This window comes from Eubalaena glacialis, chromosome 18, assembly GCF_028564815.1.
Source record: "Eubalaena glacialis isolate mEubGla1 chromosome 18, mEubGla1.1.hap2.+ XY, whole genome shotgun sequence".
NCBI classification, from domain to species: Eukaryota; Metazoa; Chordata; class Mammalia; order Artiodactyla; family Balaenidae; genus Eubalaena; species Eubalaena glacialis.
In genome coordinates, this window is record NC_083733.1 from 70186731 (window position 1) to 70247678 (window position 60948).

Here is a 60948-nt window from a genome sequence, read left to right on the forward strand (position 1 = left end):
GGCCACTGAGCTTTTCTAGTGAGGCCTTCCCGGGGTGTTCATTTTGTGAGGTTCAGTTCTCCCAGATGCGTAAGTAATCCTCATCCACCTTGGTCTGTCATGGGGTGAATCAACCCTGACCTGGGGCTGGCTGACCTCTCACAAACGCCTTGATCCCCCTTAAGAATTACTGTCTCCACCCACCCCAGTGCGGTCACCCAACTTGAACATCGAAAGGGGACCTGGCTGGTGGACAGGGTGGCTCAAATCAGTTCATGACCAGAGAGACCCGTGGAAGACCAGTCCTGGTGACTGCAAGACAGGTGTGGAAGGGCCTGTGGCAGTGGGCTGATCTCTTACCTGGTGCCTGACCTGTGTCTTCTGTTGCCCTGGCATCAATGTGAGCACCCATGCCTCTTTTCTATCTTTCTGACACCCCATCCTAATTTCCCCTGACTTCCTGTCCCCTGGCTAACCCCTCTTGGTCCTTTGCCTCTCAGCCTCTCTCTTTCTCCCCTCTTATGGCCAGGTCCTCCATCATTGGCCTCCCCTTCACATATCCTTAAATAGTTCTTGAAAACCTGTTCTTCCATGAGCCTGACTTGTTCCCTCTGAGGAAGGTGGGCACAGTGTCAGGGGTCCCAGGCCTGGACTCCCCTCACTGCACAGCACCTGTCTGTCACCAGACACTGAGGCCCTGCCAGCTCCACATTCTGCAGAATCCACAGAGAACTGACACTGAAAGAGACACCTGATCAATGCACAGCAAATGGAGAGGTGTTCCCTTTTCTACCACCAAAAAAAACTTAAGAATGGGAAAAAAAATCCCAAGTGCATTTTGAAGGCCTTCACCTTTGTCTCCATCCTGAGAAAGCAGGAGTACATTCACACCTTTGAATGTTACATGAGAAAGCCTCCAGCCAGACCTCTATTTCCATTGAGCACCAAAATATTTGCCCCATAGAAAACCGTTATGAGGGCAGGGAGTGTGGCCCAAAATTTTGAGCAAAATTTTGCACTTCTCCCTGTACCAAAGCATTCACACTGATAAAGGACTCACAGGTGTGGAGAACCGGCATCTCCATTCAGAGCTCCACTCTTGTTAGCACCAGAAAATTCACACCAGGCAACAGTTGTGCAAATGCAGTAACTACATGAAAACTGTCAGGAAAATATGAAACCTGTTTCATGCAGTCCCCATCGGAGAAAGGCATAATGAGTACAGCTCGTGTTGGAAAGCCTCCTCTCAGAGTTAATCCTGATTTGCAGCAGCAAGTTGCCACATTGTGAGTGAGGTAAGTAGGAGAGCAAAAAGCTGCAGCTTCTGCCTGTTCTGCGTAGAACGCTTCACACTGGAGAAGGACCCTGTGTGTACAGCTGACCTGGGAGAGGTGTCAGCCACACTTCCTCCTTCCCAACGCCAGAAACCTCACTCTGGAGAGAAGCCTTCTGAGGGCAGGGAATACAGTAAAGTCTTCAGCTCTCCGCCCCCACCCCCCCTTTTTAACGTTTTACTTAAAATAATCAGCCTCTTTTTTTAACCTTATCAATATAAGAGAATTAACACTCAAGAAAGAGCCTACATGAGTAGCCTTCAGGCAGAAGCTGGACCTTGTATAGAAGGACCGCCACCAGAGGAGACACTCCAGGACTGCCCTGCGCATGGGGAAGCCTGAAGGGGCAGTGTTGTAGTTTGTGACTTGTTGGGGGACTTTGGGAGAGCTGTTGCACCACTGGCTCTTAGGGAAGAAGCCCTTCTGTGTTTGATGGTCACGTCACAAGTGCTCAGCATAAAGCAGCCCCTGTTCCCTGCTTGCAGTGCCCTGGAGGGTGATGGCCCTGCACCCATTGGCATGACATCATGCTGCTTTCCCATGACTGAGTAGGGCATGGACTTCACTCCTGCTCTGAGCAAGGGGCCTGATGGGATGGTTTCTGGGGGCCTTCTGGGTAAGGTTCCCATTATTCATGGACATTGTGAAGTCTGCATTTGATATCAGTGATGCCTTCATGGAGCTGCTTCAAGTACTCATAACATGATGGTTTTGTGCATTCCTGTCATTCAGCCCTGGTACTGTTTGACAGTGACTACATCACCAATTTACCTTTGATATTGGAGTCCTATTTAGTGGATGGAGTGAACTGAGAACATTGAATTGAGAGGTGCTCCCAAATTAGCCATTGGGGCCCCGTAACACCTGAAAAAAGGCACAGCAGCAAGGCATGGAGCATCTGTGTCCAGCTGTGACTCAATTTGCATTTCTTCCCCATGTCCCTGTGAAATGAAAGGATGGAGGCCTCTGTTCTGAAGCTTCTGACCTGGAGTTCTCCTGGGGAAGACAGTGTTTGGTCTGGAAGAAGCAAGATGATGGTCTCTGTTCCAGGGAATACCTCCCTTCAACAATACACCCAGTATAAGTATACAATTTAATGATTTTTAATTAATGTAAAGAGTTCTGCAGCCATTATCTTACCCCATTCCCATTGCCCCAAAAAGCTCCTTTGGGCACTTTTATAGTCAAAACTCCCTCCCACCCCACCTCCCAACACCTGGCAATCACTAAATCTACTTTATGTCTCCATATGGTTGCCTTTTCTGGATATTTCAGGTTCATGGAATCATGCAGTATGTGGCCTTTTGTGTCTGGCTTCTGTCACTCAGCATAATGTTTTTGAGGTTCATTCATGTTATGTCATGTATCAGTATTTTATTCCATTTTATTGCTGAATGATATTCTCTTGTGCAGATATACCAAATTGTGTCCATCACCAGTTGATGGACTTTTGAATTTTTTTTCAGTTCTTGGCAATTATAAATAATGCTTCTAGGAATATTTGCTTACAAATCTTTGTGTAGACATATGTTTTCATTTCTGTTGGATAAATGCCTAGGAATGGAATTGCTGAGTCATATGATAATTTTATGTTTAACTCTTTAGAAACTCCAAAGCCATTTTCCAAGGTGACTGTGCCATTAACTGTACAGTACAATGGCATTAAATAAATTCACACAGTTGTGCAACTGTCACTCGTACACATCTCCAGAAACTTTTCATTATCCTAAACTGAAACTCTCTACCCATTAAGCAGTCATCTTACTGGTGTTTTAATCCACATTTTTTTTGTGAGTAATGATGTTGGGCATCTTTTCATGTACTTATTAACCATCTCTTTATCTTCTGTGATGATAATTGGGTTGTCTTCTTATCATTGAATCGTAAAGTTCTTCATAGATTTTATATTCAGAATCCGTATATATATACACAAGTATTTTCTCTCAGTCTGTGGCTCATCTTTTAATTTTCTTTTTTTTTTTTAATTTTTAATTAATTTATTTATTTGGTTGTGCCAGGTCTTAGTTGCGGAAGGTGGGCTCCTTAGTCGCGGCTCACCAGCTCCTCAGTTATGGCACGTGGGCTCCTTAGTTGCGGCATGCAAACTCATAGTTGCGGCATGCATGTGGGATCTAGTTCCCCGACCAGGGATCAAACCCGGGCCCCCTGCATTGGGAGCGCGGAGCCTTAACCACTGCGCCACCAGGGAAGTCCCTTAGTTTTCTTAATGGTGTCTTTTGAAGAGCAAAATTTTACATATGAAGTGTAATTTATTAGTTTTTCCTTTTATGTATTGTCATCAATTCTTTGCCTAACCAAAAAGTCAGAAATTTTCTCTGTTTTCTTCATAAATTTTATAGTTTTAGCTCTTATATTTATGATCTTTTTTGTGGTAACGTTTACATATGGTATGAGATAAGGATCTAAATTCATCTTTTTGCATGTGAATATCTAATTTTCCCGGAACCACTTGCTGAAAAGGCATCTTTCCACATTGTACCTTTGTTGGAAATCAATTAAGGGCATTTTGGTACTCTCAAATCTATTCTGTTGATCTGTATGTTTGGCCTTATGCCAGTACCACATTGTCTTGATTACCTTAGCTTTATAGAAACTTTTTTTTTTTTTTAATTGGCCTTGTTTCGGCTTGCGGGATCTTAGTTGCCTGACCAGGGATCGAACCTGTGCCCCCTGCAGTGGAAGTGGGGAGTCCTAACCACTGGACCACCAGGGAATTCTCAGCTTTATAGAAACTTTTGAAATTAGGTAAGGTAAATCCAACTTTGATCCTTGTCAAAATTGTTTTGGCTGTTGTAAGTCTTTTGCGTATCTATGAGTTTAGGATCAGCATGTTAGTTTCTACCAAAAATGTCAGCTGTGGTTTTGATAACTATTGCATGGAATCTATGCATCAATTTGGGAGTATTGTCATTTTAACACATTGAGTCTTTTTTTTGTTTTGTTTTGTTTTTTGGCTGCGTTGGGTCTTAGTTGCTCCATGCGGGCTTTTTTTTCTCTAGTTGCGGTGAGTGGGGGCTGTTCTTCGTTGTGGTGCACGGGCTTCTCATTGCGGTGGCTTCTCTTGTTGTGGATCATGGGCTTCAGTACTTGTGGTGAATGGGCTCAGTAGTTGTGGCGCACGGGCTTAGTTGCTCCACGGCATGTGAGATCTTCCTGGACCAAGGCTCAAACCCGTGTCCCCTGCATTGGCAAGCGGATTCTTAACCACTGTGCCACCAGCGAAGTCCCACACATTGAGTCTTCTAATCCATGAACATGGAATGTCTCTCAGCAGTTTCTCAGCACTGTTTTATAGTTTTCAGAGTACAAGTATTGCACTTCTTTTGTTATATGTATTACCATTTTAATCTTTTTTAAGGTACTGTGAATGGAGTTGTTTCATGAATTTCATTTTCAGATTGTTGCTAATATATTTTGGGTTTTATCCTGCCCCTTGCTAAACTTATTTACTATAGAGGTTTTCTTTTTAAAATGGATTCCTTGGGATTTTTTTACATACAGGATCACGTCATCTGCAAATAAAGACACTTTTACTTCTTCCTTTCCAGTGGGTATCCTACTTTGCATATCTGCTCTCCTGGGAAAGGCTGAAAGATTCTATGTTCCAAATCTTTTGATTTGGCTGCTAAGAGCTCACCCAGGGAAGGGAGAGAGGGCTCTGAAAACATACCAGTGGTCCAGGAGGTGAGGCTGCTGCTTTCTTGTTCTAGAGGATATTTCACATCACACCCCCAGCCACAATGACAGGAAGCTCTTCTCCTGGGCTAGAAGTCATGTCCTCCGGACACCAGACCCTGAAAGGCAGAGTCACCTTCTTGTATTCCTGTAAGAGCCAGGTGGGTATATTAAGTGGTAAAGGAACACTGGGTATGAGGAAATAGGGAGTGGGGGAGACTGGCAGCCTGGAGTGACTCTGCCCTTTCTGTGGAGCAGTCATGAGTCTGCTTTGATGACTGAGTCCATGTGGAGTGAGGGTGTGCAGACTTTCTGAGGATCTGCAGACCTGCACCTCTGCCAAAGCCATCAATTCAATATGGGGGAATCGGGACTTCCCTGGTGGCGCAATGGTTAAGAATCCACCTGCCAGTGCAGGGGACATGGGTTCAAGCCCTGGTCCAGGAAGATCCCACATGCCGCGGAGCAACTAAGCCCATGCACCACAACTACTGAGCCTGCACTCTAGAGCCTGTGAGCCACAACTACTGAGCCCGTGTGCCATAGCTACCGAAGCCCACGCACCTAGAGCCCGTGCTTCATGACAAGAGAAGCCACTGCAATGAGAAGCCCACACACCGCAACGAAGAGTAGCCTGTGCTCGCCGCAACTAGAGAAAGCCCACGTGCAGCAACGAAGACCCAACGCAGCCAAAAATATAAATAAATAAAAATAAAAATAATAAATATAGGGGAGTCATTATCAATCATCTATTATAGGGCTTCCCTGGTGGCGCAGTGGTTAGGAATCCTCCTGCCGATGCAGGGGACACAGGTTCGAGCCCTGGTCCGGGAAGATCCCACATACTGCAGAGCAACTAAGCCCGTGCACCACAACTACTGAGCCTGCGCTCTAGAGCCCGCGAGCCACAACTACTGAGCCCATGTGCTGCAACTACTGAAGCCCGCGCACCTAGAGCCTGTGCTCCACAACAAGACAAGCCACTGCAATGAGAAGCCTGAGCACCACAAGGAAGAGTAGCCCCCGCTCGCCGTAACTAGAGAAAGCCCGCGCACAGCAACAAAGACACAATGCAGCCAATAAATAAATAAATAAATAAATAAATAAATAAATACTCTCTTACATATAGGGGGAACTGAGACTTTGGAATATGTCCAATGGCACACAGCTAATTATCAGCTGTGATGTGTAGCTCCAGATTTTGTGTCCTTTACCAGCTCAGTATCTCTAGAACACCTATGGGGGTGCCGTGAGCTTTAAATAAATAACACGTTTTACATGGAAGCCATGTGCTTATTTGCCATCCAGATATCTTCTTTAGTGAAGTGAGTGTTCAAGTCACTTTTGCCCATTTTTAAAAATTAGGCTGTGGGAGTTCGCTGGTGGTCTAGTGGTTAGGGTTTGACTCTTTCACTGCCGTGGCCTGGGTTCAGTCCTGGTTGGGGAACTGAGATCCCACAAGTCCTGTGGTGTGGCCAAAAAAAAAAAAGTTGTAAGAGTTCTTTATATAGTCTAGATTCAAGTCCTTTGTTAGTGTTTGTTTTACAGATAGTTTTCTCAGTCTGTGGCTTACATTTTCATTTTCTTGAGAGTGACTGTTGAAATACAAAAGTTTAAAATTTTGATGAAGTCCAATTGATTTGTATTTTTCTTGTTATGCTTTTTATGATATATTTAAGAAATTCAGCAAATCCAAGGTCACTGTGCTTCCTTCTAGAACTTCTATGGTTATAAGTCTTATAGGTATGTCTATGATCAAGCTTGAGTTAACGTTTGCACATGACTTGAGGTATGGGTGGAAGTTTGTTGTTGTAATATATGGCTGTCCAATTGTTGATGGTTGGTTGAAAAGATTACCTTTTCCTCTGTGAATTGCTTTGGTCAGTTTTGGTACATGGAACCCAAAAGTCCACTTGGCATCTGGCTTCAGGAACTAAGTGGATCTGGGGCTCAACTAACGCTGCCTTCCTCCGTGGCTCATTCACAGATCAACCTTCCCGTAGAGTCAAGACAGATGTCAGTAGCCCCAGTTCATAGATGCTCAGAGCCGTAAGGGCTTTATTTTGGATGTTCTGGCACATGCACATGATCATGTACCCACAGACGCACGTGCGTGCACACACAAACACACCCCCCCCCCCCACACACACACACACACCCCTGCAGGCCAGCTGCCCTGCACAGAGCCCTGTTGGGGAGACCATAAGGCAGGTTCAGGTCAAGGGCACTTCACCAAATCAAGGACTCTTCACCAAAAGTCTTCATTTTACAGGATCTACACATTGCAGACCATTTGGGGTACAAAGGATTCAGCTCTGATGACAGGTGTCTGCCCTACCTTGCTTGGAGGCCTGAGTCCCACATGTCTCAGCTGGACTTTAATTCTGATCCCAAGCCACTCTTCCATGTTGGTGGAAGGCAACTGATACACCCAGGAGAGTGGGCCTGAGCAGGCCAAGGGTCCCTGGATATCTTGTGATGCTAGGGATGAATTGGTACTCTGGGGAATCAAACGCTCAGAACCAACACACCTTTGTTCAGTACGTTCTGGCATCACCAGGGAAATATTAAGTTTCCAGTAAGTTGGCTGGTGTGACAGAGCCCTGGTGGGGAGAGTAGAAGGTAGGTGAAGGGCTTCATCCATGCACTGGGGGCAGTGTTATGAGGCCTGTCTAACCACAGCTGACGACACGGGTTCAAGGACTTGAGCCATTGATGATGTGTCCACCCTTTGCTAGGAAGCCTGAGGCCCCAAGGTTCATCTGAATGTAACTCTGATCCCAAGCCTCCCAAGTTGGTGGAAGACAATCATTACACCCAGAAGGGATGGTCTGAGTTCAGGGGATTCCCTGACACCTTGGGATGCTGGGGAGAGCTCAGGCACATCTGCCATGTGCTCGGCTGACCACAAGCCTGCCAGGAATGCCATCCCTCATATGGTCAGTTTCAGGGAACGGGCGGAGGATTGGGGGGGGGGCAGGCAGACAGTCATCCTGAGTGGAGTATCAGCAGTGCCACTGTCCCTGCTACATGCTGTGCAGTAAACACGGCCAAAAGCCTTCGTGTCTGGGGACCCCCAGGGACCCTTGGGCTCCCTGAAGCCTGGTTTGCTTATTTTCTAAGAGTCACAAGTGTTGGTCCAGGAACACATATGGAACCCATATATATAGTTTGCATTTATACCTATAAACTTTGAAGTTTGGGGAAAATAGTTTTCAACCTTTATAAAATCAAAAGGCTCCACATAAAAACATGGATCTCTCACTTCTCTTGGAAAACCAGAAAATGGGGCAACCATATGTTGATTCCACCGTCTCTGACCCCTATACCTGGGGACAGCTGTGCCTCAGTGGCAGCAGAAAACAGGAGATGATAAGGCCAGTGGCCACCACACTCGCCTGGAATACTGACTGGGCCACTAAAATCCTGGACTGCAGGACCTCCCTTCTCTCAGTCCCAGGGTTCCTGCCTTTGCAGTGTTGGCCTTGAAGTGAGCAGCTCTGGGAGGCTGTAGGAATCCAAACCACCTCAAGATTATTGTCTGGCAGTGAGCACCTCACCGCTGGTTACACCCCTCAAGTGGCATCGCACTTGTTCTGGAGGACAAGGCAAGAGCATGCAGGACTCCCCTGTACAGCTGAGTCTCTCCTGTGGCCAAGGTCACTGTCAGCAAGTTTGGCAAACACTACAAATCAGGTTTTCTCAAGTGTGTTGTTATTTTTTCCCTGAGAGCTATTATTTGCTAATTTCTGTGGTATAAATTCCACCATGGCTATTTCAAGCCGCCCACTTGATGTTGAACACACTCAGCTCTTGTGAGTGGGTATGATGTGCGTGGCCCAGACACAGCATCGGCCACATCTCCTCCGTCTGTCACAGTCTTCCTGAGCTCAAACCCAGTGTGTCCACACCCACTTGTGCTTCTACCTGGTCCCTGTAGATCTTAAATCCAGAGATACCTACCTACAGATTCTGGACATCAGGGGCCTTACTGGACCCATGGGCAGGTCCCAGGAGACATCCGCCCCTCAACACTTTTGAGGGATGTGGGATATTCCCAGGAATGCTGTGCAGGAATTACTGGAGATTCCCACACCAGTACTCAAACCCCAAAGCTCTGGGCCCAGCAAGTAGTCCTGGCACCCAGGATATAAGATTTGGCCCAGAGACCTTAAGTCTGTCCCAGGAGGCCTTGGGCTGCAAGGCAAATTAGGTTAAACTAGACTGCACGCTATTCCTTGCCATCCTACTATCAAAGTCTGGGCCCCCACAAAAGCCCTTCCCTCTCTTGGCACCATTAGAGCCCAATTCTGTTCCCCATCTTTCCCCATACACAATGGACGGAGTCTCAGGATTAAAGATGGCTTCAGCAATAAGGTCTTTATTATCACACTCTGCAGGCAGGCAGTTCCAAGGCTGGGTGATTTGGAGGCTGGACCAGTTCACTGCAGGCATCATCTGTAGACTCAACAATGCCCATGAAGAAGGAAGCTTCCTCTGGACATCGTCAGACTCCAGTTCAGATCCTCCTGGAGAGAACTACGTCAGGGCAACACCTGAGCCACTGGGGACAGGGGAGAGGTGGAAAATGAGGCCACCCCAAAGGGCTCCCAACGTTTATGGCTCCCTCCAGGGAATGAGAACACAAGCCTGCATTCCCTGAGTATGTTGAGATGACAGGCACATGGTGTGGGGACCTGCCAGCTGGTAGAGGTGAGAGGGCATCTGGCAGTGACATAATCTGGCAAAGCATCTGGACAGGTTAGAAAGTGCAGCATAGCTCCTGCAAGCTTCCCACTTACCACTGGCACTACAGCCAATCTCCCAGTAGGGGTGTGGGATGCGCAAGTTTCAAATTTTGGCTGATGGCTTCCTCACAAAGGTTCCTTTCATAGGAGTTTCTCAGGAGTGAGTCCTTTTATGGAACAAGGAGAAGGTCCCCACTAGTGCTTATCCACTCTTGCCACATTCCTAAGGCCTTTCTTTGATGTGACCTTTCTGGGCTGAGGGAGGCTGGAGCTCTGGCTGAAGGCGATCCTATGTCCACTGCCCTCAGACGGCTCTTTTCCAGTGTGACCCTTCTGGTGCTTAGAGAGGTTTGAGCTGTAGCGGAAAGCTTTTCCGCATTTGTTACACGCATAAGGCTTTTCTCCAGTGTGAACTCTCTGGTGCTGATAGAGAATGGAGCTTTCGCTGAAGGCCTTCCCACACTGGCTGCACTCATAAGGCCGTTTTCCGGTGTGAACTTTCTGGTGCTTAACAAGGTTAGAGCTGTAGCTGAAGGCTTTCCCGCATTCAGTGCACTCATAAGGCCTTTCTCTGGTGTGAACTTTCTGGTGCTGAGTGAGGGCAGAGCTTTGACTGAAGGCTTTCCCACATTCGGAGCACTCGTAAGGCTTTTCTCCAGTGTGAATTCGCTGGTGTGGAACGAGGTTGGAGGGGCAACTAAAGGCTTTCCCACATTGGTTGCACTTATAAGGTCTTTCTCCAGTATGACTCCTTTGATGTAGAATAAGTTTGGAGGTTTGCTGGAAGGCTTTTCCACATTCACTGCACTCAAAAGGCCTTTCTGTGTTGTGAACTTTCTGGTGCCGGACAAGATGGGAGGTGTTAACGAAGGCTTTTCCGCATTCGCTGCACTCGTAAGGCCTTTCTCCGGTATGTATTTTCTGGTGCTCGACAAAGTTGGAGATACAGCTAAAGACTCGCCGACACTGTCTGCACTCATAAGGCCTCTCTGTGTTGTGAACTTTCTGGTGCCGAACAACGTGGAAGCTACGAGTGAAGGCTTTCCCACACTGGTCACACTCATAAGGCCTTTCTCCAGTGTGAACTCTCTGGTGCTGAGTGAGTGAGTGTTTGCGGGTGAAGACTTTCCCACATTCACTGCAACTGAGATGCGCTTTTCCAGTGTGAACTTTCTGATGCGTCCTCAGGCTAAACAGGTGGCTGAACACCTTCCCACATTCCTTACACACATGGGATGTTTCTCCAGTGTGAGTTTTTCGGTGTTGAACCAGGGTTGAACTCTCCTTGGGGGCATTTCCACCTGCTGGGCACCTGAAGGGTCTCTCGTTGGCGTGAGTGATCAGGTGGTTGAGGAGTGCAAAGGCCTTCAGGAAGGCTTGTCCGCAGTCACTGCACTTGAAGAGCTTATGTGAGGTGTGGCCTCCCTGCTGTTGCTGCCAAATGGAGCTGGGTGGGAAGGCCTCGTTACACTCGATGCTTCTGTGTGATGTCCCCTCTCCGTGGGTGGCCTGGGGCTGGAGGCCATGGCTGTCCAGGACAGCCTTAGCACACTCCCTGCATGTGAAGGGTTTCTCTTCACTGTGCTCCTTCTGGTGCTGGTGAGAGTTTGCACTGAGCCAGAAACCTCTCCCACATGCCTCACACGTGTACGGTTTCTGCCTGGGGTGTATTCCCTGGTGCTCAGCCAGGTGTAATATGTCTTTTAACACTGGGTCACGCACGTCACAGGTGTTGGCCTTCTGGATGGATGGACCTGCCTTGGGGGTCCTGGACTGGAGCACTGCTACATAAATACTCTGCTCATAAGATGCCTCCTCAGCCTCTGCTCCACACCAATAATCTGAAAGCAGAGAAATGCCAGTGACACGTATGTAGGCTTTGTTGGGAGAGGGCAGCCCCTTCACAAATGTGTGTCTGACACATTCAGGAACGAGTCTGTAGATCAAGTCAGGGTGAGGTAGAGCCAGTGGTGCAGGACTGGGCCCAGGAAGGCCACAGAAAGCGAGGGCCCATCACCTGTGAGAACATGGGTGAAGTTCAGGCTGGAAGGAGAAGCAGAGATTCCAACTCATTCCTCAGCTTTCATCAGGAGAGGAGAGAGCTCTGCCAGGAAAAGAGGACACAGAGCCATGTGCACGAGCTCAGGAAAACCCAGGGCACCTGGTGCTCTGAGTCTACATGAAGATACACACACATGTCATGACACATGGATTGTAGGCTAACCTGGGACAGCCCTGCAAAAGGAGGAAAGGCAGGGAATGGGGGAGAAATGGAGATCAGAGCAGTGAGGCTGTCCATCATCAGGGCCTAGGTACAAAAGACAAATGGCAAGTAGGTCTGTCCTCAATGAAGAAGGAAGGTGGGGGTAGGGTGGGGCTACTGGCTCCAGCAACAAGCTCCAGTGGACACAGGGGAAGTACCCAGTATAATGTGAGCCCACCACAATGTCACCTCTGCCCCCAGCTCCCACTCACCAGAGCCAGGCCCCCTCCCAGCCTCTCTTGCTGTGGCTGCAGACATGGGCATCCAGGGTCCTTTGCCCTGTTCCTGTGGTTGGGCAACCACACAGGACGTGGAAGATGCAAGTCCTGGCAGAAAGAGCAGATAAGGGGGTGGCCTAGCTCAGGGCAACCTATCCGGTGACAGACCAAAGGGAGCTCGTGTCATCTTTGCAACTGGGAAGAAAACCCAGTGTTACAAAATCAGCCCCTGAGGAGCGGCTCCCAGGAACAGCCCTGTGGTCTCCGCAAGCAGTGACCACGTCAGTGTCTGCAGTCCACAGCACAGCCAGGCACAGAGGTGCCACCGATCTGGACAAATTTAGGCAGCCAGATTGAGACTCCGAGCCCTGAGCCCTTCCCCAGAAGGCTTCGGAATCAGGTGTTGGGGCTCCTCAGAGAAAGGAGCAGGCAAACACGAGGCAGGTGGTCCAGGGGAGGAAGCAGCGCCCATGCTCAGCTGCGGGAAGACAGAGCTGCTTCTGGGAGAAAAGGAAAGGCAGAGCCTAGGAGGCTGGGAGGGCCTTACCCAGTGAGGCCACAAGTGCCAAGTTCTCCAGCATCACATCACAGTACAGGTGCCTCTGAGCCTCGTCAAGGAGCCCCCACTCCTCCTGAGAGAAGTACACGGCAATGTCCTCAAAGGTCCCCCAGCCCTGCCATGATGAGGACAATTAAGTCAGCTAGACCAAAGGGTGGTAGAAAAACGAACAAAAAACAAACAGTGCACAGATGAGCCCATACGGACCTAGATCTTTCACCCTGCATCATACCACCTCTGTGGTGGGCAGTCTCTGACCCCTAAACCATCCTCCCCAAACACTCCAGGTCACCCACTTCCCCCAGATGCAATGTCATGGGTGCCGCTGTCTCCTCATGTCCCATCGGTCACTGTCCTTCAAAGAGCAGGCAGGTAGATAGATGCCATCTAAACCCTGAGCCTGGCATGTAGGGCCCCACTTCCTCCTGCTAGGTAATTCCCCTGGGTCCCCAGATGCTGCCGCCCAGAAACACCAAACCGGAGGCCCCCTTTCTCCCAAAGGGCCCCCAGTACCAGATTCCAGTCCACTGACTCACCTCCTCTGCATGCACACATCAGGCTCTGTATTGCACATCTCCAGACCCCACACCGTTCCCTGGCCCACACAGTGGGCATCTCCCAGCCACCCCACATGCCACTGTGCAAACGGCATCCAGAGCCTGGCTACTTGGTGAGGTCAACCAGTACCCCTTCCTGACCCAGACTTCAAAGAATTCCAACTGCCAGGGGTGGCACCCAGAGTTTCCTTCATTGTTTCTGCAACTGGGCCTATTCCTACCTTTGACCCTCAGCCACCAAGGCCAGACATGGATCTCTGACATGTCCTGGCCTCTGACTTTCTGCATGCTGTCACCTCCCCAGCCACTGTATTCTTCTCTCGTAATGTATACTCAAAGTCCAGGCCCACCACCTCCCGCCCCAGGCCTGCGACACTCCCAGTTGCCTGCCTGCCACTGAGCTAACCTGCCATCCTAACTGAAACTCACAGGCCCCACAGAGGGGACCAAGAAAGGCTGGTGAGCCATAGAGAGGTGAATAGCCACCAGCCCCGGTCCTGCTGTCATCTACCTCCACATACAATATGCCTCAGCCTCCACCCCAGCGACCAGGGGCCCCTTCTGGACCCTCCTCTCCCACACACCCCTTCCTTTGTGGCTGCTCCTCCCTTCACCTGAATTTGTGACACCACCACCCCTGTCCAGGTACCCGAAGAGCCACCCAGTCCTCAGCTGCCCCCTTGGGGCGTCCATCACCATGCCCTAAAGACGCTCCCTCCTAAATCTGCACCTGAGTTCCACCTCGCTTCACAGGCTGGCTACTGCCAACTGGATGTCTCCAAGCGGAATCCTTCAGCATAACTTAGACCTGCACTCAGAAGTCTCTGGGACATCTCAGTCTCAACATGGTCAAAATCCACCTCCTGATCTTCCCTGAAACCACTCCACCCACCAATTTCCCCATCTCAGCCGAAGCACTTCCACCTTCTAATCGCTGAGGCCAAAAACCCACGGGGACATCCCCACCTCCTCGTCCTCTCTCTCTCTCCCCCCCCCCCCCCACCTAAAATCAGGCTGGCTTAACTTAAAAGACAGATCCAAGCTCCAACCACTTCTCCCAACTCCAGTCACCGCTCTGGCCAAGCCACTGCTATATTAAGGTAGCATCCTTGTGTGCCTCCTTTTCTCTTCCCTCACTCTCACTCTCCTGTCTGTTTTCCACTCTGCAGCCCGAGGAAGCCTGTGAACACCTGAGTCAGATCACCTCCCTCTTCTGCTCCAAACCTTCCGTGGCTCCCACCACCCTCAGGTGACAGGCCAAGCTCTTGTCCACCAGGCACCAGGGAGACCTTCAGTTCCCTGAACACTCCCAACTGAGCTTCACCGCCAAGCATGTGCACATCCTGGCCCCTGTGCCTGAAACTGCTTTGCACGCCTTGTCCCGCTGGATTCCAGAATGAGAACCTTTCCACAAAAAACCTGGCCAGGACTCGGCACCTTGGGCTTTCAGTGACCCCAGGGTCCCAGTAGCGAAGATGGAGGGGCAGAGTCTGGGAGCACCCCCTCCCCTCTGTCGGGGGTCCCGGGCCACATGGGTAGGGGTCCGAGTGAGTGGGGGCTGCGGGGACCCTCCACTCACCCGCAGCGGGTCCCTCAGCGCCGCCGCCATCAGACCCAGGCGGGCCCTGCCGCTCCCTACACCCCCCGCCCCAGGCCGGGGGCCTCCCACCGCCCGTTGCACGCGGGGCCTCTGTCCCCACGGTGTAAACGCCGCCTCCAGGGACCGTGGGGACGCAGGACACCGCGTTACATGACACTGCGGCTCGTACGGAGCCCGGAGGCCGGTCCCATCCCCCTCACTGTCCACCTCGGCCGGGTCCCGAGGAGGCGCCTGGAAAGCGGCCACGACCCAACACTCGGGTCCCCAAGGGCAGTGGAAAACGACCTGTCAAGAACAGAAGGAATGCCAACAATGGCGACGCCGGAAGTTCCGCCCCCGCCGATCGAGCAGCAGGAAACAGCCCTTATTCTGGGCTGTGATTGGTCCAGAACCCGCCGCCCCCGATGCCTTGTGGTCAATGTAGTTTCAGTCCTGCATTTCCACCCCACCCCCACCCCCACCCCCCAGCGCGGCGCCCACACATTCTCCATTCTCCATGGCAACGCCAAGCTACCTCTGAAGGGGCGCTGGGAAATGGAGAGCTGAGAAAAAAGACTGGCAGGGGCGCGTCTTTGCTTCCTCTTAAAGGGGCCGCTCCCAGGTTTCCTCCCGCAGAGATAGTTGTCCAGCAAGTGACCCGTGTCCTGGACCTCGGACAACCAGCCGTGAGGAGGCCCCTGGGGAACCACTTGTTGCCTTTGAGGGTGTCAAGTGAAAATACTATCTCCCTCATGGAGACTTTGTTTAGTAACCTTAAATGTCTCTCTAATTCAGTGGTCCCCAAACTGTGGTCCCTGAATCAGCATCACTGGGGAACTGGCTAGAAATGCAAATTCTTGTCCCCGCCCCCCACAGGGATGAGCCTGACAAGCCCTTCTGGAGATTCTGATGCTCTAAATTCAAAGAATCAGCTCTAATTCAAAGTCCTGTGACAAAATTTGGAAAATACCACAACTTTCCTCATGAGAGGTGACATGAAAAGTGCTTAGCACAGGGCCAGGCACGTGGTGCTACATACATGAGAGAGCTAGTATTGTTATTGTCCTTATTGTCACCAGCATCATCATCCCAAGGCTCTTACATACACTGCCAGGGAGGGCAAGTAAGAGATGCCTGTCTACAGAATGCTTGTTGACACTGTCGCTGGAAGTAATCAATAAACAATCTCTACTAGGGATAGAAGACAGTTTTATTTGAGCCAAACTGAGGACTATAGCCCAGAAGACAGCCTCTCAGATAACTCTGAGGAACTGCTCCACTGAAGCATGGCACATTTTTATATCTTGTCAGAACAAAGAACATCAGACAGATCAAGGATGCATTCCTTCAAGGTTTAAAAAAAAAAAAACAGGTCAGCATGCACACAGTCAATATGGCCTTGAGAAGAAGCTAGTCTTATCATTGAAGGAATACCAGCATTGGCATCCCAGGAAGGGAGGCATTTAAACTTTATTTTTAACATGGACATTCTTTACTTCTGGTCAATGCACCCTTTTCTTTAATGATTACAGCAGATGTACCATGTGTTTTTGATAGGCCACAAACAGGCTGTTTTAGTTAGCATAAAAAAATCAAATCATGTATAAGCCAGAATGACTTCCCCATCCCTCAATATGTGAATATAAAATGCACTCATTCTTGACTTAACGAGTAGCCAGGTAGGCAATGTTTAATTTTTTATTTTTTTAAGTATGCTCATGGTAGGCAGACTAATGCCTCCCCCTCCCCTCAAGATGTCCAGGACCTAATCTCCAGAGCATGTAAATATGTTATGTTACAGGGCAAGGGGGAATTAAAATGATAGATGGAATTACGGTTGATAATCAGCTGACCTTGAAATGTGGAGATCATTCTGGATTATCTGAGGTTGAGAAGGTGAGATGAAACAATGTAATCACAAGGGTCCTTAAAAGTGGAAGAGGGAGGCGGTAGAGATGGAGAGAGATTGAGTCAGGGTGACGCAATGTGAGAAAGAAGTTGCCGTTGCTGGCTTTGAAGACGGAAAGACCCACAAACCAAGGAATGCTGGCAGACCGTGGAGTCTGGAATAGGCAAGGGAACCCATTCTTCCCCAGAGTCCCCAGAAGCAACACAGTCCTGCTGATGCCTTGATTTTTTTTTTTTATATTTAAATACTTATTTATTTATTTATTTGGCTGCACCGGGTCTTAGTTGCGGCACACAGTATTTTCGTTGCCGCATGCGGGATCTTTAGTTGTGGCATGCGAACTCTTAGTTGTGGCATGTGGGATTTAGTTCCCTGACCAGGGGTCGAACCCGGGCCCCCTGCATTGGGAGTGCAGGGTCTTAGCCACTGGACCACCAGGGAAGTCCCGATTCCTTGATTTTAGAGTAGCTGACACAAGTGTCAGACTTATGACATCCAGAAATTTTTAATAATTTGTGTTATGTTTCTCTGCTTTCAAGGGCTCATGTGATTATACTGGACTCACCCAGACAATCCTGGATATTCTTCCCATCTCAAGATCCTTAACTTAATCCATAAAGTGGGCCATGTCAAGTAACATATTAACAGGTTCTGAGGATTAGGATGTGGACATCTTTGGAAGACCATGATTCTGCCTACCACATTGAACTCACATGGCTATTAGATATTTTAAAACAGGTGCTGGGACTTGCCTGGCAGTCCAGTGGTTAAGACTCTGCGCTTCCACTGCAGGGCACACGGGTTTGATCCCTGGTCAGGGAAGTAAGATCCTGCATGCCGTACAGCGCAGCCAAAACAATAAAACAGGTGCCAAATTATAAAAGCAGAAGTTTCCACAAAGAAATCTGAAGCTCTAGCTCCCCCAGGAAACACACACAACAGAAGATCCCAACACCGTGTTTAAATTTCCTGCTTCCCTTCTCTGCCCTAGGTTGGGCCAGCCATGCCTCTGGCCTGAGACTGGACAGCCATGAAGGTCACGTTTGCTAAAGTCACTGGGAACCCAGCCTGGGCAACAGAAGCCTCCCTGGGTTTTGGCTGGAGGGGTGACAGCTCTCAAGAACATGGCTCAGAAGCCTGCAGAATACAGGACAACTTTATCTGCTCAGAAAGTGACCTCGGCCATTGTAGATACGAGTTTGGCCCCTGCAGGTCTCACAGACGGTGCCCTTGCCTACTGGGCTCTGGCCTCCCCCATTCCCCGTTACCTATGCCCCATCATTCCCCATCTACATAGAGTTCTGACCTGCCCCTGTCGGTCTGTAGTGGTGAGCCTGACTCCAGGGGTCTGGTTTTTCTGTCCAGGCACAGAAAGACGGCTTCATCTTCAGCTGGTGGCCACCCTGAGACGTGCCTGGGAAGAGGGACCTGCTTCCTTATTCTCTCAGACCACTGTACCCCTGAGATCATCTACTTCCACCTCAGGTAAGCTCTGCGCGCACAGGTAACTCTGAACTCCTGGCCGCAGTTCTTTCCCTGGAGGACTTGAAGCAGCAAGACCCCTTGGACCACAAGAGGACAGAGTGCCACCCGCTGCCCTCCCAGCCCATCCTCAGAGGCAGGTGGACATTGCTGTCGCCTCTGAGAATCTGACCCCTGTGCAGGCTGGCAGTGACCCATGTCTGTTCTCTGCCTCCAGGGCCATAGCCCTAGCTCAGAGGGGATGTAACCAACCCGGCTTTATTGTCACACAGTCCGGAGCAGTCGGAGGTAAGGTGAGGAGTTGCCCCCGGGACATTACAGGTGCCCAGGGCAGACCTAACCTGTCCATGAAGCAGAGCAGCTTCCCCTGAGCTGCCAGCAGACACTTTGTGGGGCCCTTGGTCAGAGCGGGTCAGTTCCTGGCTACCACACAATTAGAGCCCCTGGGGCTTCTCCCCACTGGGGGGGGGGGGGCTCTGCATGGAGCCCCACCTTCAGCTGCTTCTGGTGTTAGCGGAGGCTTGGGCTGAACCAGGAGCCTCTCCCCCGTGTCCCTAGGTACACGGCTTCCTCAGGTACTGCAGCCAGGTGTCTTTGAAGATGGGTGCACAGGTGTCACTGGGGTGGGCTTTCTGGCTTTCAGGGGCTGCCTGGTGGTCCTGGCCTGTGATACTGACCCCACTGGTACGGATACACTCTGCCCAGATGGCACCCCTCCTCCCCTCCAGGCCTCATGGTGGCCCTGGGGGGTTGGGACTTCTTCACAAGTGTGTGTCTTGTGACACACCCAGGAATAATTCCATGGACATCTTTGGTGGGGGGCATTACTCTGCTGACCAGGAAGGGGAGGCTGAATTAAAGGGCCTGACCGGAAGAGTGGGAAAAGGGAATGTGTCAGATGTGGAGGCCCAAGATGGGCCCACCCACTTCCACCTTCACCCAGCCCCCCATCCCTTCTCCACATGGAAGGTAAAGGGATTCTTGTCAAATCAGATCAGGTCACTTCTCTAGTCACACATCTCCCCAGATCCCACCCCTCACCCCCCAGGATAAAGGCCTAGCATGAATCCTTCTCCCCTAAGGCTTTCTGGTCCCACCAGAAGTAAAGAACTTCAGGTTTCCTGAATGCCCGCCTGCAGGCTTGCCTCCAAGCCTTTGCACATGCTGGTCCCTCTGAAACAGGAGGGAAGGGGGCAGGGCACAACGTTTAAAAGAATGACACACATAGGACATGACAAAAACTCCTTAGAACCAACTAGGTCCAAGATGGCAGAAGATTCAACTTCCAGTGGACCTTGAGACTCATTTTATGCTCGCTGTAATACATTAGCTAAATGACACACCCACAGGCGCCATGACAGTTCTGAGGTCCACCATAAAAGGTCAAAAACTGGGTGGCGGCCCAATTCCTGGAAATCTCCACCCCTTCCCCCGAAATACTTGGAATAATCCTCCCACTCATTAGTCTATGAAATTACCCAGCCCATAAAAACTAACCACCCCATATTTCGGGGCCTCTCGTCTTCTGAGATGGCTCACGCTCTGTGGAGTGTGTTTCTCCCAAGGCTGTTCTTGCCTTTTGAGACAGACCGCATTCTATCTATGGAATATGTATCTGTCTAAATAAATCCATTTCTTACCTATCACTTTGTATCTCACTGAATTCTTTCTGCGATGAGACATAAAGAACCTGAGCTTCATTAAGTCCTGAGACCAGGTGTGTCATCTCAGTTAAAATATGGGGGGTTAGGGCTTCCCTGGTGGTGCAGTGGTTAAGAATCCGCCTGCCAATGCAGGGAACACGAGTTCGAGCCCTGGTCCGGGAAGATCCCACATGCCACGGAGCAACTAAGCCCATGCACCACAACTACTGAGCCTCCGCTCTAGCGCCCGCAAGCCACAACTACTGAAGCTCACGCGCCTAGAGCCCGTGCTCCCCAACAAGAGAAGCCACCGCAATGAGAAGCCCGCGCACCACAGCGAAGAGTAGCCCCACTCACCGCAACTAGAGAAAGCCCGCGTGCAGCAACAAAGACCCAACACAGCCAAAAATAAATACAAGAAATAAATTTCTAAAAAAATACTGGCGGTTGGGACTTCCCTGGCGGTCCAGTGGTTAAGATTCCACGCTTTCACTACAGGGGGTGTGGCTTTGATCCCAGGTTGGGGAACTAGGATCCCCATGCCAGGCGGCATGGCTGAAAAAAGAGACCGTGGGTTCAAGTCCCAATCTGGGTTTAGGCTGGGTTCTAGTCTCGGCACGTGGGTTCAAGGTGCACCTCACGTGGGACTTGAACATTCTTTTTTTTTTTTTTTTTTTAAATATTTTTAATTATTTATTTATTTGTCTGCCGGCCCTTAGTCATTGCTGCATGCAGGATCTTCGTTGCGGCATGCGGGATCTTTAGTTGCGGCATGTGGGCTCTTAGCTGCAGCATGTGGGACCTAGTTCCCTGACCAGGGATGAACCCAGGCCCCCTGAATCGGGAGGGCGGAGTCTTAACCACTGGACCACCAGGGAGGGACTCAAACATTCTTTGTTTACTGGAATGGCAAGAAACATTCCCTACCCACAAATACATTAGATTTTCTTCATTTATTTCAAAGTGAGCAAAATTTACACACAAATACTCCAAAATTGATGTTATCTCTTGCATTACAAGTATTTACAAAGAGTAGTGATACTGCAGACAGAGCTGATATAGATGTTATGACAATCACTTATAACTTACCTAGGGAGGTAAGCAGGGAGGGAGACAGAGTGAATGAACTCGACACAGATTGGTTCCATATTAACTTACAATAGCCCTATGCGGTGGGTACCACTACTGTCCCATTTTGTGTATGAGGACTAAGAACCCTGAAAAAAAGACCCTCAGAGTGAAACAACAAAGAGAAAACCTTTTACTCTCTGTCTGCAGTAGTCAGTCTGCATTGAGACTACCCTTCCGTTTGATTTTATGTGTCGTACCCATGTAGGTTGCCCCCTCCCCCCAAAATAAAGGAACAGGGAATCAACACCATGACGTGCGGGGCAAGGCAAGACCTAGACGACCTAGGGACAAGTGCGTCTGGGAAAGTACTTTTTGCGCGGCCCAGTTGAGCCAAGAAACAGATGGTGGAGGAAGTCTCAGAATGATTTCAGACGCTAGAAAAACTTAGGCTAGGGCCTTGCGACTCGGCGTGGGGGCTGTTCCCAACCATAACGAGACGCTGAACCGCGGGGGTCACACACAGCCCTGGTGCGAGGCCCCAGGAGGCGGGGATGGGATGGGACCCCCGTCGTGCTCCGTCCCTGGTGCTGCGCTGGGCGGGGGTGGGAGGTGGAGGGGGGGCCCTCCCGGGGCCTCAGCAATTCAGCGTTCACCCGCAGCGCTGACGGCTCCGCCAGGACCCCACCCCACGCGCAGCCCGGAAGCCTGGCGCTGCTGCAGACTCCACTTCCCAGCGGCCCCGGCGGCGGCGCTTGGCCGTTGCCGTGGAGACCAGGCGCGCTCCGCCTACCGCGCCGGCAGCCAGAAGGCTCTGCGCGTGCGTCCGCAGCGCGCCACTGGCCAATGAGGGCTCGCGAGATTGGACTTCCGGCGTCCGGGACTGTCACTTGGCTGCCGGCGTCGGGCCACGCCGGTGACGGCCGGAGAGCGCTGGGTCGGGGCAGGTTTTGCGGAAGGGTCTGGAGACCCGAGGTGCGGGCAGCGAGGACGTGCGGGCGTAGATCCGAGGCACGGGCAGCCGAGCCCGGGGGCCCACGGCCAGTCCCCGGCCTCAGTTTCCCGGGGTGCGGCGTGGGCGCCCCCCGAGCCACGTGCTCTCCGGCCTCCACGCCGTCCCGACGCGGCGCCCTTGACGGACTGGGAGAGAGGCCCGGAGCCTGAGCGCCCGCACCTTTCTGCAGGTTCCGATGGCGGCGGCGCAGACAGACCCGGCGCAGGTGAGTAGCGGGAACCCCAGGCCCCCACCCACCCGGATGCCTCCTCCATGGACCCGAGCCCCGATCGAGGGAGGCACTTTACCTGGACGTCTTGTCTTCCCCTCGCGCTTCGTCCTAGGCCCTGCTGTCCCGGTCGGTTGGGAGTGCACGCGTGGGATCCCCACTTCTGGCAGCTAAGGGGGTGAGGTGTGGAAGGAAGTTCCAAGGGGAGGGTCCCCCGTCTGCAAAAGCTGGGAGGGAAGCCTGAGTGTAGGCGCTTCCGGAACTGAGCTGCTCGGCGGGGAGAATATATGTATGTCTGAAAGGGCAGGCCGAGGAGTTAAGACTATCCCGAGGGCACCGGGAGACTGGACATGCTTTAAGTTACGATTTTTTAGGGTATTCCACCTATTGTTGAGCGGAGAACAGAAGCAGAGGGGCGTGGCGGCGTGCAGGGAGGAGGCTGCTGCCACAGTCCGGGCAGTGCAGGTGCGAAAAGCCGTTGGATTCTGGATAGATCTGCTGATGCATCAAGTGCGGGGTGTGCGGGAGTGTCCTGCGTGAAGGGCCATTCTAAGGTTTTCCGCCGGAGCACCCAAAAGAATGGAGCTGCCTAGCACTTTCACAGGTCCTCCCCCAGGCAGTGGGGCCAGGATTTGGTAGCTGGTGCTGAAATTGAAAACCCTTGATTGTATCCTTGCCCTGGGACTGTGCCAGTGGCAACTGTCACTCAATGGGACAGAGAAAAAAAGAACGGAGCTGCTGTAGACAAAATTAGGAATTTGAAGGGAAAGTAGGTTTCAGGGGGAAATTGGGAAGAGTCTGTGCTGTCTCAGAGTGGAGGTGTCACATGGACCTGGAATTGTAGATGTCCAAGGACAGAGTCCTGATGTTCTGAGTGAGGTAGAGCCTGGGAATCAAACTTAGGAAGAGGGCATCTCACAGACTCAGCCAGGGGTAGGCATGGGCAGTTAGGGCTCTAGGGAGATGAGGGATGGCTGGCAGTCCCTGGGGCTCTCAGGGGAAGTCTGGCAGGTGGCTGAGGGAAGGGAAGGTGGCAGCCAAGTGAGGAGGAAATAGAGGGGGCCTGGCTATGGAGGGAAGAGGGAAATGGCTTCTTGTGTGCCCACCAGATCCTTGGGGCCACCCCTGTGGCAACTGGAGGGGATCAGCCAGTCCTTCAAGTTCAAAGAGCAGCCTTGAAATGTCAGGCAAGTTCAGCAGGAGAGGGCATCCCTACAGGGATGGGCATGTCCTGGGGGCTCTGCAGCTGGGACTTGTACAGTTACATATGCAAGAGCAATGAGGGCACCTTTGGGGAGGCTCAGCTTGTGCAAAGGCTGGAGAATGAGTGGACGCCAGGGGCTGACCTTGGTGTGTCAGCCAGCGGAAGGCCAGGGGCTTCCCCTGGCTGCCCTGTGTAGAGTGGCCAGGTGGCGTTAAAGAGGCATCTATGGCCTAGATGGGGAAGGTGGCGGGGAGGGTCCAGACAGGTGAGGGAAGTCCCATCTGCAGAGCCTTGGGGGAGGAGGGTGAGCACCTGAGGGACGTGAGCGGAGGTGGCCTTTGGGGCAGGGAGCTGGGTCTCGGTTCACACAGCTATAGCTTAGATCATGTCCATCTTCCAACTCTTGTAGGGCCTGATGGCCTTTGAAGACGTGGCTGTGTACTTCTCCCGGGAGGAGTGGGGGCTCCTGGATGCAGCCCAGAGGGCTCTGTACCGCTGTGTGATGCTGGAGAACTTCACCCTCCTGGCCTCGCTGGGTAAGCCCTGGGTCCTCCATGGGGAGCTCATTTGTTGCCAGGCTAGGCTGCCAGCACTAACCTCTTACCACCCGGCGGCCTGTGAGCAGCCACATGTTCTCTGGCGGAGTGTCCCTGTTAGCTGTGGTGCCTCTGTGCTCAGTCCCCTTCTGGTGCTGCCAACACGGTTCTCCTCACAGGAACCATCGAGCTGCTCCGAGAGCCCTGCCCTGTGATGCGACCTCGGGTATCCTTGGTTGCACAGATGATGCCGTCCGTGGCCCACGAAGCCCTGACTCCTGCCATCTGCCAGGGTTGACCCCTCACTTGCTTGTCTTCTCTCACAGGACTGTCTGTCTCCCGACCCCGCGTGGTCATCCAGCTTGAGTGTGGCGAGGAGCCCTGGGTTCTCAATGGGACAGATGTGACCCTGGCCAGGAATGCCCAGAGGAGGCCGAGCCCTGGTGAGTGGGGGCTCAGGGGTGTGCGCTTGGGGCCAACCTATGGCCAGGCTTCCGTCCACCTTCCCTCCTGGACGCTCTCCTCTCCAGCTTCCCACCCGACCGACTCCTTTCACCATCAGCCTCTTCTGGAGGCTCCGGCTTTGGCTGCCCTTGAAGGGGAGCTCCAAGGGCCACCCCCAGGCCGTGGTAAGACCTGCTCAGAATCCCACCCTCAGCCAGTCTGTGTGGCCTCAGACCCTGCCCGTCTTCCCTCACCACCTCATCTGTGGGGCCGTTTGTTCACGTGTTCATCGTTGAGCACTTACAGTGGCCAGTCCCGTTCCCGGCACTGGGGACACAGCCTTGCCCAGATCGCTCCTGGTCCTGCCTTTGTGGGGTTGACCTTGCTAGGGGAGAGGCAGTCAGTAAGCAGAGTTGGTGAGTAAAATCTGTTACATCAGGTAGCCATCAGTGTAAGGGGCAAAGCCGCCTGGGGGGTGCCCTGGGGACGGGCTCCGTGCAGGAAGGGAGTCCGGCCCCTGCTCCTCTCCCCAGCTTCCACACCCGGTCCTGCGGGCCCCCTTGCCTACCCACGCGGCCTGTCTGGGATGACCCAGGAGTCCACCGTTTCTCCTCCTTCAGGTTCCCCTCATCTGGCAGAGGACAGAGATGTTTCTGGAGAAGCAGCATTGCCAGGGGCCTTCCGGGACGGCCCCCCTCTGGCACCGACTAGGGTTCTCCCCAGCGCTGGTGCCTCTGAGCGTGGGAAGAGCCTGGAGGGTCGGCGCGGCGTGTCCCCCTCTCGGGAGAGGAAACCCACAGGGGTGTCTGTGATCTACTGGGAAAGCGGCGAGGCCAGCGTCAGCCTGCGGCTGACCTCTTCTCTGCGGGCCCCTCCCGGGGGGAAGGCCCTCGCGGACCACCCTGCGCCAGGCAAGCAGCCGAGGGCGTCGGAGCGGCAGAAGCTGTACGCACGCGAGGCCGCGGGGAGAGCGTTCCCGGGCGCCCCAGAGGCTCAGGGGGCCCGAGGCATGGGTGAGGCTTGGCGCGAGCCTCAGAGACTGCTCGCTGTCCCAGAGCCCCCGACCTGGGCCGAACTGGGAGAGGCCCTGAACGCTGGCCCCGGCCTCCTCTCTGGGGAGAAGCCCTTCGAGTGCAGGGCGTGCAGCAAAGTGTTTGTCAAGAGCTCGGACCTGCTGAAGCACCTGCGCACCCACACCGGGGAGCGGCCGTACGAGTGCGCGCAGTGCGGCAAGGCCTTCAGCCAGACGTCGCACCTGACGCAGCACCAGCGCATCCACAGCGGAGAGACGCCCTACACCTGCCCGGCCTGCGGCCAGGCCTTCCGGCACAGCTCCTCGTTGGTGCGGCACCAGCGCATCCACACGGCCGAGAAGGCCTTCCGCTGTGCCGAGTGCGGCAAGGCCTTCAGCCACCGCTCCAACCTCAGCCAGCACCGCAAGATCCACGCCGGGGGCCGGCCCTACGCGTGCACGCGCTGCGGCCGCAGCTTCTGCCGCAACTCGCACCTGATCCAGCACGAGCGCACGCACACGGGCGAGAAGCCCTTCGCCTGCGCGCTCTGCGGGGCCGCCTTCAGCCAGGGCTCGTCGCTCTTCAAGCACCGGCGCGTGCACACCGGCGAGAAGCCCTTCGCCTGCGCGCAGTGCGGCCGCGCCTTCAGCCACAGCTCCAACCTCAGGCAGCACCGGCTGCTGCACACGGGAGAGCGGCCTTTCCGTTGCTCGGACTGCGGCAAGGCCTTCGCCAAGGGCGCCGTGCTGCTCAGCCACCGACGCATCCACACGGGCGAGAAGCCCTTCGTGTGCGCGCAGTGCGGCCGCGCCTTCCGCGAGCGCCCGGCCCTCTTCCACCACCAGAGGCTCCACACCGGTGAGAAGCCAACGCGGCGGCCCCGGGCCGGCCCGCTCCCCCAGGCCAGGCCTCCTTCGGGGGCATCGTCCGAAGGCACACTGGGGAGGGAAGCCGGGCCCACTGCCGCCTCGGGCCCAGCCACGGTTCCGAAGACGGCTGAGCCGTGAGGTCACAGCCCCGACCTTCCCCGGCCTGTTGCGAGTCCCTTCCATGCGTACGGGGCCCCGCCCTCTGCAGAGCCACGCTGTGGCGCAGCTCTGCGCGTGCGCTGCCCTTCCCCCTGCACGTGGTGACAAGATCTGCCTCTTGTCAGCCCCAGCTCACTCCTCCAGCCCCAGGCCGTCGCGCTGCACAAAGGTCAGGGGGAGGCCGGCATGGTGCTGCCAGCTCGCCCATATTTTGACTGTGCGCGCGAATGGGAAGCGCTGCGGTGGGGCGGAGGTGGTCCTGAGAACTTTCTGAGGTTTACGCCCAGCCTGCAGGGTCTGTGTGGAACCTCTCCACCCCCACCCCCAGCGTATTCCCCCAGCCCTCGGTTCATCCAGGGCTTCCTGGGAACAGGCCCAGAAGACAGGACGTCATGGGGGAGGCAGGTACTGGCTTCGGACAAGTGGCTGGGCTCTGAGCCTCAGCTCCCTCCTCTAGGGAAGAGAAAAGATTCAGCCCTGCAGAGGGCATTTGCAGCACCCTGACAGGCAGCATCTTGATAAGGGCCAATACGTGCCAACTGCCAGCGCCCGTTCTGAGCGCTGCACAGCTTCTCCTGACAGCTCTGTGAGGTGGCTGCTGTGGCTGGTATCCCCACTTCTCAGATGAGGAGACTGAGGCACAGAGAGGGGACGTGAGTTGCACAACAGCAGGGCCACTGGCCCAGCATCCAGAGAACTCACCACTTTACCCCCACACTTAGCCTGCCAGCTCTGAGGGCCGGCTGAAGCCTGCCTGGCTCCCTGCTCATGGCAGACCCTCAGGAGGTGGAGGAGGGTGGAGGCGGGAAGTCCCCGGGTGAAGGACGGAGATTGAGAGTGATGCTTCCCCAGCTGTGCTGGTGCATTCAGAGTGTGGTCCAAGCCTCAGCTTCGGCCGTGTCCTGTTGTTACCAAAGTCAGCGATACAGGAGCCTTTCCATCCCCACTGCCTTGACTGGAGGTGACCATAACAACAGGTGCAGAGGAGACAAGATGGGGCTGCTTGGTTCTCTGGGGTCCAGTGGCCACGTGCCTGCCATTACCTAAGGCTGTGTGTGGCGCCCTCCCAAGATCCCCTCCCCAGTGTGACATAACCCACAGGGTGGGGACACTGAGGCAGACAAGTTTGGTGGGGGCCTGGTTGGCTTCTTGTGGCCTTCAACAGACCAGCCCCATCTCCACCTTGGGCCTCACCCGCAGGGAAGTTAATGGTGTTTTCACTGGGGGTGAAAAAAGACTAGAACTTACAGCTTGGAATGGATGTACATTGTAAATTCTTGCACGGCACTGTGTAGGCCCACAGCCTCAGCCTCAGGTCACGGTTCAGAAGGTTTTAACAAGACAGAGTCCAGAGAGGCTCTCTAATAAAGGTTTCTTTTTAAAAACATGTGAGTGGTAGCAGCCTGAAACCGGTGTCATCCCAGCACGATGCAAACGTGTCATCACACAGCTGCAGGGACTTGGCTTCAACCCTGGTCCCTTTGAGAGGCCACAGGGTAGAGGTGCAGCCTGTCTGCGGCCCACCGGAGGTCTGTGTCCCCTTGGCAGCCAGGAGACCTGGGCGGGGCGGGGCTGCCCCAAGCAGCAGCTCTGCTGGGACATGAGCCTTTGTGGATCCAGGCCCTGGAGTCTGAGGCAGGGGGCACATGTGGAGACCCGAAAGGTCGACCCCAACCCAGTGGGTGCTCCAGTTCAATCACCTCAAAGACCTCGCCGGTATCTGCCATTACCAAAGAGCAGAGACATGACACCCCCAACTCTCCACCTGCCAGCAGGGTTCCACCCCTGAAACCTCACAAGTTCCTGCAAGGAAAGGAGACATGGGGGTAGGGAGAAGAGTCACACAGGGCCAGGCTCCCCAAGACTCCTCAAGGGCAGGTCCCCCGAGCCATTGTCCGCCCCTCTGGGGGCCCATCCTCTCTCTGACCTTGTCCATGCCCTGGCCTCGCCCTATTTCATCTTCCCCCAGGCTGGCCCCCATGAGGGATTCTTGAGCAGCTCACTTCAGGGTCAGTGTGGATGGCTATGAGATGCAGACAAACCCCACAGAGCTTTCAGAAGGCTATTGTAGGGAGCCCATGGGATTCAGGAGCAAAGGAATGTTGAACATCAAGTGGATGCCCAGAGAGTCACTTGCAACCTTTTTTGCATCTTGGACAGAAGCTGGGCCTGGTGCTCTATCCTGTCTCCCCACCAGCCTCCTCCCTGCTTCACTGAGCCTTTCCTGCCTGTGTGCTTGGCCCCTCCTATCCCTCCTTTCCTCCACCCTCCTCGAGCCCACCCTCCCAGCACCAGCGGTGGTCAGAGGCTCCAGCCCTGTTCCTGTGGGAGCAGCAAGCATGAGCACCCGCCTTCCCCCATGTCTTGGCCCCTAAGTTGTCCTCCCCCAAACCTTTTTGGTCATGTTGGGCCACGTCCTGCCAGGCTGACCCTTCCACTCAACCGTGAACGGGTCATGACTATAAAAAGTATCCGTGGGCTTTCTGGGTCAAGATGATGGACTGAACACATGCATCTCACTTCGTCCAGAAGCCCACTGAAACCACAGAGAGCACTTAAAGCAAACCCTTGAGAATTCCCTGGCGGTCCAGTGGTTAGGACTCTGCGCTTCCACTGCAGGGGGCTCGGGTTCGATCCCTGGTTGGGCAGCTAGGATTCCGCAAGCGGCACGGCCAATAAATAAATAAAATTAACTATAACACAAACCCACAAATATGAGGATGGTAAAAGAGGAGGCAACGGCATTCTGGAGCTAGAAGTGGTTGGGGGTGGGAGAGCTGTCACTGATTTGGGGAAAGCCAAATACTGAGTTGGTGCTGGCGGAAGTGGAAGGAGATCCCATCAGGCTTATGCTGCAGAATTCCAGAAGGCTTGAAAACCAGCAGCCCCCTGGAAGGGGAGACCCAAAACAAAGATGGCTGAGTGGGAGCTCCTGGAGAAGCTGTTAGAGCTCAAGCTCTCCCCACAGGGTAGATGGTGGAAGAGTCCTTTCTGGGGAATCCGAACAGTCCCAGAGAAAAAATCAAATCCCTGGTAGCCAGGGATTTCTAGGTATTAGAAGAAACCAAAACAGGCAGGCAGATGCACCTTAGGGTCGAATAAATAAGTCATGGTTCAGCCATTTGATGTGTGGAAGCAAAACACCCAGACCCACAGTCAGATTTTAAAAACAATAACATCGTCTACTGATATAAAATAAAAATAAAGGTCACCCTTACTAGTTCTGGTCCCCAAAGTAAATAAAAGGCTGAACACGTCCCATAATTCTGGACAAAAACCTCCAGCCCTCACTTTGCAGTACTGATCTAGCTGAAGGCATGTCTGAGACTCTGAGGGTATAAATCATGGAACAGTTTCTTCATTCAGGAGATGGGTGCCTGCTGTCCCCGCATATCTGCAGGGCGCTCAGCAGTGGTCGAATGAAGGACCCCAGCACCATCCTCGCTGGAGAAATTCCCGGGGATGGCGGAGAAAGTCCATGGGTTAGGCCAGCCTTCCCGGTAGGTCCCTGCTTCCTCCTAGGACCATCGGGAGGCGAGTCTCGGCGAAACAACACTCCCCCAGGCCGCGACTTCCGGCCTCCGGGGAGGGCAGGGCAACTCTCGGGCCGTTGTCTTGGAAACAGCTGGAGCAGGTTGGTTGTGCTCCAGGGGTTACCAAGGCGTCCCCCGGGCGACCGGAAAGAAGCCTCAGGTAGGGCGCTGGGGGAGGAGCCTAGGCGGAGCGCCAACTCTGATTGGCCGAAAGGTCACGCTCCTCCCCATCCGTCACCTCCTGCCAATAGGTGCCGGGCCTGTTGTGCACATGCGCAGGATTCGAAGGTACCGTCCGTCTCCGCCGTTGGTGAGTCCTAGGGTGCGGATACAAAGGAAGAGCGGCTGCCGGGGAGGGGAGGGAGCCCCCCAAACCCTGCGACTCTGCAGATTCCTCTCGGAGGGATGGGGCGCCTCTCAGTCGTGAGAGGCCTCCGAAAACGATCATCTACTGGCGGAGGCCGCGCCTGTCCCTGTTTGCTGAGGCTCATGGGAAATGTAGTCCGAAGGGAGGGGGCGCTGCCTTCGGAGCAGACGTGTGATTGGCCAGGGCGGCGTCGCCAGGGCAACGCGCGAGGGGCTGACCGCTGGGTCCGGGAAGAGGCGGGCGGGACCGCGTGGGACCACTTACCCGAAGTGGCCTCGGGTGGCCGAGGTGAGCTCCGGCCGGCTGGGTGGGCGTGGCCTTTCCACTACCTCCCGACGTGCCCCACCTCCGAGCCTTCTCCCGGGCCCCTCCTCCCTTCCGGAGCCCCGTTCCCCTCCATCGGGAAGACCTGCCCCCCTTTCCTCTGTGGAAGGCGGACTCCAGGAGTCAGGCCTAGTCCTGCCTGTCGGACAGGCCCACCCACCCAAGTGGGCGTGTTTCACTCCAGACCCTCTGCAGGGCCGGGACACAGTTGCCGGTCCACCGCTCCACACAACTCGTGATTCCGTTTTGCTTTGCTTCTGCATTTCACACGCACGGTCCATACCGCGCGGTCAGCGAGCACGGTGTCTCGGGGTCCACATCAGCCCCTGCCTCGAGCCATGGCGCAGGCCAGCCCCTCAGTGTGCGCCACTTGGGTCAGCGTGTCCCGGAGATGGTGGGGACAGACAGCCTGGCCCCAGTTCTCACCCTGGATCACGGCCCCACCGCCTCCCTGGCTACCCCCTCTCTCCGCCGCGGGGGCACCTGCCGGGGCTCCTCAGCCTGACCCTGGAAGCCTGTGCTAACTCCTCTTGCCTGCGCTCCAACATCATCTCCCGACAGTTCCCTGCAGTTTCCTGGAAGCTCCACCGGCAACTTGCCTCCAAGTGTTGGTTCCTTCTGCTCTCAGTTCCAGGTCCTGTGACCCCTCCCTCCATGAAGCTTTCCCCAGTTCAGCCTCAGGCATCCCCACACCGGGGTCCTCTCTGTCACAGCCTCAGCCCCTGGGCTGGGCCTCTCTGCACAGTGCCTTACCCTGCCTGTGGCCTTGTGGCTGGCACCCTGACCCCTCCTTTCCTGCAGGTCCCCCTTGGTGGCTCCAAGAAGACTCCCGGCACAACAATGCCATCCCCACTGGGCCCCCCGAGTCTGCCCTCTGTGGACCCCGAGGCCACCCTGGCGGATCCTGAGGCAGCACGCCAGCGCTTCCGGGGCTTCTGCTACCAGGAGGTGGCCGGTCCCCGCGAGGCGCTGGCCCGGCTGCGGGAGCTGTGCCGCCAGTGGCTGCGGCCCGAGGTGCACTCCAAGGAGCAGATGCTGGAGCTGCTGGTGCTGGAGCAGTTCCTGGGCGCGCTGCCCCCCGAGATCCAGGCCTGGGTGCGGGGCCAGCAGCCAGGCAGCCCTGAGGAGGCCGCTGTCCTGGTCGAGGGCCTGCAGCATGACCCTGGGCAGCTGCTGGGCTGGGTGAGTGTGGTGGTGTTGGCTTCTTGGAGGGACAGAGTGAGACTAGAGCCCCGATGACTTGCCTCTCCCCCTCAGATTACAGCACATGTCCTGAAGCAAGCGGTGCTCCCGGCCACACAGAAGGCAGAGGAGTCTGTGGGGAGCTCCCACCCTTCAGGGACAGTGGAGCCCCTAAGGGCAGCCTCTGGGGAGGGGTCCAAGGATGCCCAGATGGAGGGGAACGCCCAGCTCAGCTGCAGCGTGAAGGAGGAGCCTGATGGCTATGGGCAGGAGACGGGTGAGAGCGGGGGTGCGCGAGGGCTGGGGCCTCCTTGAGAGAGTGCGAACGTCCCCAGCTAGTGCGGGGAACCCAGGTGAGGTTGTGCTGGAGCTGGGGGCTCCTGGAGGGAGTGCGGGTGTCCCCACCTGGGAGCGGGACCCGCAGGGACTGCAGACTGCAGAGCGGGGTCCCCGGGAGGCCGGAGGGAAGGGCTGGCTGCCTGTCTGCTTGCTGTGTGCCTGGCACACACAGAGGACTCCTCCCTGCTGCCGAGGAGGGCCCAGGCTGCGACACCAACGCCAGCTCCTCGCCTGCTCTGGCTCAGGTGGGAGCCCCTGAGCCCTGTCTGCCTTGCTTCCTAGCACCGTCCAGCCCCCCACATCCAGGCCGGTCCCATGAGGGGCCCGCTGAACAACAGGAACCGACCTCCGTGCCCTTCCAGCCACCCAGGATTCAGGTGAGCAGCCCCTGGTGGCAGGTGCAGGCCCACAGTGGGAGGAGTGTCCTGCCAGTTGTCCAGGCTCCTTGGCCAGCACCTCCTGTGCTCTTTGCTCCCCCAAAGTGGAGTTGGTATCACGGCACCCCCTGCAGGTCCGGGGGGGCAGGGGGACAGACCAGTGCTTGGAAAGGATTTTGGCCTCAGGTAACTGGGATTCTGGTTTAGAGTGATTGGAACCGGCAGGGGTTGGCTTCCCACTTACAGAGAAGCCAGTCAGGGGGTTGACAGCGCCCAGCAGTCCTGAGCTGGCACCTGGGGAGGGGACAGGATGACCAGGAAAGCCTGAGTGCCACCCAGCAGTCTGGCCTCCCCTGCACCCCTGAGATCAGAGTGGAGACACTCTTCCCAGGAAATGCCCGCAGCTCCCCCTCTGCCCGGGCTTTCCTCCAAGGCCAACCAGCCCTCAGCTGCGACCAGCTGGGCATGGAAGCCCCTGCCACCCAGAGGGCTTGGTTCCTGAGTGTGGGCAGCAGGGGTCTTGTCCTCTCCCAGCGACACTTCCTAATCCACTCCACACTGAGAAGTCGCCCAGGACCCAGCCGCAGCCTGAAGGCATGGTTGCTTCAACCTCCGGCACCCAGGAGCCAGCCCAGCCATGTCCTGAGTGGGAGGCTGTGCCTGGCCCTCTGCGGCGCCTGCCTCCCTGCAGCCCGGTCCCCACAGCCAGGGATGCTGAGGCCCGTGGCACTTCCCCAGGGAGGATCTCCATTACTCTTGAAACCAGAGGCCTGGGAGAGGTGCTTGGGGTCCCTGCATTCCCCTGGCCTTTTGCTCTTGGTGCAGCACACACTGTTCAAGGCCCATCCTTGATGGGTTCTCAGCTTCCATCTGTGCAGCCAGAACATGGGGTGGGGCAGCTGAGGGGGACTGGTGCATCCCCCAGGTGAGCCAGAAGGCAGCTCCCTTCCCGGCCCTGCATCCCCAGCACTCACAGGTTCCCATCTCAGCTTCCCCTTTAGCCCCATCCCCGTGCAGGTGAGGGTGGTTTACCTGCCGCTTCCGAGGTGATTAATAAGGCTGTGCCCAGGGGATGGGCCGGGTAGGGTGCGGGGTAGACGGGCCTTCTGCGGGTGATGGGCCGCGTCCCTGCAGGAGGAGTGGGGGCTCCTGGACCCGTCACAGAAGGAGGTGTACTGGGACGCGATGCTGCAGAAGTATGGCACGGTGGTCTCCCTGGGTGAGGACCCCTCTCCTCCGGGTCCTTGCGCGCACCTTGCCTCCCGGCGCTTCCTAAGCCGCACCCTGGCCACCCGCCGGGGCCCCCACCCCTGTCCCTCATTTGTGCGAATCCCTCACGCCCCCGTGCCAGGGCTCGCGCCTGATGGGCCCCCGACCCCAGCAGGGTTGCCGTGCCCCCTGCCGGAGGCACGCACTGAGCCGGAGCCGGAGGCGCTGAGCACCGGATCCGAGGGAGCGAGAAGCCTCCGCCCGGGTGAGTGGCCTCCCGCTCTCCGGTGGCGACGGGGGCGGGGGGCGGGGAGCCCAGGCCGCCGTGCGCCTGGGGGGCTGCGGGCGGAGTCACCAGGCGACCTGGCTCTGCCACCTCTGCCCCCCCCCCCCAGGAGGTGAGAGCGAGAGCTCCCGAGAGGGCCGGCCCGGCTGCCCGGAGGCCCCGCCGCCCGCGCGGAGCAAGCCCTACACGTGCGCGCAGTGCGGCCGCACCTTCGACTGGAAGTCGGTGTTCGTCATCCACCGCCGCGCGCACGCGGGCGGCCCGGGCGCCGAGAAGCAGCCGGTGGGGCCGCCCCGGCGCGCGCTCCCGGGCCCGCGCAGCTACGCCTGCGAGGAGTGCGGCCGCAGCTTCAGCTGGAAGTCGCAGCTGGTCATCCACCGCAAGGGCCACGCCGGCCAGCGGCGCCACTTCTGCGGCGACTGCGGCCACAGCTTCGACTGGAAGTCCCAGCTGGTCATCCACCGCAAGAGCCACCGGCCCGAGGCCCCGTGAGCGCTGGAGGGGCAGCCTCGCCGGGGCCCCGGGCCCAGCCCGCCCCTGCTACTCCACTCCGCCGCAGCCTGGAGAGCTGGAGGCCGCCCAGGGCAGAAGTCAGAGCCCCAGGAGGGTGCCCCGTCCCCGCTCAGTCTCCCCGCAAAGCCGCGGCTCCCTCCTCTCCTGTCTCGCCCACCCCACCTTTCAGAGAGAGAGAGGCCTGGGCTCCAGTGCACCGCCGCAGGGGACCAGCGGCGGCCGGGTGACTTCCACACCCCTTCCTGTGACATGGTGCAGGCCGGTGCAGAAAGCCCAGGAGAGCACAGCCTGCTTCTGTTTGCAGGCAGGGGGAAGGCTAAAGTCTGTCCACTGTGCGTTTCAGATTTTTAACAAATTCCAGTTTTATCCCGGAGAAGCTTCTGCGTAAGAATCCTGAGCTCTGGTCTCTGCTGGTCAGATCAGCAGCCCCTGCCCTTCCTGCCCGGCAGCTGGAGCTTCAGAGCTGCCTGCCCACGAGCAGGGTCGGTGTCCGGCTTACCTGTTCCTCGGCCGCACACATCACTCCCTGGCCTTGTCCTTCCAGCTGTCGAGTCCCAGCCTGAACGGACATTAAGGGAACTTCTTTCCAAGTATGGACGGACAAGCATGGTGTCTGAGAACAGATGTCACTTAGGCCATGCATGCTGGCAGATCAGTGAGTCACAGAGCAGGAGGGCGGACGATCAGCTGCCTGCCGCCCACGGCAGTCTGTCTGTGGGCATTCAGGACTTTGGCGTGTCCTGTAGTACTTTCCTACTGTTGCTCTAATGAACTCGGTGGCTTGAAACAACACAAAACGTACTCTCTTAGGACTCTGAATTGGGTCTCACTGGGCCCAATCAAGGTGTCAGCAGGGCTGGTTCCTCCTGAAGGCTCTAAGGGGAGAATCCACTTTAAGGCTTTTTCTAGCTTGTAGAGGCCGCCGCGTTCCTCGGTGGTGGCCCCTTCCTCCATCTTCAAAGCCAGCAGTGGATGGTTAAGTCTTATGCTGCCTCCCCGTTGTAAGGACCCTCAGGGTTACATCTACGGCTCCCCTGGTAACCCGTGATGATCTCCCCATCTCAGGGTCACATCTCACCCATGCCCCACCTACACACCTGATCTCATCTGCAAAATCCCTTCTGCATGTGAGACAACATTCACAGGTTCCAGGGATTAGGACATGGATGTCTTTGGGGACTGTTATTCCGCACCCTTCTCTGTCACCTTTCTGCTCTGAAAACAAGGGACATTTTCATGGGAGGTGGTTTCAGGGAAACAGGTGCACCCACAGAAGAAGCCCTCTGCAGCCTCAGGCTCATGCAGGGGTGGCAGGTGGGTGTTGAGTGTGGCTGTGACCATGGTTACTAGCAGAGGTGGGGTGGACACCTGGGCTGCGTGGGGGGACCTTGCTGCAGCCTGAAACTGGGAGGGAGAGGCCTCCATCTGGAGGACCCGTCTCCTCCATCCCGTCTTCTGAGGACCTTTGACCTGTCGACCACACTCAGGCCTGGGGAAGCAGAGCCAGGCTGGAGATGGAACTGGGCACTGGTGCTCTTGTTACTGAGTCCAAGCTTATACTGCTGGCCGCACCACAGGCCAATAAATTGAGAGCCGAGTTGTTGAGGCGAGGAATAGTGACTTTATTCAGAAAGCCAGCAGACTCGGGACTTCCCTGGTGGCGCAGTGGTAAGAATCCGCCTGCCAACGCAGGGGACACGGGTTCGATCCCTGGTCTGGGAAGATCCCACATGCCTCGGAGCAACTAAGCCCGTGCGCCACAACTACTGAGCCTGCGCTCTAGAGCCCGAGAGCCACAACTACTGAAGCCCGCATACCTAGAGCCTGTGCTCCGCAACAAGAGAAGCCACCGCAATAAGAAGCCTGCCGCAACTGGAGAGAAAGCCCGCGTGCAGCAACGAAGACCCAACGCAGCCAAAAATTAATTAATTAAAAAAGAAAGTGCTTTAAAAAAAATAGAAAGCCAGCAGACCAAGAAGGTGGTGCACTCGTGCCGCAAAGAACCATTTGCCTGAGTTAAGATTCAGGTTTCTTTCTTACTGAAGGGGGAGGGAGTAAAGTCAAACATTTCCTGGCTCAGGTCAGCCCCGGGAGGGGATGTGTTCACTTCCTCTCCCTGCAGTCATTCACAGGGGGGCCTGGTCAGGAGGTTTCCTGGGAGCTGAACAAAGGTATTTTAGCTTAATGCCCATTATACCTGGGAGGCAGGGCTCCCAGAAATGGGCCATTGTGTATATTGAAGCTTAAAGGCAACATCCCTCCAGTGACTAACTTGTAACAGAATACAAAGGTGCTTCCCTGTTACAATCTGGTTGGCAAGCAGGAAGCTTCATCCATGCCAGGGACACGGCAGAAGAGGACAGAGCAGGGCCCGAGCGCTCAGGCCAGGCCGAGGGCCCAACGTCGGGACCGCCAGGTGCTGAGGGAGAGCGGTGGGCAATCTTCTAATGCAATTTTCCATATTTAAAAGTAGTTTATGTTCACTTAGAGAAATCTGAAATATACAAGAGGGCAAAGGAGATCGCAGAAACGACCCCTAATGCTGCTGTCTTATTCTCAGTGTTCACCCGCGGGGGTTTGTGTCACACAGCTTGTGAAGCTACTGTACGTTGTGAATCGTGCTCTTCCCACGCAGCTCCCTGTGTTATTAAAAATGCCTGGGTGGAAATCCCGTTTTCTGGCCGGCAGTGTTGTTCCCACCAAGCCCAGATAGTTCCTTGTTTCCCGCCCCCCTTAGCACCCAGTGCTGTGGTGGCCGCACCTGAGCAGACACCCCAGATGCAACCTAGCTGTTTCCTCAATACAGACACCCCCCAAAGTGGAAGCGGTGAGTTTTCAGGAGCATGGGATTTCTGTTCTTGTTTTTTCCTTTTTGTTTTTGTCTTATAACAAAACATTATTATTTTTAAAATTTATTTATTTATTTATTTTTGGCTGTGTTGGGTCTTCGTTTCTGTGCGAGGGCTTTCTCTAGTTGCGGCAAGCGGGGGCCACTCTTCATCGCGGTGCGCGGGCCTCTCACTGTCGCGGCCTCTCTTGTTGCGGAGCACAGGCTCCAGACGCGCAGGCTCGGTAGTTGTGGCTCACGAGCCTAGTCGCTCCGCGGCATGTGGGATCTTCCCAGACCAGGGCTCGAACCCGTGTCCCCTGCATTGGTAGGCGGTTTCTCAACCACTGCGCCACCAGGGAAGCCCCCACAACATGATTTTCTAGTTCTGGAGGTCAGGGGTCAGGCACAGCCTCGCTAAGCTGAGCTCCAGGTGCGGCAGGGTTGAGTTCCTTCTGTGAACTCTGGGAGAACCCATCCCGTGTGCTCGACTTTTCCACCCTAGAGATGGCCTGCGAGCCAGGCTCACGGCCCTTCCCCACCTTCTGAGCCGAAGGTGGCCAGTCGGCTCTCTCCCACAGGGTGTCACCCTGCTACTGTCCTCTGCCTCCCCTTCCACCTCTGAGGGTTCTCGTGGTGACGTTGGGCCCACCAGGATCATCCAGAACCATCTCCCCACCTCAAGGTCAGCTGATGGGCCATGGGAGGGTTTTTTTGGTTTTATTTATGTATTTATTTATTTTTGGCTGCGTTGGGTCTTCGTTGCTGCGCGCGGGCTTTCTCTAGTTGCAGTGAGCGGGGGCTACTCTTCATTGCAGTGCGCGGGCTTCTCACTGAGGTGGCTTCTCTCGATGCGGAGCACGGGCTCTAGGCGCACGGGCTTCAGTAGTTGTGGCACGCGGGCTCAGTAGTTGTGGTGCGCGGGCTTACTTGCTCCGCGGCATGTGGGATCTTCCCGGACCAGGGATCGAACCCGTGTCCCCTGCATTGGCAGGCGGATTCTCAACCACTGCGCCACCAGGGAAGCCCTGGGCCATGGGAGTTTTAAATTCTCATGGATACGTCAGTGTCTTCTGGAAACGTGGGGCCCGCCTGTCTGCCTTCCCTCCAGAAGGGCTCCCTGGCAGCTAGAACGCCCTGGACTCCCGTTCTCTACCATCTTCTCCATCCTGCAGGCAGAACCCAAGTGCACTGTGTCTCCATGGATGCCAGGCAGGCTGCACCCTCCTCCCCACAGCCGCTCACGTGGGTCTCCTCTCCCGTGAATGCACGGTGTGGGCCACACCGTTGGTCACGTCTTCACGCATCTGATCTGACTTTTGAATTTTCACGTAGTCAGATCCATCACTGTCCTCATCTTCCGTCGCTTTTCTTTGTTGTTGTTGTTGTTAAATATTTCTTTATTTGGCTGTGCCGGGTCTTTTTTTTTTTTTTCATTTATTTATTTATTTGGTTGCCCCAGGTCTTAGTTGCGTCAGGTGGGCTCCTTAGTTGCGGCATGCGAACTCTTAGTTGCAGCATGCATGTGGGATCTAGTTCTCTGACCAGGGATCGAACCCGGGCCCCCTGCATTGGGAGCGCAGAGTCTTAACCACTGTGCCACCAGGGAAGTCCCTTCCATCGCTTTTCTTAGACCGCTTGCCCCAGCCCGCTCAGCAGCATGGTCAACCTGCAGGGCGGGTTCCAGAATCTACCTCTTCGTGTTAGAAACCGGGCCAGGCCACCCCTCCCGTGGCACCCCCTCACCCCTGCCATCCCCTGGGCTGCCTCTGGGCTGAGGCTGCAGGAGGTGTCTTCCTGCCCAATTCCAGCTGCTCGCCCCCCGCCCCCAGTCTCCTCTGATCCTCACGACCACCCCAAGAGCCTCTCCTCCTCACCTGGGTCTCCCTCCAGCCCCTTCTCCTTCCTCGGCCGCTGCTCCTGAGGTCAGCCTACTTGAGGTGACCCAGTGATTGGCAGAGCCAAAATCTGACGCGGGTCCGTCTGACTGTGGAAGCATCTGTGGATGTAGGGAAAGGCTAAAAGCAAAGCCCGATTCTAGGTGCCTCCCTAACACCTGAAACCAGGAGAACTCCAAGGGCAGGTGGCAAGTCCCCCTCCCTCCCTCCGCTACTCCCGCAGTAAGAGCCCCAAGTCACACAGCCCTCCTCATCAAATGGCTGATCCTGCCAAGCCTGCAGAATTATTCCAGAAAGCCAGTCACATCCTGCAGCAGGGGCCAGGGGCCACCCAAGAGCACGTGACCCTGTGTGGTGCGAGGGCCTCTCCTCCGCAGGCTGTGAGCTCATCTACACGTGTTGTGCGTTCAACCACTCCCCATAGCCCTAGGGCTGGTTGAACAGAAGATGATTACAACAGTGGGCCCCCACGCACTTATGGTCAATAATCTATGACAAAGGAGGCAAGGATATACAGTGGAGAAAAGACAGCCTCTTCAGTAAGTGGTGCTGGGAAAACTGGACAGCTACATGTAAAAGAGTGAAATTAGAACACTCCCTAACACCATACACAAAAATAAACTCAAAATGGATTAGAGACCTAAATGTAAGACCGGACACTATAAAACTCTTAGAGGAAAACATAGGAAGAATACTCTTTGACATAAATCACAGCAAGATCTTTTTTGATCCACCTCCTAGAGTAATGGAAATAAAAACAAAAATAAACAGATGGGGGGCTTCTCTGGTGGCGCAGTGGTTGAGAATCTGCCTGCCAATGCAGGGGACACGGGTTCGAGCCCTGGTCTGGGAAGATCCCACATGCCGCGGAGCAACTGGGCCCGTGAGCCACAACTACCGAGCCTGCGCGTCTGGAACCTGTGCTCCGCAACAAGAGAGGCTGCGATAGTAAGAGGCCCGCGCACCGCGATGATCAGTGGCCCCCGCTTGCCGCAACTAGAGAAAGCCCTCGCACAGAAACGAAGACCCAACACAGTCAGTCAGTCATAAATAAATAAATAAACAAACAAAATGTTTTTAAATAAATAAATAAACAGATGGGACCTAATGAAGCTTAAAAGCTTTTGCACAGCAAAGGAAACTACACACAAGACAAAAAGACAACCCTCAGAATGGGAGAAAATATTTGCAAATGAACCCACGGACAAAGGATTAATCTCCAAAATATATAAACAGCTCATGCAGCTCAATATTAAAAAAACAAACAATCCAATCAAAAAAATGGGCAGAAGACTTAAATAAACATTTCTCCAAAGAAGACATACAGATGGCCAAGAAGCACATGAAAAGCTGCTCAATATCACTAATTATTAGAGAAATGCAAATCAAAGCTACAATGAGGTATCACCTCACACCAGTTAGAATGGGCATCATCAGAAAATCTACAAACAACAAATGCTGGAGAGGGTGTGGAGAATAGGAAACACTCTTGCACTGTTGGTGGGAATGTAAATTGATACAGCCACTATGGAGAACAGTATGGAGAGTCCTTAAAAAACTAAAAATAGAATTACCGTATGAGCCAGCAATCCCACTACTGGGCATATACCCAGAGAAAACCATAATTGAAAAAGACACATGCACCCCAATGTTCATTGCAGCACTATTTACAATAGCCAGGTCATGGAAGCAACCTAAATGCCCATCAACAGACGAATGGATAAAGAAGATGTGGTACATATATACAATGGAATTTTACTAAGCCATAAAAAGGAACGAAATAGGGTCATTTGCAGAGACGTGGATGGATCTAGAGACTGTCATACAGAGTGAAGTAAGTCAGAAAGAGAAAAACAAATATCATATATTAACGCATATATGTGGAACCTAGAAAAATGGTACAGATGAACCGGTTTGCAGGGCAGAAATAGAGACACAGATGTAGAAAAAAAAAGTATGGACACCAAGGGGGGAAAGTGGCGGGGGTGGTGGTGGTGGGATGAACTGGGAAATTGGGATTGACATATATACACTAATATGTATAAAATAGATAACTAATAAGAACCTGCTGTCTAAAAAAAAAATAAAATAAAATTCAAAAAAATTTTTTAAAAAGAAAAAAAATTTTTTAAAATACAGTGGGCCCCCCCGGGTGCCCGCTGCCCACTGTGGGGGCCATGGTACTAGTTGAAGATGCTCCAGAGTTGGGTGGGGCACCACACCCCAAAGCTGCTGAGCAAGGCTGAAGCAGGGCGAGGAGAGCAGGGCTTTGAAGGGATGCCACAGACTCACCATCAAGACAGGTAATAGCTTCATATTCTACAAAATAAAAATGAATGCAAAAAAAAAATTTTTAAAAAATGAATGCAAACATCATAAAATGTTACATTTCAGTGTAGAGATTTTTCACAGCTTTATGGAGATATTCACATACCATGCAATTCACCCCTTGAAGGTATACAATTCAGTGGTTTTTAGTCTATTCACAGAGCTGTGCCTCCATCATCACACATTTAAACATTTTCTCACATTATCCAAAAAACGCACACCTGTTAGCAGTCATCCCTAACTCCTCCTCCCCGGCCCCTGGCGATCACCAATCTCCTTTCTTTCTCTATGGATCTATCAGGGCTTCTTTTTTTGCTGCCGAATAATATTCCATTGTATGCATGTAGCACATTGTGTTTATCCATTCCTAAGTTGTTTGGACAGTTTGGGTTGTTTGCACGTTTTGGTACTGTGAATAATGCTGCTATGAATGTGCTAGGGTTTGTGTGGACATATGTTTTTATCTGTCTTGGGTATAAGATTATGTTAGGGGACTTTCCTGGTGGTGCAGTGGTTAAGAATCTGCCTGCCAACGCAGGGGACACAGGTTCGAGCCCTGGTCCAGGAAGATCCCACATACCACAGAGCAACTAAGCCCGTGCGCCACAAGTACTGAGCCTGCGTTCTAGAGCCCGCGAGCCACAACTACTGAGCCCACGTGCCGCAACTACTGAAGACCGTGCGCCTAGAGCCCGTGCTCCGCAACGAGAGACCCCACCGCCGTGAGAAGCCCACGCACCGCAACAAGAACTGGAATTACTGATCGTACAGTAACTCTACATTTAACCTTGAGATGACTTTTCTAAAGCAGCTGCACCGTTCTGCATTCTCACTAGCAACGTACAAGTGTTCCAGTTTCTCCACCCCTTCCCCAACACTTGTTATTGTCTTTTTTTATAACCACACTAAAGGGTGTGAAGTGTGATAAAGAGGTGTTATAGGATCTACCTTTTTAATCGTAATCAAACACGTTTAGAAATAACACCTAAAAAGCAAACTATTGACAATTCTCCTGAAAAGACCTCTGGATCAGAGAAGGAATCGCTGTTTCATAGTAAATTGACTCTTGTCCACTGAATTTGCCAGGCCAAGAAGTGACTCCCAAATCAGACTGTGTCTTGCTGTATGATCTATTTGCTGGCATCCAAAAGGGAAAGAGTCTTTCGGGAGGGCTAGAACTTGCTTTTTTTCTGTTGCAAAATGTATATTAGGGCCCTCAGGCCCAAGTCAGCGTGAGGGAGACATGGTTTGGGGTAAAGGCCTGAAGTCACAAAACAACGGCAGAGTGAAGCTAGATGTGGCTCACAGACTCTGCTCACAGGGTAGGCTTACAGGGATCTTGTTTTCAGGGCTGAAGCGAGGACAGCCTGGCCCAGCTGAGAGGACCTCTTGTGCCGGCTCTCCCGGCCGTGCCCGCTCGTCACCCCAGAAGTTTACACAGGCAGGGACAGTACACAAACTTAAAAGACCAATCCAGAAGAGTAGAGCAAATAAATCCAAAATAGAGCTCTCTGCACAGAACAATAAATAAAATAGATTACACCACTGAACCTGAGCAAAGAAATGAGAGAGGGCACTAAAGTATGTAAGTCTAGTCATGAAAAAAGAGTAAAATGTACCCACCAAATAGACTTGTATCAGAGATATAAGGAAATATAAATTTATGTATATTATGAGCAACCCCATGGCAACACATTTAAAAATCCATTAGTAATGGATTTTCTACAACAGAAGCCCAGGGATACAGAAATCTATCCAGTTATTTTATGGAACTGGCTTAATCTTATGTGACTATATAAAAGTCTAATTTCTGTACAGCAAAGAGATACAGAAACAAGATTAAAAGAGTCTGCACCATATCTGTGCCACCCAGTACAGATAAAAGGCTAATATCCTGAAAAGACAAAGAGCTCCTTTAAATTGTTAAGAACAAGGCAAACATCCAAAGGAAAGTCAGCAAAACACACAAATGGAGACGTCACAAGGAGGAACAGCCAATGTCCCTGTCACTTGAAGACACAGGATTTAAAGTGGCTACAAGCTGTGACTCTACCTGACAAGGCAGCAGAAAACAACAACAAACGCAAACCTCCTTGCTGGCATTAACATGAAGCAGCCTTTGGGAGAGAAAGCTGGGGACACCAGCCACATTTTTTTTTTTTTTAATTTTTAGCTGCGTTGGGTCTTGGTTGCTGCACCCACGTGCTTTCTCTAGTTGCGGTGAGCAGGGGCTACTCTTCGTTGTGGTGCGTGGGCTTCTCATTGCGGTGGCTTCTCTTGTTGCAGAGCATGGGCTCTAGGCGCACGGGCTTCAGTAGTTGTGGCTCGCGGGCTTCAGTAGTTGTGGTTTGCGGGCTCTAGAGCTCAGGCTCAGTAGTTGTGGTGCATGGGCTTAGTTGCTCTGGGGCATGTGGGATCTTCCTGGACCAGGACTCGAACCCGTGTCCCCTGCATTGGCAGGAGGATTCTTAACCACTGCACCACCAGGGAAGCCAGAACAATTATGTTTTAGTCCTTGCAAAGGTAATAGCAAAAACTGTCAATGTCCGAAGCTGGCTGGGGCTTGCAGGGGCAGGAATTTGTTTAAAGTGCTGGTGAACCTGTAAGCCTTCATTCAGACCCATAGTGAGATCTTTTTATAACATCCATGCGATGACGGAGGGACTTGACGCTTGCCCTGATGGTGCTGGCTAAATAACTCACGGCTGAAGCAGCCCCTCAGCCGGGGCTTCCTTGATGGTACAGTGGGAATAACGCTACAACCACCCTGTGAGATGGGATGAGGGTGACACAGACTGTTGACTGAGACGTACCCGCATTGGCCCAGCTACAAGGGCAAACTTGAGGGTTCTTAGGTACAGTTTAATCCTGTTGTTGCTGACAATGATCCCCCCCAGTGACGCTGCTGATGAAGAAACAGGCCTGCAGTGAGAGCCAAGCCAGGATGCCAATGTCAGGGACTACAGGTAGCCCTTGTGGGGAACTTTCCCTGCACTTCTATCTTGTTTAATCCCCACAAACCTGTTGAGGTGGACATGATCACCAGTCCCATTTTACAATGAAGGAAGACAGTGCTCGGGAGGTAAGGGGTTCTAGGCCCAGGCCATCCAGCCTGTAAGCGGCCAGCTCTCAATCCACACTGAAACCTCCGGGATCCACAGACCCAGGTTCACGTCCCGCACACGTCCCCCCGCGCCACTCTCCAGGCATCCCAGCACATGTCCTTCTGTTGACTGGGTGGGTCTCTTTGGCCCACATCCCAGATGCTAGCCTCTTCTGTCAAGAGGAAATGCAGTGACACGGCCTCACCAGTCAGGGCCCCTTGACCTGGGTGCAGGAATGCAGTGTTCCTCATCGGGGGGGATGGCCACAGCTTCACCCCACTCGCAGCATGGTACATGCAAGAGAAGTGGACGTATCGGCTCATGCTGGCACAGGCGATGGGCAGCTTTTCCTTCTCCAGGGCAGCCTGGAGAACCTGTAGAGCAGTGCCCAGCAGGTCTTAAGGGACAGTCACAAGTCATGGCAGGAGCACTTGGTCGCAGTGGGGTGGCCAGTGGCAGCCTCTACTGCTTCATCCATACACTCCAAGCTCTCTTCCAGGCTGGTTTCTGGTCCCGGAGGGTACAAGGGCCTTAAGGGCAGGACACTGGGCCTCAAGGTGGACCAGCCCAGTCTCTGCTGCTATGTGTCAGCTGTCAAACGGTACTGGACCTACTGTGTGCTCCAGGAGGAAGTAGGCCTGGGCCAAAGCAGGGGTGGCCAGCCTGGGCCTCTGCTGCTATGTTCACACAGCCCCAGCTCCCTTCCTAGCCAGGGTCTCTCATGGAGGGAACGGGCGTGTGAACAAACCTGACGACCTAGTGTGTGCAGGGAGGTGGGCTGGACCACAGTGGGCCCAGATTGAGTCCAGCTGTGTGCACCAGTGCCAAGAAGGGGCTGTGGCTCTGTGGCGGACAGACGGGGCTCCCCTGGCCCCAAGGGCAGAGAAACAGTCAATGACAACAGGAACAGCCGCATCCCGGAAGATAACCACAGGGATGGCCCGCAGTGCCTGGTCTGCTGTGCTCAGGCTGCACACAGCGCCCGGCCACCACCACTGATGAGAAGTTTCTCACAGCAAACCCACCTTAAAATGCCCAGGGACCCGTGGGGCCACGATACTGCCCCGGGGACGTCACCCAGCAACAACTGCTCCTGCTAACATCCCCCTGCCTACTGCTCCCACAATGGCCCCTAAGAAACTGTGTACTCTGTTCTCCAGAAGCCTCTGCCTCTGCTTCCCCCAGAGGGACTTGCCGCAGGGCCTTTGCACATGCACTCTGCCAGACACACTCTTCCCCCAGTCACACCCTTCCTGCCTCAGTCCAACGCCCTCTGGCCTGTGTCAGACTGCCCATCATGGCACTTCTCCCCACATCCTCCAGACCACGTCCACATCCACTGGCCTAGCCCAGCCCCAGCTGCATCAGAGGCCACAAATGACCCACAGATAGAGTTGTCTCTCCACCTGGGGTGGCTGTGGGGCTGCGGGCTCCTCCCACACCCCTGGCCTTGCCCAGACAAGGCCACTCCTCAAGAGGGGGGGACCCTGAAGTAAGTGAGGGCACCGGCCCCTGCACTCCTTGCTTGTTTCCCCATCCACACAGACGTCCGTGTACACATCCAAGTTTATTCTCGCTCTGCTGCGGGGCCAGGGTCATCCCACACTGTGCAGCTGGGGATAAGGCCAGGCTGGGGTTCCTGACGACCCCGTGCAGGTCTGGGGTGTGGGTGACAATACAAGAGGGGGTGGTGACCAGCGTTGGGCCTAGTGCCTTCGGATGTCCTGTTGGCTGACCCGAGGGTTAGAGTCTCCAGGCTCCCTCACATACTGCCCGGTATATGTCTGACGTCAGGGGCCGGAAGGCTCGGGCCCGGTTGTCCAGCAGGTACAGGGGGTCAGCAACAATGCCCACGTTGAAGCCCTCGCGCACCAACCGGGACTTCACCAGTTTGAACGTGCTTGTGATCTCCAAGGCGTCCTGCAAGGGCAGAGACTGTAACCCCGACTGTGACTGTCCCGCCGAGACCTCCCACCCACCTACTCCAGCCACGGCGAGCTCACCTGAACACGGATGAAATGCGGGGCAGCGTAGGCGGGGAGCCAAGTGCGCACGTGCTGGTACAGCCTCTGCCCGTCAAAGGCCTGGCCGGGGGCCAGCTGCACGGCAGCCATGCCCACCTTGCCCTCACATCCTGTGGAGCACATGCATCCTCGGCGGACCCACCTCACAGTGCCCGCGGCTGGCTCTCTCCCCTGGGTCCCAGCAGCCCCCCACCTGTAACAAAGCTCCGGCACCACCCACAAAGCAGTTGGCGGGTTAGAATGAGGTGAACCCTCCGCACCTGGCACAGGCACACCGTAGACGTTCACCTCCTGCAGGAAGTCCACGAGTGACAGCACGCCCTCCACCTCCCGCGTGGACACGTTCTCACCCTTCCACCTGCGGGGTTGGAGGGGGTGCTGGGACCAGGGCCCGGGAAAGGAGGCCCCGCCCCTGACCAAGCCCCGCCTCCTGGCGACTAGGCCCCATCCCCTCCGGAATTCAGAAGTCCCGCCCCTGGAAAGGAGAGGCCCCGCCGCCTTCCACAAGCCCCGCCCCCTCCAGAATCCAGAAGCCCCGCCCTGAGAAACCCCGCGGGACCGGAAGGTGTCCCCGAGGCGGTCGCGGAAGTAGAGGAAGCCTTCGTCGTCCAGGGCCAGCACGTCCCCGGTGTTGTAGTAAAGGTCGTTCGGGCGCCGCACGTTCTTCACCAACTTCCTTTCTGTGTGCTCCCGGGGCCCACGGTAGCCCAGGAAAGGTTGGTGACGCAGCACCTGGGTCAGCAGGAGCCCTGCCTCCCCTGGGGGGTAGGAGTGGGAGTCGGGCATTAGCCGTGGACGAGAACATCAGGGGCCCACCAGGCCGCGGCCGGGACTCTGCCAGAGGAGAGACAGAGAGAGACCCAGAAACAGATCCAGAGACAGAAAATGAGAGGCAGAAGGAGAGAGAAGGTGGCATCAGGGAGTCCATTAGAAATAGGGGGACCACCGCCGCGGAAAGGAACCCGGAGGAGTCTCTGCAGGGATGGTCGGGAAGGGAGACGCTAGGGGGACGGATGAGTCTTCAGATGCTGCGAAGTCGAGCTTGCGGAAGGACAATTAAGGCTCGTACTGTGTGGCCCCGCAGGGGCAGAAATAGAATCAGTGGGTGGAAATTGCAGGGAGGCAGCTGGGGTCAATATAAAGAAGATCCTTGCAATCACCAGTTATCTATCAGTGTAATGGGCTGTTCCAAGGGGTAGTCAGCAACTTTGTAGGTGTGCACATAGGGCTGGGTTCATTCACTCAACAAACTGACCGCTGGCCGTGGGCCAGACAATATGCTGGGGGTAGATATTAAATAATTGTATGTATAGCACAATACCTGCCACATAGTAAATGTTATCTAAGTATTAAAAAAAAAAGAAAGAAAGAAAGAAAAGAAATAGGGAAAGGCTAACAAGGATGGACGAGGGAGAGAGGCAGATGGTGGTGGCAAGAGAGAGATTCCGCCAGGACCTTGCAACGTCCCCGGAGAGAAGACCCTAGGAGAAGGTTCAGGACAAGAGATTGATGCCTGGGAGGATGAGACTTCCACACAAAGCTCAAGAGAACAACTCAAATGGACGAGAGGTTGAGGCAGAGCTGGGCAGAGCTGACAAGCTGTAAGGGAGAGGGCCCCGGACCGCTGTCAGACAGGCATGGGACTCAGGGTCAGGTGAGGACTGCAGACACGACCACTGGACATCAACCTCAAGGCTTTGGGTGGCTTGTTCCAGCCACGGAGGAGACTGAGGGTCTCCACCCTTCCCACACCCAGGGAAGGTTCCCCAGCCCCCATACCTGGCCTCGCAGGGATGCAGAGGCCCCAGTTGTCCCTCACAGGCTCCTCTGTCTCCATGCTGTACTGTACAAGCTCAAAGGGGGACAGCATCTGAGTGGAGGGTGGGGAGGTGTCAGCAGAGGTCCTGTGGGCTCAGCCTCAATCAGGGCCACTGTCACGCCCAACACACTCACTCGAAGGAAGCAGCTTGTCTTGCCCTGGGCCCCACAGCGCCCTGGATAGTTGACAAAGCCACCGTTGCCTTCCGTGGAGCCGTAGACTTCCCAGATCCGAATGGGGCCAAAGCGCTGCTGGAAGGTCTCCCACACTTCTGCCCGGAGTCCACTGCCAATCGCCAGGCGGACTTTATGTGTTTGGTCCTCTGGCCGCTGCAGGGACATCCCAAGAAGGGTGAGGAGGAGGTGCCCTTGGGTGTGCCCAGGAACCCTTACCCGGGAGGGCTATCTTGGGTCCTGACCTGAGGAGCTACCTGGGAGGTGATGGGGGGCCTTTACCTAGGTGATCTACCTGAGTTCTTACTTGAGCAGTTACCTGGAGTCTGTACCTGGAGAGTTACTTGCAGGGGTTACCTGCAGATGTTACCTGGGAACCTTACCTGGAGAGATATCTAGGGGTGACTGGAGGCCTCATCTGGGGTCTTACCTAGGGGAAACATCTGAGGTCTTATATGGGGGTAGTTACCTGAAGCTTTTACCTGGGGGGGTGGTTAACTGGAGGCCTTACCAGGAGGGGTTACTTGGGGGCCTTTACCTGAAGGTAACCTGGGGAGTGACTTGAAGCTTCATCTTGGGGAGTTATCTGGCAGCCTTACCTGGGCGTAGTTACCAGGAGCCTTTCCCTGAGGGGTTACCTAGAGACTATATTTGGAAGGATACCTGGGGACCTTGCTTAGAGACAGTTACCCAGGGTCCATACATCATTGATACATAGCATGAGGCCAGCTCACATCTAGTGAGTTTATCCTGAGCCACACCCTGTTCTAGGCACTTTACGTATTTAATTCTCACAATACCCCCTTGAGGTATTATTCCTGATTTCCAAAAGAGGATACTGAGACTGAGAGACGTGAAGTCACCTGCCCAAGATAGCACAGCTGATCATCAAAGCAGCCATGACTGGAAACCTTGTGTGGGACTCTGTCCGTGCCTCTTGTCTGGGGTGTTTTATTGATACCTGAGCGACCTTGCTTGAGTCCTGGACTGAATCTACCTGAGATCTTTACCTGGGATGACTCCTGGGGTGTCCACCTTGGAGCCCTAATCTTAGCAGCTCACCTGGGGAGTGTTGCACAGGTACCGCAGGACCTCGCCCACATACTGGATCACAGTCACACCGTGCTGCCGACAGTCGTCCCAGAAGCAGGAGGCAGAGAACTTGGGGGCCAGGACACAGGTCACTCCTTGGAGGGAGGAGAGGAAAGGGTTTCAGGTCATGCTTCCAAGCCACTGTGAGAAGCTGCTTTGATCACCTGGCTGTGGCCCCTGAAACCCAGGATGACATCAGGCTCACCTCTGTGTTGCTGGCCCAGCCAAAACTATTCCCATGAGAAGAGCACAGCCGAGCCTGAGTTTGAATCCCGTCTCCAGAATGTGTGAAAAGCTCGGTGCCTGGTACAAAGTGAGCAGTGCTGAATAAGGGCTGTGAGTAGGAATCACTCTGAATTGTGAAAAATGTCTTAGGAATGTCTAGCTCGGCAAATGGATAGATGGATGAATGGGTAGGTGGATGGAAAGGTGGGTGGAAGGATGGATGGGTGATGGATGGGCGGGTTGGTGGATGGATATATGGATGTTCTGAAGGATGGACACATGGATTAATACATCTTAGGGGCCACTACATCCACTCCAGGAAAGTGCTCCCTCCCTTTCTGATCCCCTCCTCTGCAGCTGGCTCTGTGGATGGCACTCTCCTTACCTCAACCCTAATCCTCAACAAAACCCCGAAAGCTAACTATCATCCCTGCACCCAAAGGGACGATGGCTCGTGTGCTTGGTGAGGTAGCAAGTATGTGTCTTCTTCGAGGCTGTATCTTGACGGAGGTGAAATATAATGCCCTCTCTGTGAAAATGGATGCTGGGTCCTTGAAAGCGATAGCTTTGTTAGCAACCCCTAGTGAAGTGCCTGGATTCTGGAAAGGTCTTCAAGAGCTGCTAAAACCAGGGGGGAGGTTGATAAGGATTTTTCCAATGAAAGCTTCCCAATTCTTCTTAGCCTAAGGTAGGATCCCAGTTTTGAGCAGCCTCCAATGTGACAAATTAGGAGGCACTTTGCACCCCACCAAGGTTCTTGACAAGAATTATTGAACTGAACCTGAAAACATCTCTAGAGGGAACATCTAGTCTACCAGGAAGTGTGGGAGGGAGAGGAGCAGAGACCAAGCAAGCAAGTACGATGAGAACAGTTTAACTGCAAAAAGACAGTAAGACAATTGGGGAAATTTTTAACATGAAGTGCACATCAGATAATATCAAAGAGTTACTGTTAATTTTTTCAGGTGTGATGATCACTCTCGTTACAGTTTTTTAAGGCCTTACCTGTTAGAGATACATACTGCAATATTCACCAACAAAAAGATAGTGTCTGGGACTTGCTCCAAAATAATCCAGAAAGCAGGAAGGGAGTACATACGAAATAAAATTGGCAACATGTTAACAATTGTTGAGGCTGGGTGAGGATATGGGAAGCGTCATCAAACTATCTGCTCTGCTTTAGTGTATGTTTGAAACTGTCCATGATTTTAAATTTTTTAAATAAAATACGAGTAAAAAGACAAGTGGGAATAAGGGGGAGGCGATAAATGAAACACAGAAGAGCAGAATGCTGATGGTGACTGAAGCTGGGTGTTGAGTACTTGAGGATGCATGTAGAGAATTTTAGAAATTTTTATATTTCAAAATTTTCCATGTTAAAATTTCAGGGAAAAAAAACAAAAAAACAAACCACAACAACAACAAAAAAAACGACCAGCGCAGTCTGTTGACTGAATTCATGGTCAGGTGTCTAGGGAGACAACCTGATGGAGTGCTTGGTGAGTGTTCCCTCACTGGCTCCGCCTGTGACGATGACAGATATGAGTGACCAACACTCATATCAGCTCTTTCACCTCCTGACCACAGCACAGCCATTAAGGACGGTCTGGGTGTCCAACCCTCTGTCCAGGTAGCCCTGGGGCTCGCTGTCCCTTGTCGAAGGTAAGAACCTGGGGTGCTGGGTAACCTCTGGGGCCTTGACATCCAGTCTGGCAGTCCTGTGGATTGGGGGTGGTCCCCAGAGAAGGGCTTACCAAGCTCCAGGCAGCTAAGGACCCCAAGGACCAGCCCCATCGTGTGGTACAGAGGCAAGACCGTGTAGACCACGTCATCAGCTGTGACCCCACACAGGGTCAGCATCCCGCTTATATGCAGCACCCGCTCATACGTGAGGATGGCTGGCTTCGGGAGCCCTGGGGGATGAAGGAATGGGAAGAGTGGGGTGGTGCATGGACAGCACTCGAGGCACCTGCAGGCAGGAGTGGGTCTCCAGGGTCAGGTCTGCGCAGTCAGGGGTTTGAGGCTCCCGAAAAGTGGTCAAGCATGGGACCTGTGGGTGGGTTTGGGGAGGACAAGTTGGACGAGTTCAGAGGCTGAATTCCAAAGTTCAGGGTTTCAGCGGCTGTTTACTGGGCAGAGGCAGGATTCTGGCACTGACCATTCAGATAACACTGGGGGTCAGAGTTCGGCCAGGTGTCAAAATCAAAGGGCAGGATGGGTTTCAGAGGTCAAGTTTGAGGCACAGGTCAGGCTTGGAGTCATGTCAGCAGAAGGGTTCAGAGGTTGGGCTAGGACTGCTGGGCGCCCTCACCGGTGGTCCCTGAGGTGTAGATGAACAGGGCTGGGCTTCTCAGCTTGATCTCAGCTCGAAGGTCAGCAGGCACGGGGTCTGAGGGTGCAGCATCCAGGGCAGCCCCCAGAGCCCTCACCCCTGGCGTGGGGGAGGAGTGGCTGAGGTAGAAGCAGCGGATGTTCTCTGCCTGCAGCTTGGGAAGGACCTCCTCCAGGTTCTCCCGGAGGTCTGTGGGAATGCGTCAGAGGACGAATTTAGAGGAGGCCCACCTTTGAGGTGGGGGGGGGGACCCGAGATGTGGGAGAGGAGCCCACTGCCAGCCATGGAGGAAGCAGCCAGCAGAGAAGAGCACCTGCCTTATCTGTAAAGAACCCCGTAATTAGTATTTGGGGGCAAAAAAAAGTTGAAATAGCCATGTTGAAGAAAACACAAAGCAGAACTCTGGTGCCCTCAGAATTACTTTCCAGCAACTAAGTTTTGGCCCTAATTGCCTGGGGGTGGGTGAGGGGCACGGAGCTCTTGCCCAGCCCCCACCAGGACCCTCTGAACTGCAATCCTCCACGTCCCCACCGCATCCGACCTCCGCTGGTCTCTGAGATCCTCACCTGGGTCCACCACCAGCACCCGAGCCCCAGAGCTCAGCACCGAGTGCACCAGGGGCGCCCCCCGGCCGTGCGGATTAATCCAGGCCACCGGACAGCCCAGCTTGGCCAGCCCGAGCCACAGGCCCAGGGCAGGAATGGTCTGTGAGGGCAGCACGAGGAGGGCGGTGGGCTCCTGAGCACGGGGCCCCGTGGCGCCGCCCAGCTCGGCCTTCATGACCCACGCCGCCCGGCAGGCCCTGGCGTCCAGCTCCCCGAAGGTGACCGACCGGCTCCCTGGCCCCGTCCACACCAAGATCGCGCGCCCTGGCTGCGCTCGCACCCGCCGCTCGAAGGAATCTACGAAGGTGTCAGGTGGCTGGCGGCTCAAGCGCGCCCAGATGTTCAGGCCCAGGCGGAGAATCTTGAAGACGTAGGCCAGGTCTGCAGGCAGCCAGCGCAGCCCTGGGGGCGGCTGCGTGGGCAGCAGAGCCAGCGTGAGGGCCGCAGCTGCCAGACTCAGCCAGTGGGGCATCCAGGGGCCGAGCCAGGGCCACGCCAGCACAGCCAGGCCCAGCAGCACACAGCAGGCGGAGTCTCCCAGGAGCCAGCGCAGGGCCAGGGCCACTGCTGCAGGCCATGCGGACTGCCCCAGGCCTCGCAGCAGCAACAGCAAGAAGGCCAGTCGTCCCCAGATGCCCATCGTACCGGCTCCTGCCTCAGGGAAATGTCCAGGAATGCCCACCTCTTGCCCGGGCTGATGACCCGTCAGCCCCACCCCCTGGCGGTGACCCAGAGGCTGTTGACAAGGTGGTGGCTCCAGGACTCTGCCTCCAGCCCTTCTTAACCCCAACTCTTTGTTTCACTCTGCCTGGTCTTCCGCATGGTTCCAGCCCCTCTGCCTCTGTCCCCACGCTGTGCCCCAGGCACTTGGGAAATAGGCAGAAATCCCTCTCTCAGGAAACTGAACTTCCAGCCATGCCAAATGCAAATTCAGCAGGATAACAGGGCAGCTCTTTGTAAGCACTGCCTTCCCATCTGCAAACCTCACCAGGAAGTTCTCCTGTGGCACCTACTTAATCTGAATCCTCCGGGAGATGGGGCCTGGCCGGGATGAGCCCCCAGCCTCCTGCCAGGTACACAGCAGGTGCTCAGTAAGCCCTTGAACACCTGCAGTGCCCGAATTCAAACCCAGCTCTGATCCCCAACACATGTGGTCCACTCTGACTCTCTGCCTTACCCTTGGCATCAATGGGGACCATGCTCAGGGTTCAGGAGGCTGAACTCTGCCTGGAATGTGGGTCTGGCAGTCTATGCACGGTTGGACCAGGAAAGCCTTAGCCCCCCTCCTCTGGGAGGCAGTCACAGGGGGTAGCGCAGAGAAACGTTGCCATTGGCCTAGGATCACGGCAAGCCGGGCTACTGGAGCGCCCTACAGGCCACACCGCCCTCACCGGCTCCAGATACTTTGGACCGGGGTGCCCAGGCCACGTGCCGACAGTGTGATGGGGGCACGCGAAGAGTAGCCTCGAACTGACACTGCCTGGCCATCTTCCGCAGCCCAATGGGCAGCCCAAGGGTCCCGGCTGCCGCTTTCTGCCCTGCCCCCATCCCAGCCCTGCCTGGCACTTCCGACCTTGCCGGCCAGGACAGCTATCCTGGGGCTCGGACCCCCTAGTGGCAGCCTGGCCCCAAAGACCCCTTGGATCCCCAAAAGTGAGGTGCTCAACCATCATGCCCATCGGGACAGGGGAGGAGAAGTCTGAAGGCTAGAGATTCTGTCTGGAAGATCTGGGGGGAGGGGCCTCGAAATCTGTATCTTGGGTGGCAGCAGCTGGGATTGTGGCTGCGAATTTCCCACACGTGGCCTCCCTCTCCGAGACCCGCCTGTACCCCTCCCCACAGGACCGAGGGCTCTGGGAGAGTCAAGCGCCAGTCATACGTGCACCCCACTTCCACCCAGAGAACAGAGACACGAGATGGCAAAGCGGATCATCCGCTCGCAGCCCAAAGGAGCCCAGGGAGCAGCGGGGATGCTGCCCAGGGACAGGGGCACTGAGGCCCGACACCCACAGACGGTCTATGAGGAAGAGCAACACACGGGTCCGGGAGCTCACGCTTCCGGGTTTCGGCCCCACGGCCCACAGTCCTTTATTACAGAGCAGGGGTCCCAAGACCAGGCCTCAGTCCATGATGGGCCCACCTGAGACGCCCCAGGCGCCAGATGAGGGAGGATTAGCTCGGGTCGGGGAGGGGGAGACATTTCTCGGCCTGACACAGGGGCAGGGGAGCACATCCCACCCCACTCATGGGAGGGGAGGTGCGTGAACCAGAGTCGGAGCCATGAATCCTGGGCCCCGCACCATGGTTGAGCCCTAGTTCAGGTTGGAGATGATCCAGTTCTCAGAGGTGGTCGGGTCCCTGACCATCCCCAGCCAGCCCCCACCCGGAGGGCCGAGTACGTAGGAGGAGAGCAATAAGGCGGGCTGGGCTGGAGAGAAGGGTGGAAGCAGGAGGAGGGCCTGCTCTCAGGAGAAAGCGTGGGCTGGTGGCGGGAACGTGGTCAAGTGGCCGCGGCAGGCGTGACAGCGGTGGGGCTTGACCGATCCGTCGGTGGGCGTGGCCAGGCCCCAGGCCCGGATCAGGGCGCAGGGTGCGCGGCCAGGTGGCGCTCCAGCAGCGCGCGGTGCGAGAAGACCTTGCCGCAGGCGGGGCACGGCGCGCGCTCCGGCCGGTGGGTGCGCATGTGCACGTTGAGCGAGCTCTTCTGCGTGAAGCGCTTGGCGCAGACGGCGCACTGGAAGGCGCGCACGCCCGTGTGCGTGACCATGTGCTTGAGCAGGTAGTCGCGCAGCGAGAAGGATCGCCAGCACACGGCGCACTGGTGCGGCTTCTCCCCTGCGGGCGACAGGGCGGGCAGCAAACTCAGGTCAGCTGGGAAGGGGCCCCGGGGCGCCTTTGCCGGGCAGGGACTCCCCTCCCCAACCGGACCAGCCATCCACCCGGAATCCCCCCGCCCGGCAGCGACGCCCCTCTCCCCGACCCTTAGGGTCATACCGAGATGCCACTGCCTGTCTGTGACCCACAACTCCAACAGGTAGCCTCCCAGCGGGGAACCCCGCAGGTCTGGGACATCGTTGCCCACCGAGGCTGACCACTCAGGTCTACCCCCACCTCCAGGGACCTTCCCACCCCCAAACCGCACCGTGCCTGGCACAGGGCCGGGCTACCCCTCCCCCATCCCTGCCACGCTCATAGAGCGTTCTGGACTGTCTGGTCGCTGGCCACCATTCTGGGGACAGTCTAGCAAGGCCCAGCACCCTGACACTGGGAAAGACCCCGGCATACCTGCCCCCTCCCTGCTGGTTGCTATCATGTCCCCGGGGTGACAGAGTAGGCTGCCCCCCTCCCCCTGAATCAGAGAGGGGGAGACAGGCTGTGTTTGACCCCTAGGGTCATCAAGTATTAACAAAAAGCCTATCTCCGATGATCAAGGGGCTCAGAGACCCAGCCCGGCTCACCCGAGTGGATGAACATGTGCTTGGTGTAGTTCTTCCGGGAGCTGAACGTCTTGTGGCAGTGACTGCACTCATAGGCGGGCGGCTCGGCACCCGGGGCGCGCACAGGGGTGGTCAAGGGGGCTGCGCTGGGAGCGGCCGGTGGGGCCGGGGCCTCCCCTAGAGGCGCGCTGGGAGCTGCGTCCGGCTGGAGCGCTGGGTAGAAGGCGGGTGGGGGCGCAGGGGCCGGCCCCGAGGGCGCGGGAGGGGGTTGCGCTGGCGGCCCGGGAGCGCCCAGATGAAAGGGGAAAAGCGCGACGGGCGGCCCGGGGGTCTTCACGCCAGGTGGGCGGGGTCCGGATAGGACACAGTCGGGCGGGGCAGGGGTCTCGGCGGGACAGCCTTCAGGGGCGGTTTGATCTCCGTCTTGCCAAGCGGAGACGTAGCTGTCGGGGAACACGTCCTCGGCAGCCGAAGTCCCCCGGAGGAAGTCCCTCCCGGCGCCGCCGTAATCGGAGAGGCCGGCGGGCGCAGGCGGCTCCTCGCGCGCGCCGTCCGCGGCCGCGGGTAGGAAGCCGGCGGCGCAGTCGGGGAAAGAAGGGGGCGCCTGGCCCTCACCCGGGCCGCCGCCTTCGCCATCCTCGCCGTCGATCTCCTCATCGGTCTCGTCGTCGTCGTCGTCGTCCCCGCCGTCGTCTGGGGCAGCGGTCAGGGCAGGGTCGGCATCCGATCCCTCCGCCTTGGCAGGCGCGGGGGGCGCGGGCAGCTGCAGGCGCGCGGGCTGGCGCTGCTTGCGTGTGTGCGCGGCACCGGGGTGGCCCGGGGGGCGCGCGGCCAGCAAGTGGCGCAGGCGGTGGCGCAGCTGCGCGGGCGCGAGCGGCGGGGGCACGGGCGTGGGCAGGGGCGCGGGCGCGGGGGTGCCCGGGGCAGGGGCGCGGGCGCGGGCTATGATTTGCGTACATTCGTCTATGACCGTCTGGATGCGCAGCACCGACGCGGCCGTGAGCACCTGCAGCGCTTCGCCCTGCGCCACCACGAGCGAGCCGCTGTAGAGGAACTCGACGAGCTGGCGCACCGTCTGCGCGGGCACCACAGGCGGCACGCGGATCTCAGAGTGGCCGAGCAGCAATTTGTCCTGGAAGAAGGGCGAGCCGGCGGCCAACACGCAGCGGTGTGCACGCAGTGAAGCCTCGCGGATGCGCACAGTCACGTCACAGAAGTGCCCACCCAGCCGCTGCCCGTTGAGGGTCTCAAGCAGGGATCGGGAGAAGTTCTGCAGGTGAATGTGGTGCACTGCCTCCGCCGCCGCCATCTGCACCGGACGAGCGGGTGTGGGCAAGAGGAAGTCAGCCAGGGACCCCCCTCTGCCCCAGCGTTCCCATCCCTTCAGCGGGACAGGGCCCAAGGGTGAACCACACCCCCAGGCTTCAGGAACCCCAACCTTCTCCAATGCCCCTGGCCCCTCGAAGTCCTGCTTCCCAACAGACGCAACACAGCAGGACTCCCTGCCCCCACCCCAGGACTTCTGCAGCCCCCTCTACCTCTGCAGCCCCCAGCACACCGCTGTGGGAGGGCTGGGGATACCAAACGTTTGCTGCCCTCCGGTCTTGCTTACTGCCAGCGTGGGGAGCTCCAGGGCTCGCTTCCCCTATTTTGCCCCACCCGCCCTTCCCGGAACTCTGGTATCCATAGCCTTCCCCACATCCTCCTCTGACAGGACACCCTGTGGAGAAGAGGGCGGGGACCCCTATCTAGAAAAGGCTTCCGTGTCTCACCCACTCCCCACCCTGCTGGCTGCGACTCCCACCACGAGTGGCTTCTTTTTGATCTCCCCTTGATACAGCCCCCAACCTTGGAACATCCAAGGCCCTGTGCAGACCGAGGTCTGCTGCCTCAGAACCTGGCTACATTAACTAGTGTATATGGAAGTCTTCGCAGGGGTGCAGCTGGCATGAACTGCCTCTGGGGCTAAGCGATTCGGGGTGTGCATAGTCACACAGAGTTGAGACTAGGTTGGGCCTTAGCCTAGCAGGTGCCCTGCGGGAGGAAAATACATGGTCTCTGGCCCGCTCCAGCACAGCTAGCGGGAGATGCCTCCTGCAGCCTGATGCTTCCTGGAATCTTGATTGGGCCTGTGGGGCGCAGGGTGTGGGTGAGGCGTAGAGAGGGGGCTTGTGGACTGTGCAGGGGTGTGTGATTGGCTGGGTGCAGGTGGAGCAGCACAGGCCTCAAGATCAGCAAGGCTGAGCAATATGGACCCTTCTTGGTAAACTGTGGCCTCGAAATCCCAGCACTGCCCACCCTCAGGCACTGGAAAGGGAAAGGGGTACCGCCCCCCAGGGAACAATGGGCATCTGAGAAGCTCAGCTACTTCACCATCAAACAGGCACCGTGCTGGCTTGGCCTCAGTTTCCCCTCTATCTTAGATACCTGGCTCACCCCGCACCCAGGCCACACACACCTCCAGTCTAGGGGAGGAGCATCAGTAGGGACACAGGACACACTCTGAGACCCACCCACTCTGCACCAGCCTGGCTCAGGTGAGGCCTCTCTTAACCCCTCGGGGTCTACTTCGGTCTCAGACTCACCCCCTCGGGCGCCTTACGCCCAAACAGCCTTTCCTTTGCTGGGGCCATTCATGATCCATATCTGACCCCTCAGACCACTTTGCACACCTCCACTGCCCCAGTAACCTCCTCGCGTCCCCCCACCTCCCGGTCTATTCCCGACGCGACAGCCAGAGGGAGCCTGTTCAGACCTAACAGATCGGGACCCTCCTTAGCTCAGAGCTCTCCAGGCAATTCCTTAAACAGGCCAACCCCGCACGTACCGTCACCTCTGCCACAAGCACCCTTCACCGTCTTTTTTCACCCAGCACCTAAAGGACTTCAAATCCGTGCCCGGGCAACGGGGGCAGAAACCTGCGCCTCAATCCGTAGGGACTGAACCCCTCCTCTTCCGATCCACCCCCGCCGTGCTCCCCAGCAGGCTCCAACTATAGTGCAGGTGCAGCAGAGCCTCTGGGCGCCTCGGAACAAAGGCCCACCTTGAGACGCTGCACCCAGGCGTCCTCGCCACCACGCCTTTGCCCACGCCATGCACTTTGCTCCGAGCACCCTCTCCCGTTCTCTGCGCCATTGCCCGCGCCTCACCCTGAGTCCAGCACCCCCTCCTCTGATCTGCTCCGGCTGCGCCCGCCCCAGCCCCGGCCGACTAGGTTTCCCGCCTCCGCGCTCTTGCCCGCGAAGTGCCCCCGTCCTGCAGCGCCCCCTCACGTCTGCGGCGCGCGCTCCAAGCCTAGCGCGGGCGCCCCTCCCCTGGCACGCCCCGGCCTCCCCGCCGGTCCTGCGGCAGGGGGATGCCCGCCTGACCCCACCTCCGGCTCCTCCTCAGGCACCAGGCCGGGCGGTGGCCGCCTCCAGCTCACCACTTTCAAGGCCGCACTTCCGGGCCCCAACGCCGGCGGAACCAAAGTCTGCCGCTGCAGCGGCGCGGCGAACCACTAGGTCAGAGCAATTTTCCGGTGTCTCCATGGAGACTAGTCGCCGCTGCAAGGTCGCACTTCCGGCCAAAGTCGCAGGGGCTGGGACAACCAGGCAGTGTCGCCCTAGAGACGGGGCGGGGGCGGAGCCTGTGCTGTCAATCTGTGGGCCGCGCCCACTCGCCTGTGCTGCGGGGCGGAAGAAGGTGAGAGGGAAAGAGGGCGGGAGGGCGGTCGGCTCCGAAGACCCTGGCGGGTCCCGGCAGGTTTAAACCCCACTGCACCCCAGCCTTCCACCCATATGGATGGAAGCAGCAGTAGGGCTCGCCCCTGGTGTCGGACTCCAGCCCGAGTGGGGCCCGGGGGCTGCAAGTGGGATGTGGGAGCGGACGCCAACTCGGGCCGGCCCTGAGCCTGGGTCCCAGGTAGAAGATGGAGGCAGCCAGACTCGATGCCCCTACACCAGGCCCACCTGGCCCAGGGCGAGTAGTGTTCACTTAGTGCCCTCTGCATGCCACACTCTGGGCCGAAGCTAAGAAGGGGAGTGGGGTGTGTGTATGTGTGTGAGCTGGGTCCTACGTCTGCCCGGAGGGTGGTGAACAGCCAGACTCCAAAGACCAGAAGACACTTTAGGGGGCAGAATCTGTGGGAAGAGCTGTCTGGGCAGAGGAACAGCCTTGATCCGCAAGGGTCTTGAGGTGGGGCTGGCTGTCCAGGACATCCGTGAACCAGGCCCACTAGATGGTGAGGCTGCAGTGGTGGGCTGGCTGGGCCTTGTGCCCTACTCATGGGGGCTGAAGGAAGGCAGGGAGTCGGGGGGGAGTGGTGCCTAGACCTCAGTGAACTCCATGCCTTGTGCAGCAGGTGTGGAGTCCAGAGTGGAGGGGCTGACTTCTCTGCTGCCAGTATGAGGACAAGGTCAGCATGCCGGCCTCCTGCCTCAGGTAGCTGCTGAGCGAGTGGCTGTGTTGTAGACGTGTTCTAGATGTGTTC

At 55.7% G+C, this 60948-nt stretch overlaps 5 protein-coding genes and 1 non-coding gene across 17 annotated transcripts; 3 read left to right on the top strand and 3 right to left on the bottom strand.

Moving 5' to 3' along the window:
* Positions 1–9393: 9393 nt before the first annotated feature.
* LOC133077935 (zinc finger protein 132-like) lies at positions 9394–15276 on the bottom strand. Of its 2 annotated transcripts, XR_009697815.1 has the most exons (4): positions 14934–15276; positions 12786–12912; positions 9812–11598; positions 9394–9573 (listed from the first exon to the last, which is right to left on the bottom strand). XR_009697815.1 is itself a non-coding variant. In XM_061172746.1 (3 exons), exons 1-3 carry the CDS (start codon positions 14961–14963, stop codon positions 9953–9955), a joined length of 1803 nt encoding a protein of 600 aa, XP_061028729.1. In that variant the 5' UTR covers positions 14964–15276; the 3' UTR covers positions 9394–9952. The 2 variants fall into 2 exon arrangements, 1 of the variants encoding a protein (XP_061028729.1); XM_061172746.1 differs by having other exon boundaries at positions 9394–11598.
* A 6615-nt stretch (positions 15277–21891) lies between these two features.
* On the top strand, positions 21892–27858 carry ZNF324 (zinc finger protein 324). Of its 4 annotated transcripts, XM_061172750.1 has the most exons (7): positions 21892–22255; positions 22374–22436; positions 22633–22723; positions 23368–23445; positions 23872–23998; positions 24325–24441; positions 25063–27858. In XM_061172750.1, exons 5-7 carry the CDS (start codon positions 23878–23880, stop codon positions 26460–26462), a joined length of 1638 nt encoding a protein of 545 aa, XP_061028733.1. In that variant the 5' UTR covers positions 21892–22255; positions 22374–22436; positions 22633–22723; positions 23368–23445; positions 23872–23877; the 3' UTR covers positions 26463–27858. The 4 variants fall into 4 exon arrangements, with proteins under 4 accessions (XP_061028733.1, XP_061028732.1, XP_061028730.1 ...); XM_061172749.1 differs by lacking the exon at positions 22374–22436; XM_061172747.1 differs by lacking the exons at positions 22374–22436; positions 22633–22723.
* LOC133079202 (small nucleolar RNA SNORA30/SNORA37 family) lies at positions 22848–22978 on the top strand. The gene has a single exon (XR_009698084.1). It is a non-coding gene; the product is annotated as a small nucleolar RNA SNORA30/SNORA37 family (small nucleolar RNA).
* A 2423-nt stretch (positions 27859–30281) lies between the features above and the next one.
* Positions 30282–37594, top strand: ZNF446 (zinc finger protein 446). Of its 6 annotated transcripts, none has more exons than XM_061172758.1 (8): positions 30300–30326; positions 30581–30671; positions 31269–31889; positions 31965–32166; positions 32511–32605; positions 33740–33824; positions 33987–34079; positions 34210–37594. In XM_061172758.1, exons 3-8 carry the CDS (start codon positions 31362–31364, stop codon positions 34590–34592), a joined length of 1386 nt encoding a protein of 461 aa, XP_061028741.1. In that variant the 5' UTR covers positions 30300–30326; positions 30581–30671; positions 31269–31361; the 3' UTR covers positions 34593–37594. The 6 variants fall into 6 exon arrangements, with proteins under 6 accessions (XP_061028742.1, XP_061028741.1, XP_061028744.1 ...); XM_061172761.1 differs by having other exon boundaries at positions 30301–30671; positions 31269–31341; positions 31509–31889; XM_061172759.1 differs by lacking the exon at positions 30581–30671 and having other exon boundaries at positions 30282–30326; positions 31509–31889.
* An 8730-nt stretch (positions 37595–46324) lies between these two features.
* Positions 46325–53680, bottom strand: SLC27A5 (solute carrier family 27 member 5). 2 transcript variants are annotated; one of them, XM_061172743.1, is made up of 10 exons: positions 53255–53680; positions 52415–52625; positions 51858–52016; positions 49849–49973; positions 48748–48942; positions 48574–48664; positions 47354–47552; positions 47055–47152; positions 46774–46904; positions 46325–46690 (listed from the first exon to the last, which is right to left on the bottom strand). In XM_061172743.1, the coding sequence occupies exons 1-10, from the start codon at positions 53678–53680 to the stop codon at positions 46514–46516; spliced, it is 1812 nt and encodes a 603-aa protein (XP_061028726.1). In that variant the 3' UTR covers positions 46325–46513. The 2 variants fall into 2 exon arrangements, with proteins under 2 accessions (XP_061028726.1, XP_061028725.1); XM_061172742.1 differs by having other exon boundaries at positions 52415–52624; positions 53002–53680.
* Positions 53681–55105: 1425 nt separating this feature from the next.
* On the bottom strand, positions 55106–59931 carry ZBTB45 (zinc finger and BTB domain containing 45). Of its 2 annotated transcripts, none has more exons than XM_061172755.1 (3): positions 59851–59931; positions 56499–57786; positions 55106–55875 (listed from the first exon to the last, which is right to left on the bottom strand). In XM_061172755.1, exons 2-3 carry the CDS (start codon positions 57784–57786, stop codon positions 55619–55621), a joined length of 1545 nt encoding a protein of 514 aa, XP_061028738.1. In that variant the 5' UTR covers positions 59851–59931; the 3' UTR covers positions 55106–55618. The 2 variants fall into 2 exon arrangements, with proteins under 2 accessions (XP_061028738.1, XP_061028739.1); XM_061172756.1 differs by lacking the exon at positions 59851–59931 and adding an exon at positions 59521–59643.
* Between the last annotated feature and the right edge of the window lie 1017 nt (positions 59932–60948).

Excerpts from the sequence above, each read along its gene's own strand:
- LOC133077935 (XM_061172746.1), bottom strand. The coding sequence starts at position 14,963 with ATGGCGGCGGCGCTGAGGGACCCGCTGCGG. Across the intron at positions 12,913-14,933 it reads CGCTGAGGGACCCGCTGCGG|GGCTGGGGGACCTTTGAGGA; the intron begins GTGAGTGGAGGG and ends TCATCATGGCAG. Across the intron at positions 11,599-12,785 it reads GGCACTTGTGGCCTCACTGG|ATTATTGGTGTGGAGCAGAG; the intron begins GTAAGGCCCTCC and ends CTCTGCTTTCAG.
- ZNF446 (XM_061172758.1), top strand. The coding sequence starts at position 31,362 with ATGAAGCTTTCCCCAGTTCAGCCTCAGGCATCCCCACACCGGGGTCCT. Across the intron at positions 33,825-33,986 it reads TGGCACGGTGGTCTCCCTGG|CAGGGTTGCCGTGCCCCCTG; the intron begins GTGAGGACCCCT and ends CCCCGACCCCAG. Across the intron at positions 34,080-34,209 it reads AGCGAGAAGCCTCCGCCCGG|GAGGTGAGAGCGAGAGCTCC; the intron begins GTGAGTGGCCTC and ends CCCCCCCCCCAG.
- ZBTB45 (XM_061172755.1), bottom strand. The coding sequence starts at position 57,786 with ATGGCGGCGGCGGAGGCAGTGCACCACATTCACCTGCAGAACTTCTCC. Across the intron at positions 55,876-56,498 it reads GCACATGTTCATCCACTCGG|GGGAGAAGCCGCACCAGTGC; the intron begins GTGAGCCGGGCT and ends TGTCGCCCGCAG.
- SLC27A5 (XM_061172742.1), bottom strand. The coding sequence starts at position 53,680 with ATGGGCATCTGGGGACGACTGGCCTTCTTGCTGTTGCTGCTGCGAGGC. Across the intron at positions 48,665-48,747 it reads AGACAAGCTGCTTCCTTCGA|ATGCTGTCCCCCTTTGAGCT; the intron begins GTGAGTGTGTTG and ends CCCTCCACTCAG. Across the intron at positions 46,691-46,773 it reads CGCATTTCATCCGTGTTCAG|GACGCCTTGGAGATCACAAG; the intron begins GTGAGCTCGCCG and ends CTGCCCTTGCAG.
- ZNF324 (XM_061172747.1), top strand. The coding sequence starts at position 22,226 with ATGGCGGCGGCGCAGACAGACCCGGCGCAG. Across the intron at positions 22,256-23,367 it reads CGCAGACAGACCCGGCGCAG|ATCCTTGGGGCCACCCCTGT; the intron begins GTGAGTAGCGGG and ends TGTGCCCACCAG. Across the intron at positions 23,446-23,871 it reads GAGCAGCCTTGAAATGTCAG|GGCCTGATGGCCTTTGAAGA; the intron begins GCAAGTTCAGCA and ends CAACTCTTGTAG.